The following is a 60,948-nucleotide window of genomic DNA, read 5'->3' on the forward strand; positions in this document are numbered from 1 at the left end:
TTTCAACCTTGGCAGAATCAGCACCATGCTTCAACCAAGGGATGTGGGTCGTGCTGTGGTCTAAACCAGTGTTTCCCAACCTTGGGTCTCCAGCTGTTTTTGGACTACAACTCCCATCATCCCTTGCTAGCAAGACCAATGGTCAGGGATGATGGGAGTTGTAGTCCAACAGCAGCTGGAGAGCCAAGGTTGGGAAACACTGGTCTAAACCACTGAGTCTCTTGTGCCTGCCAATCAGAAGGTTGGAGGTTCAAATCCGCACAATGGGGTGAGCTCCTGTTGCTCGGTCCCAGCTCCTGCCTACCTAGCATTTCGAAAGCACGCCACTGCAAGTAGATAAATAGGTACCGCTGTGGTGGGAAGGTAAACAGCGTTTCCGTGTGCTCTGGTTTCCGTCATGGTGTTCTGTTGTGCCATAAGTGGTTTAGTCGTGCTGGCCACATGACCGGGAAAGCTGTCTGTGGACAAACGCCAGCTCCCTCAACCTGAAAGCATGATGAGCGCCACAACCCCATAGTCGCCTTTGACTGGACTTAACTGTCCAGGGGTCCTTTACCTTTACCTACCAATCAACTGAGCTATCTAGATGATATAATAATGTAGCTGTGTGTTGAATAAGGAACTGGGAACTTGTCATCAGAGGGAAGCAGTCTTAAGTTAACAAAGGCTTAGTATTTACATTGCCACAAGAGTCTTTGGGTCCCTCCAAACCAGAACCAGGCGTAGGAGTCCCAACACCCACTGGAGGAAACCACATTGGCTTCCAGACTGTAACATTACAGTCACACAACTCAGGCCCAATAACTTGGGGGTGGGGGAGAGATGTGAGAGTTTTGGGGGCAAGCAATGGTGGTACAGAAATAAAGCTGACGTAACAGATGCTGGCTTTATTAATTTAATTTAAATTTATTTTACAATCAGGCATCCTGATCAACACAACAATATATTTCCAGGCACAAAGAAATAGTCATGTGAGAAACACCAGCCTGGAGCCTATAGTCCATTTAAAGTTCACATCAGAAACACACCAGGCACTTCCAGACTGCATAGCTATTTTCAGGTGGGATTCAATCACACACTGGCAAATTCAGGGAGGTCTTGCACAAAAAACCCACTCCCTAAAACAACTGGACTTTTTGGAATTAGGAAAGAGACAGGAAAATGCACTGGAAAGTGTGGGACAAGACTTTTTTAAAAAAATGCAAAGCCTTCTAACTTCCTTGCAATCAAATAAAAAGCAATGCTCATTAAATATCCAACCTTGTCTAATCTCCCTGCAAACAAATAAGGATGAATGCTCAATAGGTGGGTCACCTGGAAGCATTCAGCACAGGAAGAGGAATTTCTTTGGCTCTGGGGGATATTGAGCTTCAGTCCATTCAGATATATCACAGCATCAATGTAATTTTTTTTTTTTTGTCACAGTTAAAAAAAAGGAGAGATTCCATCCACAGTTGCATGGCGACATCTGTCGAAAATGCATGGCATTGATTTTTCTGTAACATTACAGTGCGTAGCAGAATAGGCTTGACCTGACAGGATTTTGTAGTGTGAGTGGAATTTATCCTGTCTTCAGTGCGAATGCAGCTTAGCCTTTTTGGGGACATCATCACAGTGTCTGGGTGTGACATCACACAACTGAAACAATACTTAACGGGCCTCATCCCATCCAATACAAACAGCAGGCCCCAGCTGTGTGTATACAAGCAATGCGTTTTGGGCTGTTACCATGACATAAAAAGGAGGAAGGAGCTGGCCTGAGGATGTTCCAAGGAGTTGGGGCTTTGGTAAGAAAAGAGGCCCAGGTTAATCTCTTGCCATGCTTTGTAGTTTGGTGGGGTGGGATTCCCAAAGGGATATGCACACATCCCAACGCAGTCCGGAACCATGGAGGACAGAGGAACACGTTCTCCCAGTCCCTGAATTCAGGCTGGGAAGCAGATAGAACAGCACTCCAGGCAGATCTCAAGGCAGTCAGAGGAGCCGCAGCAATCCTGCAACATCCCGCAGCCTAACCCACAGGGGCAATTTCCTCCACCTGCTTCCCCACAGCAGCTCTCGGCAAGGGACTCCCCTCCTTCTCCACCACAGCAAGCCTCTAGGCAGCCCCCGCAGCCCCCACAGTCCAGGGCAAGTGAGCAGAGGGACATAAACTCACAGAAGAGGCAGGCAAGAGCACAGTGTGCACAGCGATCTGGAGGAGGAGAGAGAAAGGGAGAAGATGAGAATCTGGGAATCTCACCAAAGTTTCCCAAACTTCCTACATAGCAGAAACTGCCTTCTGGGCATATATTGACCTCAGAGCGCCACTGAACTTTTGCATGGAGTCCAATGTGATCCAGAAACTCAGCTAGGCATATTTTTTGTTTTGAGGTGAAATGAATGGATGAAAATCAGAAACAGCTTGCTCCCCGAGCCTAGATTTGCGAATCCTGATGTGGACACCATTGCTTCTCCAGATGCTGCCAAACTGCAGCACCCACCACCCCTGGCCATTGGCCATGATTCCCGGGGCTGATGGGAGTTGTGGTTCAGCAACATCAGGAGGGCCAAAGCCTCCCCACCAATGGTCCTAACCAACAAATCGGCCAGAGAGTGAGAGCTGCAGCAAGGCTGGCTCTTGGATTCTGAGAAGTTGCCCTCAGGACATGCACAGAGAGAATGATCTCAGGACATGCATAGGGATAATGGTCTCCCACAATCTCTGGTCATCTGGGGTGCTCCATGTAATGTGAGGGTGGCAGGGATGTGAGGGCCACTGCCCCTTGGGCAGCCTTGAGGCCCCAACAAACATTCAGCCATGCCAGCCTCTGGAGCCAGGGATGTGTCAACCAGGCTGGGTTAGAGTCAATGTAGATACTGCATAACTAGTTAGTTATTATTCAATCATCTATATGCCACCGAGGCAACTCATGCAATGAACAATCTAACAAGAATCAAAACTGACAAGGCAGCAGCAAGAACAGTTGTTAAAAAGGCTAATTAAAACAGCTAACAGAGATTAATATATCAACTATATTCAGTAACATACCGGTAGTTCTCTGGGGGAGGGGGGACTTACTTAAGAAAAGGTCATTTTTAAAAAAGTGTTTCTTAAAATAAATTAAAATCCACAGCACAGAAGCCATAGGCACTTCTGAGTTGAGAGAGTCCCATAGTCTGGAGAAATATGCCCGGAAATGTAAACAATCCAAGCCTGCAAAGACAAGTGTGCACCCAAAAGCCAATCTGAATTAAACATATTCAGACTAAAGTTTGCTCACCTGCCATAAGGATCCCAGGAAGAAGTAAAGATTAGTAGGAGGCATCTTTGGCAGCCAGTTAGTCAGTGATAGCACAGCTCAGACACTTCTAATGCAAGTTCGAGACAGTCACCAGTCTGGTAGCATAACTCCAGGGCCGGCTCCTCAAACCGACAGCAGCAGCAGCAGCAGCAGCAGCAGCCCTGGGGGTCCGAGCAAAAGCCCAGGAGCCTGGAGCTGCAGGATGGCACAGGGAAGCAAGAGCAGAAGGGCCCAGAGAAAAGAGGCAGGATGTCCGAGAAACGGCAGAAGAGGCAAGCTAAGAGGAGGGTGGCACACAGCTCTGTGGAAAGGAAGGAGAGTGTGAAGGCAAATAGGAGGGCGGATTTGGAAACACCCCTGCAAAGCGTAATTCTAAAGCAGGGGTCAGCAAACTTTTTCAGCAGGGGGCCGGTCCACTGTCCCTCAGACCTGGGGGGGCGGACTATATTTTTTTGGGGGGGGCAATGAACGAATTCCTATGCCCCACAAATAACCCAGAGATGCATTTTAAATAAAAGCACACATTTTACTCATGTAAAAACACCAGGCAGGCCCCACAAATAATCCAGAGATGCAGTTTAAATAAAAGGACACGTTCTACTCATGTAAAAACATGCTGATTCCCGGACCGTTCGCGGGCCGGATTGAGAAGGCGGTCGGGCCGCATCCAGCCTCCGGGCTTTAGGTTGCCTACCAATGTTCTAAAGCATCATTCCTCTCCAGGTCAGACTCTGAAGATACCAGCTCTGCCTTTCTCCAGCAGAAGCCAGCTGCGTATTACTGTATGCAGTCATGAAGTTGTCTGTCTCTGAACTCCAATCCCTTGGGTAGTTTTGCTTTTATTTTTATTTTAAGCAACAAGTGAATTAAAAAAGTGGAAAACGTACTTCAAAGCATACAAGAGGAAAAACTAGTGGCTGAACTGCCATTAAAATTTGCTGGAATGCACATTTGTGATGTCACATAGAGGAGGGAGAAAGGTTGTTTTCTGCTGCTCCAGAGAAGCGGACACGGAGCAATGGTTCCAAACTACAAGAAAGAAGATTCCACCTAAACATTAGGAAGAACTTCCTGACAGTAAGAGCTGTTCGACAGTGGAATTTGCTGCCAAGGAGTGTGGTGGAGTCTCCTTCTTTGGAGGTCTTTAAGCAGAGGCTTGACAACCATATGTCAGGAGTGCTCTGATGGTGTTTCCTGCTTGGCAGGGGGTTGGACTCGATGGCCCTTGTGGTCTCTTCCAACTCTATGATTCTATGATTTCATCCGAGAAGCTGGGGGCCGAGCTCATATGACAGCCGAAGCACCCGCTGCAGACCTCTTTATCTTAAGGCCTGCGGAGGCAATTGGGAAACATCTGGCTTGATTCTCTTTAAACTCATTAGACACTCAACAACAGCGAGCCTGAAGAGTTGGCCTCTGAAGCCAGAACATTCACATGGTGCAGCCCTGTTGGAAGGGCACCACTGAAGGCCACCAGTGGGGAAGGAGATTGCATGCTTAGCTGCTCCCCTGGGTAGAGAGCGCTTTGCTCTTTAACCTCTGGGCTTCCCAGGGTGAGCTGGCTAATGATCAGAGCCTCTTTTGCCTGTTTCAGAGGACATAAGAGGTGGGAGGTCTTTTAGGGAACATAAGACGCCTCACTGTTGCCAGTGTAGTCAGTTTTATAAGGTGGGACGTCACTTGTATTTGTATCTTTTTATTATTATTTTATTTATTATTTTCAATTTTATATATTTCAATAATTTTATAATCATTTTAACATTTCAAAACTTCCTTCTCCCTCTTTCTGCGGTTCTTTAAATTTATTTTTAATATTTTCTTCATATCCAAATTAACTTAATTTACTCATTTATTCATCTACTTTAAATATATACTCATAAAACTACAGGCTATTACAATAATCCTACCAATGTTCTTATCTGTTTACAATTTATTTGTAAATATTCAAGAAACCATTTCCATTCTTTTTATAAAAAGTTTGTTTTCTCGATTTGTTATTTTTCCGGTAAGTTTCGCCATTTCTGCATATTCCACAAGGTCTTTGTATCCATTCTACTTTTGCTGGGACTTCTTCTTCTTGCTTGTATTTGTAGCGTGCATTGTTATTCTCGTCAAAAATCAAATCAAGAAAGTTAAAGGTAAAATAAGCCGGTCTTACAATAATACAACCAAAACAAATATCGCAAAATGTCATAATATGAGATGAGGCTTGCGCGGGTGATAAAGTCACTGGCAGTGATTGACTGAACTTTCCTATGATCACAGAAGGGAAGGGGTATGGGCAGGTAGACTTGAGGAACATAGGAAGAGCCCTGCTGGGTTAAACCCAAAGGTCAATCGAGTCCAGCATCCTTTTCCTCAGCAATGGCCAACTAGATGCTCACAAGAGCACATAAGGCCAACAGCCCTTTCCCATAATCATTGTACCCCAGTGTTCACAAGGGAAAGGAAGAGGCTAAAGAGAGCCCTTTGCCAGTGTCTCAATGCCTATGGCCAACCACTGTGTTCCAGTTAAGCCCCAATGTCACTATTTTGAGCCGGTTACTCTACAGCGGAGTCTTCTGCGGTGTCCCATTGTTGTAAACAAAAATCTGCCCTTTTCCCCCTTAAGGGGTATCCAAGAGCCCATATAGAGTCCTTACATAGGTTCCCTATTGGTAGAGGAAAATAACAGAGGCCAACAGAGAATATTGAGAAGCAAAGCAGCTAGTAAGCCTGACCTTTATTGATCTGTTTCAACAGGGTGCTCCCCTCACAGGCGGGAAAGGAGGACCCAGAACAAAGGTGTGCCTGCCTTTATATAGACTTTTTAAATTCCCTGCCCTGGAGCTCAAGACCACCCCTCCATACATCATACATACACCACAGAAGGGGTGTAACCCAAGACCACCACCCAGATACACCATACCTACATCACAGAAAAGGCAGTCTACAGCAGAAATCTGTTTATCTCGTCTGACAGGTTGCCTGTTTAATGGTCACTGATTGGATTGCCTGGGGAGCCTGGCCAGTCTTTTGTAATGATAAATACTTGGTTCCTGAGCCAGGTCACAGCTCACACCCTATTCATATCTTAAATGTGCCCTTAAGACAGTTACAGATAGGTAGCCGTGTTGGTCTGCCATAGTCAAAACAAAATAAAAAAATTTTTTTCCTTCCAGTAGCACCTTAAAGACCAACTAAGTTAGTTCTACGTATGAGCTTTCGTGTGCATGCACACAAGACAGGATTTGTGAAGGAAAAGACAATGGGGAGGCTTTTCCATTTTCCTGTGACCTTCCAGAGAAGGTCAGTTTGGGAATCAAAAATGGTTTTGGGTCAGTCTTCTGTGCTGATCTATGTACGTGCTTGGTTGGTACACTTCTGAACATTTAACATATACCTAAGACCTCAGCGGGTGGCGCTGTGGGTAAAAGCCTCAGCGCCTAGGGCTTGCCGATCGAAAGGTTGGCGGTTCGAATCCCCGCGGCGGGGTGCGCTCCCGTTGCTCGGTCCCAGCGCCTGCCAACCTAGCAGTTCGAAAGCACCCCCGGGTGCAAGTAGATAAATAGGGACCGCTTACTGGCGGGAAGGTAAACGGCATTTCCGTGTGCTGCGCTGGCTTGCCAGATGCAGCTTTGTCACGCTGGCCACGTGACCCGGAAGTGTCTCCGGACAGCGCTGGCCCCCGGCCTCTTAAGTGAGATGGGCGCACAACCCTAGAGTCTGTCAAGACTGGCCCGTATGGGCAGGGGTACCTTTACCTTTACCTTTAAGACCTCAAAATTCCTATCACACCACCCACTGATCCATCCTTCCCAATCTACCTCCCACCCTCAGTGCCCATGCACTCACCATCCCCAGCCACCTCCTGGATCTGAGATGCTGTGGATTTGCAGCTCTTCTTACTGTTGTTGGTGCAGACGGAGGCGGTGGAGTTGATGCGCTGCTTCTTGGAGACTCGTGGCTGCTGCCTCACAGAAGCCGGGGGAAGCCCACAGCCGTTGGCGCAGTAGGCGGGATGGAGAGCAACCTTCCCTGGCTGGAAAGAGGAGTTGGCGATGCCAGTGATGGCGGACTGGGGGCGCTCTGCAAAGAAAGGGAAAGGTAAGTTGAAGCCTGCAGGTGCAACGTTGGCACTGGGTGAAGCGTGTTCTAGTCTGCGAAAGCTTATGCTGCAAGAATAATAACTCTTAATAACTTAAATTTGAAGAAATTTAAAGTTTATCTACAGAAACGTAAAATTAACGAATGTTAGAAGAATGTTGGAATGAAGCTATGTGGTTTCAGCAGAAATGTTATAAAGGATTAAGTAAAAATGGATTGGTAATTAGTGAAAGAGGAGAATGTAAAAATATAGTATATCAAGATAAATTTTTAGGATAATAACAAAGATGGGAAGGATTTGCTGAAATATCTAATTGAACTAGAATACAAAAAAGGGAGGTGTGAGGAGGTCAAGGAAATAAGCAAAGGAAAGAAAGTTATGTAAAGGTTGGATTTGTGTGTTTTTTTCTTTTTTTGTTTGTTTTTGTGTTCTGTTTGTTTAATTTTTCCTATTTTTTCTTCTGTAACCTTTAAAATTTTAATAAAATCTATTAAAAAAAAAAGATTAATAACTCTTCCCTTGCAAATGGCCAACAGCAGTTTTAGAAAGGGGCAACTTTTACCGGCATCGTTGACGGAGGGCAATGGTTAAACCTCCTCCTTGCACACTGTGGTTCCGATCCTTCTCATCTCCCCATGCTGTAGTGGCTATTTACTTTTTTAAAAAAGCTAGTAAAGGCAAAGGGACCCCTGACCATTAGGTCCAATCGTGGCCAACTCTGGGGATTCGAACTGCCGACCTTCTGATCGGCAAGTCCTAGGCTCTGTGGTTTAACCCACAGTGCCACCCGCGTCCCTTCCATACAGTGGTACCTCAGGTTAAAGAAGCTTCAGGTTACATACGCTTCAGGTTACTGAATCCGCTAACCCAGAAATAGTACCTCCAGCTAAGAACTTTGCTTCAGGTTGAGAACAGAAATCGTACAACAGCAGCGGCAGTGGGAGGCCCCATTAGCTAAAGTGATGCTTCAGGTTAAGAACAGTTTCAGGTTAAGAACGGACCTCTGGAACGAATTAAGTTCTTAACCTGAGGTACCACTGTACATAAATTCCTGCAACAGAAGCCAGATTGGGTCACGCACCAGCACCAGCACCTGGTTCCCAACCTTGATGGCTTGCGCCAGGGTGGCCAGGCTGGTCATGCCAGAGGTGCCAAAGATGGAGATCCTTTTGCAGGCTGCGGCCATGCCAGGCTCCTTCCCTTCTCTGCCTGCCTCATCATTTCCACACCGATACCAGATACCACAAGACTCTTTAGCCCCAGGCAGACTTCTCAAAGCACGAAGAATCAATGGGGTGATGGAATTGGGATCCTTGTCCCCTGGGGACAGACCCCCGAGTGCAGAGCTGCAAGCAAGTGTACAGCTTCTGTGTGCAGAGACTCAATGCATGTGGCTTGATCAATACATAAAGGGCTACAGTAAATAAATAATGGGGCAGCAGGGGGATTACAGACCATTACCGTAATCCAATAAAACCAAGATCTCTATTTAGGCTCTTGTTTCTTAGCTTCCTCTGCTTATGAACTCTCTCCACTCTCTCTCCCCCCCCCCCACTTTCATCTTACCATTTTCCGCTTTCTTTGGTATCTGGGCAGAAGGAATGAGGGAGAAATCTTCACTGGAATTAAACTCCCCAGGCGAGTATCTCTGGTTTTCAGGGAAAGAGATGTTTCCAAATGATTCCTCATGCTCTGGAAATTGAAAAAAGGAATTGTTATTGTTTATTTATTGATTTATATACAGCTTATATGCCAAAATGGCTCCTAAATTGGGGTTGCCATACATCCAGAATTTCCCAGACATAGCCGATACAGTATTCTGCCCTCTTAAACGGGGTGTGGGTGTGACACGTTGAAATGTTCATGAAAATCCGGACATATGGCAGTCCATGTCAGAAGCACAAATTTTGGCAAATGTTGTACTTGACTGCTCTTGTGTTTCACATCCCACACTATACACATATACCCGTAAGTCCCACTGAACGTAGCAGGACTTACCTCTGAGTGGACATGCCTAGGATGGCGCTGCATGCCGCCTAATCTTGTTTTCACAGCCCTGGAACGCACATCATTTAGGAAAGGATGGGAGGGAAAGGAAGTGGGCAGAGGAAGGGCTGAACCCACTCCCCTGCGCTTTCGACTATGTAATTATTCTTCAGGACCACTTAGACTGCTAATTATTATGAGGTAAAGCAACCACAAAAATGCTCTGGGAATACATGGCCATGGGGCGGGGGGTAATTTCCCCTTTATTTACTTATTTTTAGTTTGTATTGTTTGCCTTTATTTGTATTTGTTTCTTTTTGGAAAATTCAGTCACAACGACGCCAACAACATAAAATGAGTTTGCTTAAGGACCTACCCACATGGTGCTGACACAAAAACCCTGCACAAACACTATGCAATAGGTAGTTTTCCCTTCTTGACTAAATACAAACGAAGGCTTTTGAGCCTCACTCCAAAAGTTGGACATGACTAAACAAAGACCAGTGTTATGTGGTCTCGGCGGCCGCTCCGTCACCAGTCTAGCTTCCGCATTCTGGATTAGTTGTAGTTTCCGGGTCATCTTCCAAGGTAGCTCCACGTAGAGCGCAATGCAGTAGTCCAAGCAGGAGATAACTAGAGCATGCACCACTCTGGCGAGACAGTTTGTGGGCAGGTAGGGTCTCAGCCTGCGTACCAGATGGAACTGGTAGACAGCTGCCCTGGATACAGAATTGACCTGCACCTTCATGGACAGCTGTGAGTCCAAAATGACTCCCAGGCTGCACACCTGGTCCTTCAGGGGCACAGTTACCCCACTCAGGACCAGGGAGTCCGCCACACCAACCCACCCCCTGTCCCCCCCAAAACAGTACTTCTGTCTTGTCAGGATTCAACCTCAATCCATTAGCCACTACCCATCCTCCAACCACCTCCAGGCACTCGCATAGGACCTTCACCGCCTTCGCTGGTTCTGAGGTAGAGCTGGGTATCATCCACATACTGATGGACACCCAGGCCAATTCCCCTGATGATCTCTCCCAGCGGCTTCATGTAAACCTTGCCGACCCCTGGGCTAAGGTCACAACTTGTTTATTGAGCACTCATCCCAATTTGTTTGTCAGGAGATTAGGCAACATTAGCTATTTATTGAGCATTCGTTCTGATTTATATGCAGGGACCATCACATTCAAGCAGATGTTATCTTACACTTTCTGCAGAGTATAGGTTTGCTGTGCAAGAGCACCAAATCAACTTTAATTGTGCAATCTGAATTTTCTGGTATGTGACTGAATCCCAACTGAAACTAGTGAGTCTGGAAGTGCCCAAAATCTCAGAGGGACACTAAATCACAGAGTGAAAAGCAGAGGCATTTTGTCTGCAGCATTAACACCAGGCATTGCACATGGCAATTGGCAAGGTGCCTTTTGCGCTGTTGATTCTCCCCCATGGGAGCGCAATTAGGTTCACCCTTGCTTGACTCAGCTCAACTCTCTATCCAGCAACTCTCCGGAATGCAGTTTTCCTAGTTATGAAAATTGTGCCCTTACTGAGAGCATGTGAAACTTTAAAATAATAGCTTTCATACTTTTAAATGAATAATGCAAAGATCCAATTAATCACTCCATGCATAGTAAAAGCCGAAATTTAAAAATTGAATTAAAAGGCACTTAATGGAAGTCTAATTGCCCCTTTTGAATTAACTTTAATTACAATTTCAAGGTTTTTTTTTTATTAAAAAAGAAAAGATTTGCTTCTGTGCCGAGTCTCATCAAATAACAAATTGTAGCTTTAGATCCTCAAATTGCCTTTCGAGAGATTAGTGCCACCAGCTTCAATAGCAACGACATTGCTAAGTAGTAGCTGGAGGAAGGTGCAAGCACAACACAGCTCTACAACAGAGACGCTGCGTGCCTTTCCCTGTGGGGTGCAGCCCTAGTGGCAGATGAAGATGATGGACTTTGCAGAACTGGCGAAGCTGGCAGGAAAAATCCAAAACCAGCATAATCAAGTAAATTTATACGATATGTGAAAGATTATTGTAAGCAATTAACATCACTAGCAGGGTTGTCTGCAGACTTGTAATGAGAAATTTTCTATCTTTCTATTATCATTTAAATTTTGAGCTATTTTGTAATGAGTGTAATTAAAATTGGAAAACGTGCAAATGCAGTGATATAAAGGTCAATTTTGGAAGCCGTGCGGCGGGAGGGAAATTGATAGGCTCTAAAGAGCCAAAGTGGTAAAGTAGATAATGATGTGAATGCATAATATTAAATGGAAAATAAATAAAAATTATATATACACAGCTGTCCATGGAGGCGCAGGTCAATTCTGTGTCCAGGGCAGCTGTTTATCAGCTCCATCTGGTACGCAGGCTGAGACCCTACCTGCCTGCAGACCGTCTTGCCAGACCGTCTTGCCAGAGGGGTGCATGCTCTAGTTATCTCCCGCTTGGACTACTGCAATGCGCTCCCAGGAGAGACGTGTGACTTGGGCGTACTGCAGGCCCCACAGTAAGTGCTGCCTGGCATTTTGCCACCCCCACACACCACTCCTCCTTTCCTCCACCTCTGCAGAGGGGGGCTAGCTGAGAGCAGGCCGTGCTTGGCGTGGCAGAACATCGTGAGCTGGGCCAGTTCCTTCTAAGGCAAGTTGCCCTGCACCCCCATTTCTGTTGCTCACCAATATCTCTTGCATCAACAATTGACCCAGGGAGAGTGCTCTACATGCATGGAGCCGGGACCAAGGCTGAATAGTCCATTTGGCTTACCTGTAACCCAGAAGAATTTATATTGAATTAAATGATCAGGTTACTCACCTGAATTGGGGGTGATTTTTGTAGCATCCCCAGTGTCCCTTCTGGATTCTGTCTTTGTTCCATCAGGCCTGATAGGGACACCTGAGTTGACAGCTGACATCTGGGAACTAAAAATAGGAATAGGAGAAGTTGAAAATCACATAGGAGTTAAGTCCCACATGGTATTATGCTTAGTTCCAAATGGTCTCCACCCCTCTATTTTGTTGATGGGTCTACAACACTTATAGTCACAAGGGTGGCCATGCCATACAGAGGTCAATCCTCTATTTCAGATGTGGGGCATTCTGCACAGCAGACTGAGAAAAAACACAGCTCACCTGGCTGCAGTCTTCCCAACTATGGTGTGATGCATTTCTAGAGAAATTACAGTAAGTATTTCTAAATTGGCATCTATGTAATATGCTAGCACAAGCAAATTCTCTGCAACTCTGCATCTTCTTCTATGGTGATGCATTTCCCCCTCTTTTTAAGCGATGTCTAAATGGGTGGGCAATCTAAGGCCCAGGGGCCGGATCCGACCCAATCACCCTCTAATTCCGGCCCGCAGACAGTCCGGGAATCAGCATGTTTTTACACGAGTAGAATGTGTGCTTTTATTTAAAATGCATCTCTGAGTTATTTGTGGGGCATAGGGATTTTTTTTTCCTTCCCCAAAATATAGTTTGACTCCCCACAAGGTCTAAGGGACAGTGGACCGGCCCCCTGCTGAAAAAGTTTCCTGACCCCTGATATAGACCATGGGTAGGCAAACTAAGGCCTGGGGGCCAGATCCGGCCCAATCACCTTCTAAATCCAGCCCGCAGATGGTCCAGGAATCAGCGTGTTTTTACATGAGTAGAATGTGTCCTTTTATTTAAAATGCATCTCTGGGCAGTGGCATAGCTTGGGTTGTCAGCACCCAGGGCAAGGCAAGTAATTTGCGCCCCCTAACCCAGGTAGGGGCAGGTAGGGGCAGAGAGCTGCGAGTGCAAGCGTGCCCCCCCAGATGTTGCGCCCGGTGCGGCCGGCCCCCCCTGCACCCCCACGCTACGGCACTGTCTCTGGGTTGTTTGTGGGGCCTGCCTGGTGTTTTTACATGAGTACAATGTGTACTTAAAAAAAAAAATACTTCTCTGGGTTATTTGTGGGGCATTGGAATTCGTTCATTCCCCCCCCCCTTCAAAATATAGTCCGGCCCCCCTCAAGGTCTGAAGGACAGTGAACCGGCACCCTGCTGAAAAAGTTTGCTGACCCCTGATACCCTATAACACATAGACTCCCTCTTCATTGGGAACTCTTACCAGTTTTGTCTCTTGCAGTGTGGTCAGCTGACGTGAATGATAGTTTTGGCCTCTGCAAACCAACACAGCCACCTTCCTCCCTCCCTAAAAAGAAGCAAATGGGAGGCAGAACACTGTCAATCTATTTCATCAGAAGGATTGCTGAAATGATTCATGTGGCGTGCTTTGAACTCTTGACATGTGGTCTACTAGAAATGTTCTCATCCTCCATGACCCTACACATTAGTCCTTCTCATAGGTATTTGCCACCATTATTATTGTTCTTAGGCTTGTAGATAGCAGATCCCCTGAAACTGAGTTGTATTCAGCATTGCATTAAGAAGATGGTTCCATCAGCACACAGATTTCTGCTTGCACAACAGAATGATCTTCCTCTCCTCCTGTGCACCCCCTGAATCTGTTTCCCCAAAAGCCTCCAGAGCAGATTTGGGGACAGTGTGGGACACACACAGGTGTGTAGAGGAAGAGGGGGAAATCCTGTTGTGCCAGTACTAATCCTTGCACTAGCACAACCATCTTGTTTAATACCACCCATTGCCCATTGCATTTTGTAATTTAGAACCATTATTCTTCCCATCATTCCCTCTGCTTCTCAGGTCAGCATCATAGTACAGCTGATCAGCCGTATATTATTACTGGTGATGCCTTTGGCTGCCATGTGTATATGGAACAGGTAAGTTAGGCGGTGGCGGGGGGAGTAGGCAATATTTTTTTATGGACTTGCCATCATCAGAACATCATCAGAACATCAGAGGGCGGGAGGAGTGGAACTATGACTTCATTTAAGTCCCCTTGTGTTACTTTTGAAGAAAGAAAGAAAGAAAGAAAGAAAGAAAGAAAGAAAGAAAGAAAGAAGCAACTAGTAAGTTGAATGAATGAATGCAATAATTTAAGCCAGAAGGGTGTCATGAAATAGCATTAGGCTGTTATTACCACTTTGACTGTTAAACCACTTTGGGAATTGTAGCTCTGTTAGGGGAATAGGGATCTCCAAAAACAGAGCGGTCCATCTTTTCATACCAAGTAGGCCGTAAGAGTATTTCAACATGGAACCTGTGCTGGGAGTGAGGCCAGAATTTGACACACTCACCCAGCCCTCCCGCTGCCTTCTCAAAGTGTAGCACCCTGCTTGTGGTTAACGCTTAGCTGGAATGAAATATTCAACGCAGCAATAGAGAAATTAAAATAGTAATTTATTTGTCAGACAAATAAATAAGAGGCACAGTGGTACATGGTTACCAAGCTCTGGCCTGGCCTCCTGCCATTCTGGCCAGCACTTATATTCCCTTAATCCAGCCCCCTTTGCTCCTCCTGTGGCTGCCTCTGTCCAATCAGCCTGGTTGAAATTCCTATTGGCTGTTTGCTAGAACCAATCACAAAAGATACACCCACAAAAGATACACCCACTTCCTTGCCCTTATATGGGAGACAAAGAGCTATATATAAATGACAAATAAGTAATAATATATCTTACATGGAATCTTAATTACCAGCTCACCTCTTGCCCTTCTTGCCCTATTGCCTTCTAAAACAAATGGTTTAATCTTACATTTTATGTTCAACAGATGTCAAGGATCTTGAGTTTCACATCAACATTGAAAGATTTCCTTCATTTAATGTTTCTAAACAAAATGCCTGACAACTATATATCAAGACTGCCCGGATGGCGTCTTCTGTCTGGCAAGGGGGGGGCTGGTGGCTGACTTAATTTCAGGATAAATACAACTCTTACAACCATATGAAATAAGAATCTAGCATTCCTTAAATCCTTTGCATAATTACATTTAAGCCAATATATTTAAGCTAATATATTTCATACATTTATCATAGGTAGCCTCTTAAAAGAATAAAGCTTCTCAAAGTGAAAAGGAAGGAACTCAATAAAACACAGCTTTTAAAAGAAGCCTCTTCAAAAATGTTCTCTTTTTCTGTCAGCTAAATGTTTTTCCCTTTTGCTCCTGGCCTTTCAACCTTAGAAAGAAGATCTGGCTCATTTTACTGGGAGGCACATTAGTATTATCTTTCCCCATTCCTAATGGTGTTTTCTCAACCTTGGGGCAGCATATGTAATTTCCCTTTTTATGACTTTGAGAATTGTTTTTCTGCTATAAATCAATGGGGCCCTTCTTGTGTTAGGAGGAAAAACATCTTGCCAAGGTTCTTTTAGGCAGCTGGTCTTTTGCCTGGCATGAAACATTTGAAAATCCTTTTTTTAAGCTCATTTTTAAATACAAGCCTTGATTGAAATATATAGAAGCTTTGATAAACATGCAGGCTTATGATTAGATGCCTCATTCCCCCCTTTCAAGCTCAAGGACCTTCATCCCAAGTGTCCTTGATAGCTTGACCTTCATCATATTCCTGAGGTAAAGCTCTGTATAGGGCCATGATATGAGGTAGAGTTTCATTTGAAACCATCTTGCTAATTGTACTTCTAAAACATGAAATGATACATGGCATCATACATAAAACCAATACTACTACTGTCAAGAAAAACAAGCAAGACAATAGTATCCCTTTGAGTCCTGTGACATTAGGTAACCAATTGGTGAGCCATCCCATATCCCATCCTTCCCATGTTTGTACTGGGACATGTGCTATATTCTCCATCTTTGTGGCCAATACACGGATTGCCTCACCATTATCAGAAATGTTAAAGCAACAGGCATTCCCTGTCAAGTTCAAGACTCCACATAGGCCTCCCTGCCTGGCAAGTACATAATCCATTCCCATTTTCAGCTGCAAAATGGCGGCTCTACTTTCATCCAACTGTTGTGCAATAAGTCTCAAACTCTGGGCCGTTGCATTGGTTACAAGTTCCACTACTGCTTGCAATCGAATTATTCTGTTTAGATTATAAATAGGATCCCGTGCCCCTTGTATGAGCTCACCAGGATTCCAGGAGGCAGGATCATAATAGGCTATAATGCGCTCTGGCGGCCAATCATCAGTACCGCTCCAACTTTGGGTACTTCCTCCTGCTATATGAGAAATATCAGCATTCCTTCGTGTTCGCCTGGCCGAACTAGTGGGCATAATCCACATTGGTGGTAATACCCAACCCAAGAAACAAGTCCCACTCCATTTGGAAGGGAGTTTCTTGTATGCCCATTCTCCACATATCCACCACAACCATCGGGTCTGAGGTTTTTGGTACGGGGAATACAGAAGGCGAAATACCAAAAGGGGTAGAGAGTTCACAGTGCAGTATGTTAGATTGCCTTCTTCTGTCACAGTTATGTTCCACACCACTTTCCATGCATGAATAAAAGGAGGTGCACAGGGCAAGGCATTCCGAGTTCGATAGGTAGTACCGTGTGCCCAGGTATGACTATTCTTCTTATAATCCCAAGTATAGTGACAATGAGAAGAGCCTATCATGGGAGAATCAGCTGCATCTGATGATTTATGTACACAGAATTCCCCTTGTACAGGTATAACTCGTAATGGTTTAGTTGAGTTCCATCCGGGGAAATTCTGTATTTCAGTTTGGTGTGGCATTTCGCTTACCATACCAATAGCATCTAATGGTATCGGTAATAAGGGCATACCTCCCTCTGAATCATCTGGCCCAAGAGAGCAAACAAGGCAATTGGTCCTATTTGCAACATTAGCTACCATTTCAGCTAAACCTACCCACATATTGTGGTCATGGCTGAATCCATATTTAGCCAATTTGGTCAGATTCAAGGACCCTTCCCCTTCCCAAGGGATCAGGATTAATAAAATCATGTTGATGTCTAGTATATGCATTCCTTCCACAAAAGATTACCTTATTGTGATAGCAAATAATTATTAGCCCCAATATAATTCCCCCAGTGACAGAAATGGGGAACCACCAAGACCAAAACATATATCCCGAGGATCCCCAATGAGTAATATCTCTGATAATTGTTCCACAAGGGGGGGGCAGTCAATCAATTGTATTAGAGAATCTTTCCGTTCACAGTCGCTGGTTCAGACGCTCCTCAAGCTTCAGGCGTGCGCAGGTCAGCCAGCTTCCAGGTTGTGGCTGCAGCAGGCCGGTCGTCAAATGTTGCCCGTGACCTAGCCCGTTCCCGGTAGGGCTAGATACAGGGGTTTTTGGAGAGAGTTAGTTTTAAAGGATTAGAGGGGTCACCTTTGCACGTCCAACTGCCTTCAGACTTCTTCAAACGAGAGTGATGAATCCAGGGGGTCACCTCAGCTACCTTCACCGCTGTTGGAGTAGAGAGCAAGACGGTGTAAGGTCCACGCCACTTAGGTGCAAGTGGATCACGTTTCCACTCTTTCACCCATACGCTATCGCCAGCCTGGAACTGATGAATCGGCTCGGCAATGCTGCACGGCGTGCGCTCGAGGGCCCACCTGTTAAGAGAAACAAAAACACGGGAGAGAGATTGCACTTGTTCCTGTGTCACATGGTCTCCTATTTGTTTAAGGTCAGCTGGAATATCCTGAACAAAGGAGGGCGGTCTCCCATACAGGAGCTCAAAAGGTGACAACTTAAGTCTTTTTGTGGGTGCACACCGAACACGAAACAGTGTTATGGGTAACACATCTACCCATCCCAATCCCGTTTCCTGGGTTAATTTTGCCAATTGGGTTTTCAGAGTCCGATTCATTCTTTCAGTTTTCCCTGAACTCTGAGGCCTATATGCTGTATGCAGTCTCCATTTTACTTGTAGGACTCGACATACATCTTGTACTACTTGATCAATGAACGCTGGCCCATTATCACTTCCAATGCATCTAGGTAATCCAAACCTTGGGATCAATTCAGTGAGGAGTCTTTTAGTTACCTCTCGTGCCTTTTCAGTTCGGGTGGGAAAAGCTTCAACCCATCCGGTAAGAGTATCTACAAACACAAGGAGATACTTGAATCCCTTAGAAGGGACCAGCTCTGTGAAGTCCACAATTAGGCTTTCCATGGGGACGTATCCCACATGCTGAATTCCAGGAGGTTGTACCGGTCCCTGCCTGGGATTGTTTTTAGCACAAAGAACACATTTCTGTGAAATGCAAGTTGCTAATTGTGATAGATTAATAATATACAACTTCCGACTGAGACTCTCTCTAGTTGCAGTACCGCCAAGGTGAGTAGATTCATGATAATTTCTTACAATTGTGCCTGCTAGATGATGAGGTACATAAATCCTATTGTCCGGCAGGATCATCCAACCGTCCCTCACAACCGCTCCTTCCTGTTCAGCCCACTTCCTCTCTTCTGGGGTATAGTGAGGTTTAACTTCTTCTGGAACTACCTCTGGTATGAGGGCTGCTATAAATCCTCCCACAGACTTTTGGGCTGCCTCTCGGGCTGCTTTGTCAGCAGCATGATTTCCTCTGGTTATTGGATCCCTTCCTCGTCCATGACCTTTGCAGTGCATTACAGCAATCTGTTCTGGAGCCCATACTGCTTCTAACAGGATTTCTACTTCAGGTCCATATTTCAAGGCCTTCCCGTGGGCTCCGATTAGACCTCTTTCTTTCCATAGAGCTCCATGTGCATGCAGGGTTAAGAAGGCATATTTTGAGTCAGTATAGATGTTTGCCTTACATCCGGCTGCCAATTGCAGAGCTCTAGTTAAACCTATAAGTTCAGCCTTTTGTGCTGAGGTGCCAGCAGGCAAAGCTTCAGCTTCCACAACTTCCTCATTGGTGACCACAGCATATCCTGCTCGTCTGGCACCTTCATGCAGGTAACTGCTACCATCAGTATAATATACAACATCTGGATTTTTTAATGGTTCATCTTTCAGATCAGGTCTACTGGAATAAACTTCATCCATTACTTGGAGACAATCATGTGATTCCTCATCATCTACCTCTGGTAGGGGCAGCAAAGTCGCTGGATTGAGCATATTCACTACTCGTAGATGAATCCTGGGATTTTCACACAATAGGCCTTGGTATCTAGCCATCCTTGGGTTCGTTAGCCAATAACTACCCTTATATTCCATGAGTGTCAGAACAGCATGAGGTACATTCACATACATCGTCTGGCCAAAGGTAAATTTATCAGCTTCTTTGACAAGGCTCGCAGTGGCCGCTACTGCCCTTAGGCATGGAGGCCATCCTTTTGCTACTGAGTCCAATTGTTTAGACAAATAAGCTACTGGACGGTTCCAACTTCCTAATCTCTGGGTCAGGACTGCCGCTGCAATCCCATTCTGTTCATGTACATACAGCTGAAAGGGTTTTTCCGAATTAGGCAATCCAAGGGCTGGTGCCTCCATAAGTCGCTGTTTGATAACTAAAAAGGCTTGTTTCTGCTCAGGTCCCCATACGAATGGGTCCTTTTCTGCACCTCGAGTGCTTTCATGTAAGGGCTTGGCCAGACTGCTGAAATCAGGTATCCATAGTCTACAAAACCCTGCTGTTCCCAGGAATCCCCTAAGTTGTTTTCTTGTGGTAGGTTCCTTGATAAGGCAAATAGCTTCTTTCCTCTCTGGTCTCAATGCTCGTTGTTGGTGTGAGATGTCAAAGCCCAAATATTTGACCTTTTCTAAACATAACTGTGCCTTTTTCTGGGAAACTCGGTAGCCAGCTTCCCAGAGCAAGTGGAGCAGTTCCTCTGTCCCTTCTTTACAGGTATCAAAATCCTTTGCAGCTAGTATAAGATCATCCACATATTGCAGAACCACCTTTTCTCCCGGTGTTGAGGGGTAACTTGTTAGATCCCTCGCCAAGGCAGTGCCAAATAAAGTTGGGGAATTTTTGAATCCCTGGGGCAATCTTGTCCAGGTTAGCTGGCCTTTTGTTCCTGTCAAAGGGTCTTCCCACTGGAAGGCAAATATAGGTTGGCTCTGTGGTGCCAGCCGGCAACAGAAGAATGCATCTTTCAAGTCCAATACAGTAAAAAATGTTGCTTCTGGTGGGATCAAACTCAGCAAGGTATATGGGTTTGGTACATTTGGGTGCAAGGTCTCGATAGCCTGGTTTACGAGCCTCAAGTCCTGCACTGGCCTGTATTCATCTGTCCCAGGTTTTCGAACAGGCAAAAGGGGTGTGTTCCATTCTGATTGGCAAGGCTTAAGCAGACCATATTTTAATAGGCGGTCCAAATGTTTCTGGATGCCCTCCGCTGCTCGCCGGGGTAAGGGATATTGCTTTACAGATACAGGGGTAGCCATAGGTTTTAGGGTTACTACAATTGGAGCTATATTCTTAGCCATTCCTGGTGGGCTATTTTCAGCCCATACTCCTGGTGGCACCTGTAGAGTTCGGAGGAGCTTGTTTAATTCTGTATCCAATGTGGGTTGGACTTGCAAGGCTGACATTAGGCGCCATGATTGTTCCTTAGGTACTGAGAGGGTAATTATTCCTGCTGCTTTTGATGGCAGTTTCATTTCTGGACCTCGAGGAGTGAAAGTGATTTGGGCCTGCAATTTGGACAGCATATCTCTGCCTAAGAGAGGTATTGGACACTCAGGTATATACAAAAACTGATGGGTTAAACGATGTCCCCCAATCTGGCATTCCAAAGGTTGGAGGAAAGACCTCTTAGCTGACTGTCCAGTGGCACTTTTAATGATTACACTTTTGGATGCCTTTTTCTGCAATAGTTCTGGGAGTACCGAGTATTCAGCCCCAGTATCAATCATAAAATCTATTAAATGGCTTCCTAATTGAATCGTGACCGTGGGCTCCTGGAAGCCTAACTTTATGGAGTCCGGTCGTTCCTAGTCTTGGGTAAAATCCTCTTCTGCCAGTCCAATGAAATTGTCTCTACTCCGTCCCTGTCCTGGTCTCTGATATCTTCCATCTCGGATCATTCCCCGTCCCCGTCCCTGGTTTCTTGGGCCGGAGCCGGAGCCTGGGCCTGGGCCTGGGCGTACTTCTTCCAACCTCAGGGGTTCAGGACACTCCCGCTTCCAATGACCCTCCTTCTTGCAATTTGCACATTGATTCCTTCCCAGTGGTGGATTCCTTCCTCGCCCTCGCCCTCCATTTAAGGGGCGGTGGTCTTGCTTCACTGCTGTGGCTAGCATTACCATCTTTTCCTTCTGCCACTTCTTCTTCTCTTGCTTCTCAGCCTCATCCCTATTCCGATAAACTCGGCGTGCAATGGCCATAATTTGGCTCATCAGCATCCCTTCCCATCCTTCTGATTTCTGAATTTTCTTACGAATGTCAGAAGCGCACTGGGCCACAAATGTAGCAGTAATCATTCTACTGTTTTCAGGGGCTTCAGGGTCAAAAGGAGTCCATATACGATAGGCTTCTTGCAGCCTCTCTAAAAAGTCTCCCGGACTCTCATTTGGTTTTTGTTCTACTTCTGAGACTTTAGACATATTAGTGGGCTTCTGGCATGCCCTGCGGATACCTTGCACAAGTGTCTGGCGGTAGGTGGTGAGTCTGGCCAGGTGAATTGCATTGTTTGGATCCCAATTAGGATCTTCCAAGGGAAAGTTATCTTGGAGATGACGGTCAATATTATAAATATTTCCCGCTCTGGCCTGCTCACGCAAATATATCTGTGCCTTTTCAATTATGTCTCTCCTTTCCTCAGTGGTGAACAGAGTATTTAGGAGCTGGCGACAATCTGTCCAAGTAGGGCTATGAGTATTTACTATTGAAGTCACCAAGTCCATCATAGCCTGAGGTTTTTCTGCAAAAGATGGGGTGTGTGTTTTCCAATTCATCAGATCTGTAGTTGTGAATGGAATATATTGCAGGGTCGAAGTTCGAGGTGGCCGTGGTCCGGGTTGCCCATTAACCAGCGCAGGCTCCTCAAGTGCATCAAATACTCTTCTAAGAGGGGCTACTACGTGATCTTTCTCTTCACTTTGCTCTAGGGGCCTCAAATCATAGGGGATGGTATCTGTCGCAAGGCGTTCTTTTAGCAGCTTTATACGCCTGGCTGTATTGCTTGCTGACCGAGCAAGGTCTCCCTGTAACTTCTGTAACATTTCTCTGGGACTTGGATGTACAGGGGTTTGGGGTGGGCAATCAGTTGTTCCACTAAAGGAGACTGTAGATGGAGGTCTATTAGGAGTCACAGGTGGAATAACCACTTCTGCTTGGGCTTTATTATAGGACTCCAATGCCTCCTGAAGATATTTATCATAATCTATCAAGGAATCAAGCTCTGTGACTCCACTCCCATTATTCATTCCAGTTTCTTGCCTTGGGGTTACAACTGGTGGAGTGTTTGGATTAAGCTCCCTTCGATGTGGAGCATAGGGTGGAGGTGGAAGCACCTCTTCCTCTGGCCCCTCAAAAATGGGTTTGAGTTTATTTGGCAAGATTCCTTTCCTAGCTTCGGCTTTTACAGCCAATAATTTGCATCGTTTGACTTTGCATTCCCTTATCCATGGAGGATTTTTATTTAATGTGCTCAGCCAGGAATCTATATATGGAAATTGTTCTGGGCACCCTCCAGTTTCTTTGGCGATATCAGTCCAAAGTTTGCTTACTAAATTTATATCAAAGGTTCCCTGGGATGGCCATCCAGTAATTTGTTTTGGCCATTCTAGTTCACATAACGTTCTCAAGCGCTCTGGCGTCATTTTGACTCCATATGCCCCTGAGAAGGCTTTCTTAAAATTATTTAACATACACTCAAGAGGTGTATTTTCCCCCTTTGAACCCCCAACTCCCATTGTATGGCCCTGTGAAGTATCCACTCAGTCACTCACAGACGCGCTTTGTGGGTTTCCTTGCCTAGTGAAGTCGCCTTACTAGGAACCGAAGTACTGCCCACTCCACACTCGGGTCAGCTACAGATTGCTCTGTACTTTCTCACACATACAATGCGCTGGATACTTCACCACACTCTACCTCCCAATCCTTCCCTTTCCCTACACCAGATCACCATCTGATGTACCCAACCACCTAGCGTACTCAGTTTCCCCTTACTGAGACGCAGAAGTTTGATCAAGACTTCTCTTCCTCCCAATTAATTGGAGGGCCAAAAATCCCTTTGTGCACTTACCCTTGGTTGGTTCCCTGTTTCCCCCGGTCCGTCGCCGCCAGTGAGCAGGGTATCAGACAGACGAGTCTTCTGCGTTCCCCCTGGAAAAAAAAATTACCAGTGCGCGCTTTGGGTAAGCAGTTGTCCTCTCTCTTGTACCCTGCCCAGTAGGGCGAAGGGGCTGCGTTCCAGCAGACCACTTATCCGAGTCACAGGGCACCATAAAATGTAGCACCCTGCTTGTGGTTAACGCTTAGCTGGAATGAAATATTCAACGCAGCAATAGAGAAATTAAAATAGTAATTTATTTGTCAGACAAATAAATAAGAGGCACAGTGGTACATGGTTACCAAGCTCTGGCCTGGCCTCCTGCCATTCTGGCCAGCACTTATATTCCCTTAATCCAGCCCCCTTTGCTCCTCCTGTGGCTGCCTCTGTCCAATCAGCCTGGTTGAAATTCCTATTGGCTGTTTGCTAGAACCAATCACAAAAGATACACCCACAAAAGATACACCCACTTCCTTGCCCTTATATGGGAGACAAAGAGCTATATATAAATGACAAATAAGTAATAATATATCTTACATGGAATCTTAATTACCAGCTCACCTCTTGCCCTTCTTGCCCTATTGCCTTCTAAAACAAATGGTTTAATCTTACATTTTATGTTCAACAGATGTCAAGGATCTTGAGTTTCACATCAACATTGAAAGATTTCCTTCATTTAATGTTTCTAAACAAAATGCCTGACAACTATATATCAAGACTGCCCGGATGGCGTCTTCTGTCTGGCAAGGGGGGGGCTGGTGGCTGACTTAATTTCAGGATAAATACAACTCTTACAACCATATGAAATAAGAATCTAGCATTCCTTAAATCCTTTGCATAATTACATTTAAGCCAATATATTTAAGCTAATATATTTCATACATTTATCATAGGTAGCCTCTTAAAAGAATAAAGCTTCTCAAAGTGAAAAGGAAGGAACTCAATAAAACACAGCTTTTAAAAGAAGCCTCTTCAAAAATGTTCTCTTTTTCTGTCAGCTAAATGTTTTTCCCTTTTGCTCCTGGCCTTTCAACCTTAGAAAGAAGATCTGGCTCATTTTACTGGGAGGCACATTAGTATTATCTTTCCCCATTCCTAATGGTGTTTTCTCAACCTTGGGGCAGCATATGTAATTTCCCTTTTTATGACTTTGAGAATTGTTTTTCTGCTATAAATCAATGGGGCCCTTCTTGTGTTAGGAGGAAAAACATCTTGCCAAGGTTCTTTTAGGCAGCTGGTCTTTTGCCTGGCATGAAACATTTGAAAATCCTTTTTTTAAGCTCATTTTTAAATACAAGCCTTGATTGAAATATATAGAAGCTTTGATAAACATGCAGGCTTATGATTAGATGCCTCAAAAGCTGCCTAAGCACAGACCCTCCAAGTGTCCCTATTTTCCAGGGACATCCCTGATTTAGAGAAGCTGTCCCAGTTTCTGATTTGTCTCACTTTTCCTTAGGATGTCCCTATTTTCATTGGAGAAATGTTGGAGGGTATGGAGTTATCTGACTCCCAAGCCGCCTGAAGGCAATCCTGTATAGAGAAGTTTTCTTAATGTTTAATGTAGAATGTTTTTATATATGTTGGAAGCCGCCCAGAGTGGCTGGAACAACACAGTAAGATGTGTGGGGTATAAATAGTAAAATTATCATTATGGAATGGGACGTCCCTATTTCCATCGGAGAAATGTTGGAGGGTATGTAAGCAAGGAGCTTTGGCAAAGAGGCACAAGGCACTGGCAGGATCCTAGAGCCCTCCTACTGACCTCCTGCCCAAAGCTGGGAAAGCACTAACTAGGCTTTGGGGGTGTTATGTACTGAGTCCAATAGGATCCAAAAGGCAGCAGTCTGATTAGTCCTAGAGCAATGCAGCAGTATGATTGGTTGGCAGGAACCACCCAATCATGCTCCAGATTGAAGTGAATCCACAACCTGATTGGCTTACAGTAGAATTCCGGAAATAGACAATCATGTGCAGCCCATTGTGTAAATAATGTATATAAAGCAGATACTTTGAGGGGACTTTCATTCATTCCTCCTCACCACTATGAGCTGAATAAAGAGCATGAAATCACTTTGTGACTCTGAGTATATTTCAGGAAGGAGGTGGGAGGATGCTAGGACCCTGTCAGAGCCCTCATGCCTCCTTCCTAAAGCCCAGCACCTTGCATTCCTGGCTTTGGGAAGGCAGGGCAAAAGGGAGTGCCCAGTGTTGCTGAGGGCCACCAAAAATGGCCTCAAGGGCCGTGCTTTGGACCACCTTGTCCTAACAGCTGCCAGTTCCCTCAGCACTCTCTGAGGAGTCTCTGGGGAAATCCATGGTGAAATCTAGACACATATAAAAATGCTGTGAAAATGTTTTAAAAAAGAAAAGTTTTGAAAAATATATTGATTTTGCCATAAGCTCACCATCGCCATCTAGTGTGCCATTTGTATAATGCACCTAAAACAGATTTAAAACGTTACATTTGCAGCTGTATACAGCGGACGCTCGGGTTGCGAACGTGATCCGTGCGGGAGGCATGTTTGCAACCCGCAGCATTCGCTACTCACAGCAACATGTCTGCGCACGCGCGGGTTGCAATTTGGCGCTTCTGCGCATGCGCAAAGCGTGATTTAGCGCTTCTGCGCATGCTCGACTGCCGAAACCCAGAAGTAACCCGTTCCAGTACTTCCGGATTTCGGCGTGTCCGTAACCTGAAAAAATACAACCTGAAGCATCTGTAACCTGAGGTAAGACTGTAGTCCCAAGTGTGCGCTATAATGGTGCTTTTAAATGTATGGTCTGGATGTGGCCTTATCTTGAGAGAAAAGGGAGAGTCCAGAACAGCAGCTCACTGCAGCACATTTCAACTTGGCTGTTGTACTGGAGGACAGACAACGTCATAAAAATTAGACCCTTACAATATCATTCGGTGCCCTTGAAGGGGTCAGTCAGCTGCCCCTGAAAGACTGGAGGTGCGCCGGGGGTGGGGGAAGAGTTTGACTTTTCCTTTTTTCTAGGATGGATGGATCGGCCTGGCCAAATATCCACCGCTGATATGAAACCGGAAAAGCGATATGGTATTAGCCCTAACAGCCAGTGGCAGTTGAGGCCAAGCATTTTTGGGCTGAAGCCTACTGATGAGCCCGGTCAACTTCAAGTGAGTTTGGCATGTATTTCCATTTAACTGGGTTATAGGATCAGGCTGTACGTGTGCGGCGGGGAGCCGAACTGGGGCGGAGATGAAAGACACGAGGGGCTCAGAGGTGAGGCTGCTGCTGGGCTGCCGCTTCCTGAGCTCTCGCCAATCCTCCCCAACCAATCCAGTCAGTTCAAAGCCCTGGGAGGGGGAAACAGGAAACAACAGGCCCATTAACCTCCCACCCCACTGGGGCTAGAATAACAGAGGAAGGCAAAACAGCAGGAACAAAAACGTAGAAGGCGGGAGGGGGCCCCGGACTCCAGGGTTTTCGGGCAGGGAGGGCATCATAGCTTGAGTGGGCTGGAGAGGAGGGGGCTGGGAGCCCAGGCACATCACATACCCTCCAACATTTCTCTAATGAAAATAGAGATGTCGCTAATAATAATAATAATAATAATAATAATAATAATAATAATATTTCTACTCCACACATCTGACTGGGTTGCCCTAGCAACTCTGGGCAGCTTCCAACAGATATAAAAAACATAATAAAACATTAAACATTTTTTTAAAAAAACTTCCCTTTACAGTGGTACCTCAGCTTAACCTGAAACTGTTCTTAACCTGAAGCACCACTTTAGCTAATGGGGCCTCCCGCTGTGCCACCGCCGCACGATTTCTATTCTCATCCTGAAGCAAAGTTCTTAACCCGAGGTACTATTTCTGGGTTAGTGGAGTCTGTAAGCTGAAGCGTCTGTAAGCCGAGGTACAGTACTACTGTACAGGGCTGCTTTCAGATGTCTTCTAAAGGTTGCATAGTTACTTAAGTCCTTGGCTCAGGGGTCGCATAACTCCATATCCTCCAACATTTCTTCAGTGAAAATAGAGATGTCCTAAAGAAAAGTGGGACAGCTTCTGTGAATCTGGGACTGTCCCTGGAAACAGGGACACTTGGATGGTCTGAAACGTTATTTCTTCCTGCTAGGGTTCTGCGCCTTTAATCGATGAATGACCATTCATTTAATCGATGAATGACCAATTCAATAGAAGAATCTTTTTCCCAATATGGAGATACAGAGGTGGGGGTAAAGAGTCACTTGCTACATTCTACAGGGTTGTCGTGTCAGCTTTCATAGCACATAAGCTGGGGGGGGGGTGAGAGAGGAAAAAAATTGGCTACGCTAACCAGTACGCTGCCCGAGCAGCAGGTGTTCAACTTTCCCATCGAAATCAATGAAAAGTGTCCAGATCTGACTTGTGCTCCAGGTTTCTGTATTTCCATCCACAGACAGAAATGGCTCATCGTATAGCAGCAAGGGAGCTGCTGCCTTTCTGGTTAAGGATATGAAGTCAAAATCCAGTCACAGTGAAGTGGATGGTTGCTGAACATTTGTGCCACATCCAGCCATGTCAAATGGCACTTTTTATATTATAGAGCCAATCTATACCCCTCCTTATGGGCACACCGTCCGGAGACTGGGCAGCACAACAAAGCACACCCATTTCAGGGCTGCCTACACACCAAACACTTAAAGCACATGACTTTTCCCAAAAGACTCTTGGGAACTATAGTTTTCCCCTCACACAATTACAATTCACAACACCCATACCCAAATACAGCTCACAGATTTTTGGTGTGGGCTTTGAATGCATGATGGTGTGCATATCTTAACTCTTTATAATGCCTAACCCATTGTAATTTCCATTTGTTCCCATACATAGATTCTCATAAGGCGCTGCTCTAAGTTAGTATTGAGGTCTCTCCACCAAGCCCCTTTCCCACTTTTCATGCTGTTCAGATTGCATTTAATTTAGCTGTATTATGCTGCACTACAGATTGCTATGATCCATCGCCGATATTTCTTCTTATTGTTTTTATTCACAGGGAAGGAAGAAACGGCAAACAATGAAAATATTAACAAACAAAATGATGGTGTCGGGCTATTTAGAGAAGATCTCTAACTTCAAAAGGGCAAGTACAATATTTATTATTGATTATTTTTAAAAGTAGGGTTCCCAGTACACCTAAGACCCCGAAAAACTTCAGATGCAGGCCTCTTCTCAACCATGTCAAATCTGGTATTCCCTGTTCCCCTACAGAGATACATTTTACCAGGGTTCTTTGCAGCAACCAAATTTGGTTTAATGGCTGTTTTGACTGCCCCTTCAGCATAACCAAGTATTTTGGGTTTGGTCTCCGCCGCCACAGAACACATCTCGATGAGCCCATGGTAATTACAACCACTTCACAGGAGTATATGAAGCTGCCGTATACCAAGTCCATCCATCCCAATACTGGCAACTCTGACTGGCAACAGCTCTCCATTGTTTCAGGCTCTCTCAGGTCCAACTGGAGATGTCAGGGACTGAACTGGGGACCTCCTAGAGCCCTAATCCTCCGGTGCAGCAAGTAATGTTACAAGCAGAGATGGCTTTCCCTCCGAGGTGAGATAAACGCCTCTTTCAAAGCAAGCTGTTTGAGCAGGAAGATTCTGGAGTGCCATTCAAGAAGGCAGATTGTGCAGAGACCACAAGTACCTTGCAAAATGCTGACTAAATAATAAAAGAATACATAGCTTTCATGCAAAGATCAGTGACATGCTAAATGGCATGCAGAAGGAAGACCCCATCACAAGAGATAAACTTCCAATCAAAAGGCATGCAGGGAAGCCTTCAGGAAAGAGCTGCCGGGATCACAATCATACAGGAAAATGTCACAATTAAGTACAAAAGAACTGGGTATTATGAGGGCGATAGGTGTTGAGAGAATCTGGGTGCCAGCAAAGCCTTGATTTACCTGCAAGCAGCTCAGAGGATAGGAATGGACTCCGGGTTCCCTTCTCACTCCTCCACAGCACTTGGCCACGCCAAACACACTCGCCGTTTGGCACAGGCTGCCCTCTCTGCCTGCCTTTCACACTCGGTCCATTCTGGGCTGGCTGATGCTCCAGCTTGTCTGTCGTCATAACATCCTGACTGTAGCTCAGCCCCATAGCTGGGGAGGGAAACAAAATAGCCTCGGCTATCACACAAAATAGCCACTCCCCTGCGCCTGCCGGGGCTGGGGTCCAGGGAGTGGGGGGGCTAAATTCAGTTTGAGAGAGCCGTTTTATCTCTACACGAAATGCCACCAGGCCAGAAGCTGCTCCACCCAAGGGGCCACTGACACTGATCAGCGCCTGGCATAATAAACAGCTGTCCCCCCCCCTCCAGAAGCAGCAGCTGCACCTCAATATATCTGGTCTCCTGCTACAGAATATATTCCTCCCAAGCCGTTTTGTTGCCCGAGGCAGAACAAGTTTTGCATCTTGTTGTGTCTTAGGGGAGAACTGGGTTTTCTTCTTAAGCCTGTTCCCAAATTGCAGACCCTTTTTATGTTCCCTAGTATCCGGGGTCAGCAAACTTTTTCAGCAGGGGGCCGATCTACTGTCACTCAGAACTTTTTTTTTTTAATGAATATTTATTGGCATTTTCAGAAAAACCACACAAAAACAAGAATAAACAAAAAATAACAAAAATACAAAAGTCCAAAACTTAAAAACAATTAAAAAAACAACAACACATAAGATTTCAGTTACTTATTTTCATTTAACTTGTTTCTCAGACCTCCTCACACCTCCCCTTCTTGTATTCCAATTTAAATTATTAACAAATCCTTAATACTTATTTCTCAACTTTACCTTAATGAATTATTTTAGCATATTGTTATTTAACCTTTCCTCTTCTTCTATTTTCTCATTTTATTTTTGCAAGCCTTATTTTCATTTAATTTAAACCATTTTGAAAACCAATTTTAACTTATCCAAACTTAAACATCAATACTTATACATCATTACTCATTCTTAAACATTTTTCCTAAAGTCGTACTGTCACTCAGAACTTGTGGGGGGCCAGGCTATATTTTGAAAAGAAAAGAAAAGAAAAGAAAAAAGAACGAATTCCTATGCCCCACAAATAACCCAGCGATGCATTTTAAATAAAAGGACACATTCTACTCATGTAAAAACACACTGACCATCCACTGGCCAGATTTAGAAGGTGATTGGGCCGAATCCAGCCCCCAGGCCATAGTTTGCCTACCCATGCCTAGTATTATTGATTTGTTACAGTCTCGCCTTGCCTGTACTTTGAGGGGCACAGGGCAGCAATCGTGGTTTTTGCCCCTTCCACCCCATTTCGTCCTCACAAAAACCCTGAAAGGTAGGTTTGGCCAAGAGACGGTACAGATTTGAAACCAAGTCACCCTAGTCATTGTCGGGAGCTCTGGCCACTGTGAAGCAAAAGGAAGGGAACGTACCAGTTTGTGAAAATGAATTCTATTCAGTCACTTGTACGGAATGAGTTGAAGTCAGAAATGGGCTGGCACAACTGTCCCCATTCTCTTGTCCTAAGGGTGAGGAGAGAGACTGTATCCCCCACAAGAATTACTATGATTCTGCCATCTTCATCATGGGCTTTTACCGATAATTGGTTTGGGGTTGCCCTGGTAAGAATATTACTGAGGTGGACGATGACGACTCACTGTTCAAGTCTAACCACACCCTGAATTCACTGGCAAGGCTGGCCCACTCAAGAGGCAAGGTGAGGTGACTGCCTCAGACAGCAGGATCCACCAGGGCAGCAGATCTTTCTCCTCGTGCCCTTGTTCTTGATGGAGATCTTCCCTCCCCCCTTCTTTCCTGGCGGAGAGGAGGGCGCCATTTGGAATACACCTCAGGGGCCAAAATGTCTTGGGTCAGCCCTGCCCACTGGGTAGCCCCAGTCACGGGACTATTTCCCTACTCCACAGCCTGGGGATAATAATGACAGCCTACCCTAGAGGGCTGTTGTGATGATTACAATGACGTGAAACGCTTGGAACGTTTAGTAGGAAATGTAGCATATCCGTATTATTTCCACTCCCAAAATTATGATTTTTATATGGGACCTAAAACTTAAAAATGAAATAAAATTGTAGATCAGTGGATCTTTTTATATACAGTTGTACCTCAGGTTAAGTACTTAATTCGTTCTGGAAGTCCGTTCTTAACCTGAAACTGTTCTTAACCTGAAGCACCACTTTAGCTAATTGGGTTTCCCGCTGCCACCGCACCACCGGAGCACAATTTCTGTTCTCATCCTGAAGCAAAGTTCTTAACCCGAGGTACTATTTCTGGGTTAGCAGAGTCTGTAACCTGAAGCGTCTGTAACCTGAAGCGTATATAACCTGAGGTACCACTGTAATAGCTCTGTGGCTTTCCGGCTTCCAGCTTTCTTTTCAGGCATCCTCCATGTATTATTACAGAAATGGAGAACCTCACAGCCAGGGAGCCAGGGTTAAATGCATCCTTCCAAATCTGTCGATTTGGCCCCCCTCAGGACTCTCCCAAGGCCACACTGCCTGTTGCAAAGCCACTCCCCTCCTCCAACCACACCCCTCACCCATTGTACAAAGGGCAAATTTTGATTCATTGCCCCGCCCACTTCTGCCTCTGGCCCTGCCCACCACTGGCATGTGGCCCCTAAAAGGCTGCTCAGAAGGGAATGTGGCCCTGGGGCTTAAAAGGGTTTCCTGTCTGCATTTGACGTTTGCTGCTTCTGGGCATTCCATGCTGCTAAACCAAATGGTTGCATAGCAGCCCAGCCTGGCCCAAGACATTTTGGCACCTGAGGTAGACCCCAAAATGGCGCCCTCCTGCCCGCCAGAGAAGGAGCGGCGAGGGAAGATCTACATCAGGAAGAAGGTGGGGTGGTGAGGAAAAGGTCGACATTGGGGTTTGCTGCCTCGGTGGACCCTGCCTCACCTTGTCTCTTGTGTGGCCCTGATAGCAGCCAGATGGCTCTCACCTCGAACAAAGCTACACGCATGAGCTGAGGCCTTTGGCTGGTTCTGTTGCTCTCAGTGAAAGACGTGGCCTTCCTTTTCCATGTGGGCCACAGCATCAGCAGTAATAAAGGGTAAGAAATTATTGCTTACCAGCAGAGGGCAAGGGCAAGGAATCAGGAAAACAAAAGTCTGTGCAGGGCAGGAAGATGCAAACAGGGAGGTGGACCTAAAGAGGCAAAAAATGATCAGCGAAGTGCCTGGAGGAACAAGCATGTTCTCCAGGAATTTATTCATATCTCCCCAGCTATCTATGCAGAGTTATTATTACCCAACAGTGCTGGGCTCCAGGATTTGGGGATCCAGTAAGTGTGGCTACCTCAATGGACCTCCCTAGCCGGTAAGAGGAGGGATGTGAACACTGAGAATGCTCTTTGCCTTCATCTGATCTTCTTGGCTATTCTGTGCAAAATGGAAGCCCTGCTGTGGTGGGATGGACACCTGTTGTTTTGGGGGTTCTGGCTTTTCCACCCTCTGGAGCTGGCCCTGTTCTTCAATTCTGGGGGACAGATGCTTTGGGGATAGCTGGCATTGCTGTTTTGTGCAGGATTCCTCATTTAGCTGCCTTTGGAGTATGACCAACAATCCTCAGCCAGCACACCCACTGCTCAGAGATGATGAGAACGAGTCCCAAACATCTGGAGAGTGTTGGAGAGAGAGGTATGGAAGAGAGCTCTTACTCTCTCATAGCCGAGTTAACACAATGGCAGTTGTTCTAAGCACATTAAAACTTGGTTAGATTCTACATCTGCCCTCATCCACCTTTAAACAAATGTTCCCCATGGAAATACTTAGGCTAGAATAAATCACAGACACCTCACAAATAAATGAATATTTTACTCACAGTGTTTCCAGAAGTATCAAACAAGTCTCTACACGTTGACATCACAATAATCCAATACATGTTGGATTAGCAAAGATGCAGGCTATAAAAATCTCATTTTATGGAGATTCAGTTGACTTGCAGGGAGCCCAGGTCGCATGGCTTCTTGTTTGCTCCAGGAAGCACAAAGAGAGAGGGAAATGGTGGCAGACTGAGAGCCTGTATATTACAAAAGAAGGGACCCATCTGGGGGCGGCTGGTGTAAGCAGCACTAAGATAGATAGACCAATGGTCTGACTCAGTATAAGACACCTTCCCATTGTCCAAATTGCTTCAGATCAAGCCACTGTTTCAAGATACAGGAGCAGAGAATGGTTTTAAAAAAGAGAAGTTGGCAACCGTAAGCCCTGATCAAAACAGTCGCCCCAAAGGAGCTGTGTGACAGCATTTGACAGTGGAGTTCTCAGGATAATTATTTCCCCCATCTCACAGGGCAGCTGTGCCATCATCACCCACTGAAGAGCATTTGAGGGGTTGGCTGCGGGGAAGCAATGTCAGGCAGTTCGAAGAAAGCTGTGTGGGAGACCAAAAGACACAACAGCAGCATAAGAGGTAATGGATTGAACCATAAGTAATTCATCCCACTTAGGAGAGTGTGAGAGCCAGTCTCCCAGGGGTGGGCTATGCCTCCCAGAGCCCCAGGCCAGGCTAGGATTACTTACAGAGCCATTAACTTGAGGCAGAATGGGAAACAGGCCAGGAGAGCTCAGCATTCACTCACTCACACGCCCTTGCTTGCTGTAGGCTGGAAGAGAGAAGGGGCATCAAAGCCAGCTGCAGGGAGCCTGTGGCTTGACAAGGAGAGCAGGGGAGGGACGTGGGGACTTGTGGGCTGTTGACAGAGGGGCTTGGGCTGGAGTGGGGCTGTGCTGCAAGAGGTCTCCAGAAATTTTGCATCTCTTTGGATCCCAAGAGCAACGTCGGAAGTGGGGACACATCTGTTTTATTGCGGGCTGAGTCCAGGCCAATCCCATCGTGCACCACACCTGCCTCCTGCCACAACCCGCTCCAATTCCTAAATGAGTCATTACGTCTCCATGGCGATGGATGCAGCAGAAAGCAAAATTGCAATAACTGTTTGGGAGAAGAGTAGGGAGGGGAGGACAGAGAGCGCATAAGCGAGCTTGCGTTGCAAGGGGGTGTGTGAGAGATGACAAGGCACAATATTCCAAAATCTACTTTGTGTTTTTACCGAAGGTCCAGTATACATTTGAGAGACAATCGCCATGAGGTATGCTGTTGTTATTGCCTTCCTTTTTTCAAAACAGAAAGATGGATAAAACTAAACAGGATAGAGATGGGAGACAAGGTCTTCCAGAAAGCATTTTTCTCCCCTAATACAAAAAAAAACAAACAAAAACAGAACTGCAAATTCAAACAAGCATGGTTAAAAGAAGAAAATTATTGTTTAAATTAGAAGTACTGTTGTGAATTTGCTATTGGACTCATTCGTAATAATCAATCCCTATAGTTTTGTTTAAACTGACTTTGAATGAGAATCTGGGATTTGATGCAAAATAGCTTGAAGACCAAATTAGACCTGGTATTAACTGCAATTAACAGTTCAAGTTTGATTTGTTTATTTAATGCAACTTCCAAGCTCCCCTCGCCCAACAGGATCAGATGAATGGGCTTTATAAAAAGCATTCCTTCAAGCTGATGAAAATTCTGCCCCACTCTTAGCTGCTATTTACCCTGGAAGGGAAGCTTTCATTGCTTTCCAAAGTCTGTAGATATTTCCTGACTGGTCAATTCATCTGCAGGGCTGGGGCTGAGGTGAGTGCTTGGGAGGCTGCCTGGAGTTGTCTGAAGGCTGGGGAGCTGGTGGTAGGAGTAGCAGATTTGCCTCCAGGTAGCAGTACCTGCTGTTTGCCTCCACTCAGACTCTTGCTTGCATGTTCATAAATGAAGGAAATATTACAAAGAGACCATAATAGGTCTCTGAACCCAGTAGTGTCGCCCCTGGAACTTTACTGCCACTCAGCCAAAAGAGGGACACTGTTGCAAAGGGCATGCTGGCCAAGGTTGCATTTTCTAATATGAGCCCAGATCACTATTATTCCCATTCTACAGATGGAAGAACTGAGGCTGACAGTGATTTGTTCAAGGCTCCTCCAGCTGTGGGCAGACTTGAACTGACATCTCCCAATTTAAACTCCCGACCTACGGAGCCACAGACACTTTAGATTTTGATCGTACTTCTAGCCTGCAGTATTCTTGTGATCCCAGGTCTGTGTCTGTGTACGGATTGGGAAATATAACATTAAGTTGCATTTAACTGGGAAAAATTCATGTGTCAAATGAATTACACCCCAAATTTTTCATCATAGTGAAATAGGCAATAATAATAATAATTTAATAACTTTAGTATTTATACCCCACCCATCTGGCTGGTTTTCCCCAGTGCTAAAAGTGAGATTATTGCTTACCTAGGCAAAAAAAAGACTGTAGCCAAGTCACAAAGCACTAACCTAATATATTAATATTTGTGTTTGTTTACAAAACATTAACATATAAAACACCTTGACTTAGCCTAATATGAGAGCTTGGCATGTCATGGGGATTTTAATGTCACGTTCATGGCAGTGTGTGCTTAGGACTGAAGCCTTAGATGTTCAGAAATTAGACACAGGATGCAAGAATAATCTCTCTCTACGTCTCTCTCTCGCTCTCTCTAGGTGGGTGGGTCTAAGTTCTCCAAATGTCAAGACAAGTTGAACCCACCATTAAGAGGGGAGAGAGAGAGAGAGAGAGAGAGAGAGAGAGAGAGAGAGAGAGAGAGATCTGGTTCCATCATGTGCAGTTTATACATAGGAGGAAAACGTATCATGGGCCTGAAGGGGCTGAGGGTGGATGCAGGAAAGGGAGGGAAGGATAGATACACTGGGACTAGAAAATATAGGCTATGGAGAGCAGAGCAGGGATGCTACATTTAAGGTGTGTGTCCCCGCTCCCCAGTGTGGAGAGCAGTGTTGCTTAAAGGGAGTTGTCCAATACTTACATTTCCTTGACAAAGACAAGGGAGCAGACCTTCTGTAATGCAGTTAGGTCACTTTAGATAATGCCCACCCCATCCTCTTTAGCAGGGGTCAGCAAACTTTTTCAGCAGCGGGCCGGTCCACTGTCCCTCAGACATTGTGGGGGGCCGGACTATATTTTTTTTGGAGGGGGGAGAGAACTGTTGTAAGAGAGTCAGGGTCAGGGAGGGGAATAAAGGAAAATGACCCTACCAATATCAAATACATATATTGTTTTCTGACTTAACACCCTACAATAATGTAAACTGAACTGTGCCTTACAACCGTGCTCCTTACAAGGTTCCAGTCCTCCTTACAAGGTAAGGACCCCCTTAGGGAAGCAATAATTATTTATTTCAGAACGAATTCCTATGCCCCACAAATAACCCAGAGATGCATTTTAAATAAAAGCACACATTCTACTCGTGTATCTCTGGGTTATTTGTGGGGCCTGCCTGGTGTTTTTACAAGAGTAAAATGTGTGCTTTTATTTAAAATGCATCTCTGGGTTATTTGTGGGGCATAGGAATTTGTTCATTCCCCCCCTCCTCTTTTCCAGGCTAAACATACCCAACTCCTTCAACTGTTCCTCATAAGGCTTGGTTTCCAGACCCTTCGACATCTTGGTCACCCTCCTTTGCACACATCCCAGCCTGTCAATCTTTTTCTTAAATTGTGGTGCCCAGAACTGGATACAGCACTCCAGGTGTGGTCTAACTAAGGCAGAATAGAGCAGGACTATGACTCCCCTTGATCACAGAATCTTAGAGTTGGAAGGGACCCCCCACGGTCATCTAGTCCAACCCCCTGCAATGCAGGAATCCCAACTAAAACATCCATGACAGATGGCCATCCAATCTCTGCTTAAAAACCTCCAAGGAAGGAGAGTCCACTGCCTCTTGTAGGAGGCTGTTCCACTGCTGAACAGCTTTTACTGTCAGAAAGTTTTTTTCTGAATGTTTAGTTGGAATATCCTACCCTCCAGAGCAGGACAAAACAAGCATGTTCCCTCTTCCATGTGACAGCCCTTAAGATATTTGAAGGTGACTATCATATCTCCTCTCATTCTCCTCTTTTCCGGGCTAAACATACCCAGCTCCTTCAAGTGCTCCTCATAAGGCTTAGTTCCTAGACTGTTGGTTGGAGGATGGATGGCAGCTAACAGATTGAGGTTGAATCCTGACAAGACAGAAGTACTGTTTTGGGGGGACAGGAGGCAGGCGGGTGTGGAGGACTCCCTGGTCCTGAATGGAGTAACTGTGCTCCTGAAGGACCAGGTGTGCAGCCTGGGAGTCATTCTGGACTCACAGCTGTCCATGGAAGCACAGGTCAATTCTGTGTCCAGGGCAGCTGTCTACCAGCTCCATCTGGTACGCAGGCTGAGACCCTACCTGCCCACGAACTGTCTCACCAGAGTGGTGCATGCTCCAGTTATCTCCCGCTTGGACTACTGCAGTGTGCTCTACGTGGAGCTACCTTTGAAGATGACCCAGAAACTACAACTAATCCAGAATGTGGCAGCTAGACTGGTGACGGAGCGGCCGCCGAGACCACATAACACTGGTCTTTGTTTAGTCGTGTCCGACTTTTGGAGTGAGGCTCAAAAGCCTTCGTTTGTATTTAGTCAAGAAGGGAAAACTACCTATTGCATAGTGTTTGTGCAGGGTTTTTGTGTCAGCACCATGTGGGTAGGTCCTTAAGCAAACTCATTTTATGTTGTTGGCGTCGTTGTGACTGAATTTTCCAAAAAGAAACAAATACAAATAAAGGCAAACAATACAAACTAAAAATAAGTAAACAAAGGGGAAATCTCTGTCGGGGTAATGGCTGGTCCTGTTCCCCTGGCGACTCACCTCCCTGTCTCGCCCGAAGGCAAGCACTCCTCCTATGAGTACTCTAGTCTCTCCTTCTCTCAGACCTGAGTCTCAGCAGCTTGGGAGATGTCGGTGGGTTACTAGACCCAGGGGCCGCCTCAGCCTCTCCTGACTCAACTGGTAGTGGAGCAGCTGTACATGATTGCCCAGCAGAAGGCAACGAGGTAATCCCCGCATCTGGAGCCAGGGCAGGCTCAGGCCCCTGACTCAGCCCAGCTGGTGCTTGTTGCAGGGGAACCTGTGCAGACTGGGGCTCTTCAGAATCAGGCCCCAGACTCGGTTCAGATGCCGCCTGAGGCAGAGGATCAGGTGCAGACTGAGTCTCCTCTGGTTCCGAGCCTGAGTCCCAGGCCATCACACTTTAGTTGGCAGTGGGCATGACTGTACTTGTGTCAACATTTGGTGAGTCAGTCCTGCTGCATCTGAGATCCCCTCTTGCTCATTCTGCCCCAAAGCCCAGTCCTGATGGCACCCACTGTGTAAGTTTGGTTGGCTCTTCCAGGAAGAGTGTCCAGGAAGTCTGCCACCCGCAGGAGCTGAACCTACACTGGGCTTGGTAGTGGTGGTGAATGCTTGAAACCAGATTCACTCTGGAAGACACCTGAAGGGAATGTGAGCTTGCTAGACTCACTTGGCTTACATGAATTGTGCCTCAAGGGTGCTCCAGTAGCTATGCCGATTGAACGTCTCCAAGCTGGAGTTTTATTGTGGGTTTAGCCTGCAACATATTCTTGACACAAAAGCAGGACAAAACACAGAACATTTGTGGTATGGAAAGTTACAGGATTTCAGCAGGAAGAACATATGCAGCAGGCACTGACTGGAAACAGCAGCAGCAGCAAGAGTATTGTTAGCCCAGAAATGGAAGCAAGAAGAAATTCCGATGAAAGAAGAATGGCAGACAAAATTAATGGACTACGCAGAATTGGATAAAATGACAGGAAGGATTCGAAACTTGCGGGACCAGAGATTCACAGAAGATTGGAAGAAGTTTACGAATTATTTGAAGAGCAACTGTAATCAACAAATTACGCTAGGAGGACTACAAGAAGTTTTGTAAGGAGAAATAGATGAAATGTTGCACAGTAGAAAAAGAATAGAGATATTAGTTATGAGATTTAAATGTAATAGGGAAAATAAGAAATGTATATTAAGTGATTAGATTGGAAAATTTTCAGACGTGATTGATGGAAGTAAAAAAAACTGTATAAGATGGAAAAGTACGTTTAATTACTGTTGAAAATGATATGTTAAAAAACTAATAAAAAATTATATATATAAAAATGGAAACAAAGCAGAATATCCATCCCAAAGCTTTTGCAGATAAGTACAAATAGCATTGAAAGTGGAATTGTGACTAACCACAAGAAGCACAAATCACCATGAATGCAGAAATAGACTTTTAGAGTTGGCTAGTATCTTAAAGGGGACGCCAGAGCCACTGTGTAGGGCACAACATATTGGACGCGAGAAGCTGCCTGGCCACAAAACTCACGGGATGTTCCTTGGATTGGTTGGTAACTCTCAGCATTATCTACATCACAGGGTTGCTGTGAATTTAATATGGGGTGTCCCTATCCCACCCTTTGTGGGTGCCATGGGTGCTAAAACATTTTAAAAAGGAAAGGAAAAGGAGATGGGCTAAATGGGGCACTGGAAGGAAAAAGAGAGCATGAAAGGGGAATATAATGAGGGTTGGAAGGTTGGAAGCAGGAGGTGAAAATAAAAGAGACGCCTGGAAGCTTTTCCCTTCATTTAAGTTCTCTCTGAGTAAGTGGCAGGCTGAATGCACTCTACACATGCTCAAAACATTTGGTCAGCATTGCTCTATCTATGCCAGAGAACTGCAATGCGCCCTGTGATCTTTGGATGAATTCAATAAATCTACTTTAAATTTAATTTAATGAATTTAATAAACAACTAATATAAAATTAAGTAATAATGCACCCCTTTTCCTGGCAAGCAGGCCAAAAGTGAGTTCTGTCTGAAATTAAACTCCACAGAGAGTGGGGTGGAGCTGGGGAGAAAGAGAGAGAGATTAACAGTATGATTCCCTTCAGGAAAAGGTTTGCTCTTTAAAAATAATAATAAAACAAAACAAAACCACACCTTTCTACACAGTCACGAAGGCTGTGCAGATCGCTTGGCGCTGAAAGGGATGCACTTTGCACGCGCTCCGGGGCACCGCCTTCCTCGTGGTGCCCCCTGTCCTTGGCCGGTGAAATCGGAGGCGGAGGTACCGGAGTGCCCGTGCTTCTCCTCCCCCCGCACCCCGCCAAGGGTGCCAACTTCAATAAAATATTGGGTGGGGGGCAGGTAAGCCTCGCCCCGAATAATCAATCATAAGACGTGGCGCACACAAAACCATTTGAAGGAGACAATGCCCATGAACTTAGGGGTGGGGCTCAAATATGCTCAAATATTTTAGGGGGGCGAAGGCTCCTCGCCCTCCCCCCGCTGGCTCCTGTGCCCCCCGCTGTCCTTGAGCCCCGGGTGCGGAGCGATGGGCAGAGGCGGGGCGCGGCGGCGAGGCGGAGCTCCGGCTCTTGTCTGGCGCCGCCGCCGCCTCCTCTGGCGCATTCCGGGCTCGGCTCCGTCGCTCGCTTGCTGTCGCCGCCGCCGCCGTCTGGGCAGCCTCGGCCTCCCGTCCAACCCAGAGGGAGCGATGGGCCCAGCGCTGCTGCTCGCGCTGCTCTCGGGCCTCGGAGCCGCCAAGGTAGGCGATTCGAACCCAGAACCGGCGCCGGAGCATCAGCCCGCCGGGCGGGCAGGATGACCGGGGGGACGCGAGCCACTTGCGGGATGGCGAGCATCCGCGGAGGGGGCGAGGGATCCGATATCGCGCGTTACGGGTGCCGGGTTATCTGGGGACTCCACACCCAGAGGACACGTAGACGAGCCCCTGGCCCTGCGGCTTGGCTTCCTTGCTGGAGCGATCCAGAACCATTGGGCTCTGCCGGCACCTTTCTGTAGCGCACCTGTTTTTCTGCCTCTGCGCAGCCAGCCGCGCTCTGGAGGGCGCGCATCTGATTTCTGTAGAGAATGGCTGAATAGTCGTCGTTGGCAACCCAGGGAGAAAGGAGAGGCGTTGGGGGGGGGCACCCAAGATCCCAATTAATGGGGCACTGTGGGGATAGGGGGGGGGATGAGAAGCGTTCTTCATCTAAATGATGGTGATCTGGAATAAGGATGCTCTCCAAACTGTGCAGGACATCTGGCAACCTGCGTGTTTTTCTGTGCTGGGAAGCAAAAAACAGCGAGTCATTTGTGCATCTTTTTCGCGCCCCCCCCCCATCCAAAAAAAAAAAAAAAAGGCGCTCGTGTGTGTCTGTGTGTTTGTTCGTGTGCTTGTGACTCATGCCTGTTCCCTCTGTGAGCAACTGGGGGCTTTTGTGGGTGGAAAGGTAAGGAGGCGTTACGAATTCAGCTCCATCGTTTCCAAGAATTACGCACAGCAGAAGAAGAGTGTGCATGTGTGCAAAGGGCCGAGCGAGTGCTGGGGGCGTTGCTGTGTACAAAGTGTGGGTGCGGGGGACTAAGGGTGTGGGGCTTTTGTGGAAAGGGTGTGACGGGTGCAAGCCAAATTGCGGGGTGTGCCTGTGCGTGTGATATCCGAGTGGGCAGATGGGTCGCAAAAGAAGTACGCCGTTATTTTTGCACCTGTACAAGACGGAGTGTGTGCGTGTGTGTTTGTGTGTAAAAGGGGGTGCAAAGTGAGGGGGTACTGAAATACATGCCATGTACTATTCGTTTTAAAAAATAATTCAGGGCATGTATTTTGGACCATTTTATTGAACAAAATTCATATACTAATTGATTATCTAAACGAGTTGCAGAACAATAAAACCAGGATTAAAATTAAAACATTTTTTAAAAATGCCAATAAAAGACAAGAGTTAAAAGCAGGAATGAAAACATATATCAAAGAATACTTAAAATCTGCAATAAACTGGAAACATATTAAGGCACAATTTTCATTGATGGGCTTTTATGTCCGTGGCCTGTCAAGTGTAGGAGTCTTGACTCCTTATTAAGGGGCAGGGGTAGTTTGAACAAAGCCAGAGGCAGATTGGATGTTGCTGGGCTTTTGCACATATGTAGAATGTGTGTTTGAGGTGGGAGAGGCTGAAGGGAGCCTCCCCTTAGCTCAGGAGAGCCTCACAACCACCAAAGTGATTTCTCAGTGTACCCAAACCAACCAGGCTTCCCAGCATCCGTTGTCCTGGTGGTTGTGACTAACTCTGCAGGAAGACTGCGGAGGACCTTCCACTGTGACACATCCTCAAGGGCTTCTGTGCACATCCTTGCAGAGATGCTCGGCCTTAGTCTGGCCCATCTGCCTCCTCTACTGGCAGATCTCTCTTGACCCCATTTCCAGAGGGTCTTTCAGCTCCTGAATCTTGATTACGGCTCAAGTAAATTTCTCCATTTGGGTAGGCGTTAGTCAGAGGAAGTTTGGTTACTGGTCCCCAGATGTGAGATGGGCGCATGGTGCAAATTGATATGTTAATAATAACAATGATATTAATCATTATTAATGATTAGTAATGCCCTGAAATTTAGCTGCTGTTAGTTACATAGATATGGCTTATATATGAAGGACATGTGGTGATTTGCAATAACCAATTTGCAATTTGGGAAAGAGTGTGGCTGGTATAGATCGTATTTGTGTGTGTTGGGCTGGTAGGTCAGAACTTGGAAACAGGCTTCTGTCTATGTGTGTGGTACACACACACACACACACACAAATTCAGCCTTTGTTGTTCTGTCTTCATCAAAGCCTTTTTACAAATGTGAAGAAAAATAGAAAAATGGACGTGATTCTAACCAATTATACCATCTGGAGATGAAGAAATATAAACACCTACATCTACAAAGGGAGAAGCAAAAATGCTATACTATGGCAGTCAAGAGGCAAAATAGTTTATTGTGACGTGAGCTTTTCGGTCCCTACAACTGGTCCTGCGAATATCTACTGCGAATGATACAATAAACCAGTTGCCTCACCAGAAAACCATCTCATTTTCTGTCCTTTGGCTGTTTCGGACTTATTGCAGTTCCCACAAATCTGACAAAAATCCAGAGTGAAACCAAGGAGAAAAATCTGGAAAGAGTCTAATAGAACGGGCTCAGGCATAGTCTAGTTTTCTGGCTTGGCTTTTTAATTTTAATTTTTTTATTTTTTTAAGTCTCTAGCTGATGTTCTTCTAGACGTCAGAGCAGGAAATGTGCAGGCAGTTTTCGGCTCAATTACTCACTCAAAATTAAATCTGCCTCTGCTTGTAATATTCACCCCCTCGCCTTCCCTACCCATGAAGCTCAGTGAGTAATGCTTGATAATTCAGCATGCAGTGGTACCTCTGGTTGCGAACAGGATCCGTTTCAGAGGCCCGTTCGCAACACGAAAAGCCCGCAACCTGAAGTGCTGTATCTGTGCAGGTGCATGGCATGATTTGGCACTTGTGCACATGCGCGAAGTATGATTTTGTGCTACTATAATAATAATAATAATAATAATAATAATAATAATAATAATAATTTATTATTTATACCCCGCCCATCTGGCTGGGTCTCCCCAGCCACCCTGGGCAGCTTCCAACAAAGTATGAAAATACGGTGGTCTGTGGGGGTTTTTAAATGTATTTTTATTAAAGATTTTCTTGATTTACAAAGGTATGTGCAAAGTCTCTCTCTCGTATTTTTGCTTTCCACGTAACAACCTTTTTTTTAGGAAGAATAGGGGGAAAGAGGTGGAGGGGGGAAATATGAGTGGGGGTGGGGTCGGGTGGTGAATACAGTGGTCTGTTAAACATTAAAAGCTTCCCTAAACAGGGCCGCCTTCAGATGCATGTGCTGTGCATGCGCGAGCGGCAAAACCCGGAAGTAACCCTTTCAGGTACTTCTGGGTCACCGCGGGACACAACCTGAAAAAACATAACATGAAGCAAACGTAACATGAGGTATGACTGTAGTAGCGCCTAAACACCAGGGCTGATCCAAGATGTTTTGCTGCTGGAGGCAGAAGAGCAAATGACACCTGCGCCTCCAAAAGTCAAGGTGCATCGTGAGCAAGACTGACTGAGGTGGAATAATAGAATGGTGGAGCTGGAAGGGACCCTGAGGGTCATCTAGCCCAACCCCTAGCAAAGCAGGAATCTCAGCTAAAGCATCCCTGACAGATGGCCATCCAGCCTCTCATTGAAAACCTCCAAGGGAGGAGAGTCTGCCGCCATCCAAGGGAGACCATTCCACCATTGAACAGCTCTTACTGTCAGAAAGTTCTTCCTAATGTTTCGTTGGGATCTCATTTCTTGTAACTTGAATCCGTTGGTTTGGGTCCTGCCCTCTGGAGCAGGAGAAAATAAGCTTGTTTTATGGCACCTGAGGCATAAAATCCCACAAATTCGTTTCCCTGGGAATCAAAAAAATGCAATGACAATAAATTCAATAACCATTTGCTGTTCTTTTGGGACACTCAGAATGATCTTCCTGCGGCAGTTACCTCAACATTGTGTCCTGCCAGGACCTTGTTGGTTTCGTTTCAAAGGCTAAGCGCTTCCCCTTGCTAAAACCAATAAGGTCACATCCACACGATAGATTTAAAGCACATGGCTTCCCCCAAAGGACCCTGGGAACAGTAGTTTGTTAAGGGTACTGGGAATGGTAGCGCCATGTGGGATAAACTAGTTTCCAGAATTGCTTGGGGGAAACCAGGACTGTCAAAACCATTGTAAATTTGCTTTAAATGTATGGTGTGGATGTTACCTAAGATGCAAAAGTGCTTTGTTTTCGGTTGAATTGTGCCCTTTACCATTTTTGTTTTCACTTTAATTCTTGAGTTACTTTAAACATATCAAATGGCTTTTTCGTGCATCGCTGTTTTTGTAAACAAAATATGCCCTTTTCCTCTTTTGGGGTATCCAAGAGCCCATATGGAGTCCTTAAGTGGGTTCCCTATCGGTAGGAGAAAATAACAGAGGCCAACCAGGGAATATTGAGAAGCAAAGCAGCTAGTAAGCCTGATCTTTGTTAACTGTTGCAACAGGGTCCTCACTCACGACACGCAGGAGGGAGGAGGAACCCCGAACAAAAGGCGTGCCTGCCCTTATATAGACATTTTAAATTCCCTGCCCTGGAGCTCCAGACCACCCCTCCATACATCATACATACATCACAGAAGGGGTGTAACCCAAGACCACCACCCACAAACATCATACCTACATCGCAGAAAAGGCGGTCTACAACAGAAATTTGAATGTTGTTGTTTTTCCTGTCTGGTTATCTGATAATGCCTTTCCTGGTAGTCTGGCCATTCCTTTGAGATGGTGATTACCCAATTCCTGAGACAATGGGAAGGTTCCCTCAACCCCTCCCTCCTTGCAGAGAAAACATTTGGTCAGTTTGGGAGTCAAAATGGTTTCAGGCCGGTCTTCCTGTGCTGCTCCAGACGTGTGGTCCACATATCTATGTACATGCTTGGTTGGTACATTTATGAACATTTATTATATATAAAAGACCTTAATTTTTTTATTACACTGTTCCATATTGACGTATGACGGCCCACACCACGAAATGCCCAGCGACTGGCTTGCTGTGGGGCAGAGGCTGTATCATGTCCCCCTCCCTGCGGTTGCTGCAAACCTGGCCTCTGACCTTTCCTTAAAATTCAGCTTGCAATCTTTACCCCTGTTTCTTACAGCCTCTCCCCGCCACAGGGGGCTCCCGTGGAGGGCTGAACCATAACTTACCTGGGGGAGCCCGAAGGGTTCGGCGGGAGCTGCAGGGAGTGCCCTACGAGGCGGTCGAGACTGCATTGGCCAATGAGGTGTATTACCCCGAACTCGTCCGGCTGGCAGCGCTGGAGAGAGCCATGTCGTCCCCTGGTGGTCAGCTGCAGGAAGAGCACCTCGCCCAAGCCTTAGAGAGAGCCATGGCCGTCTCCGGTAACCAACTGCAAGATGACCGCTTGGCCCAGGCGCTAGAGAGAGTGGTGGCACCGCCCGGGAACCAGTTCCAACCAGACGAACGCTTGGCCCTCGCTCTGCAGCGCCTCCTTCAGGACGGGCATCGCCGGGACCAGGAGTCTGCCTATCTGGCCAACTTGCTCAGGCTTTGGGAAGAAGCAAAGGGGGCCCCGTTGTACCCAGAGTATGATGAGACCAGCTTAGCAGGCAACTCCTTCCCACCTCAAACACAGCGAAATCGCCACTGGGTCCCAGAAGGAGGATTTGAACCCCAAGAGGAGCTGGGAGGGGAGGAAGAACCCACTGGGGAGATGGACCCTGAGATGCTGAGGTAGCTGGAATGGGGTCCCATTTCTGAGCTAGGGCTTAGCCCCAGAACCTGTTTGGAATGTCACTCTCAGCTGTGTAACACAGGAAGCAATAAAGAAGGGAGTGCCTATGACATAGCTGTCAACTTTCCCCTTTTTTTAAAGGGAAATTCCCTTATTCCGAATAGGATTCCTCGTAAGAAAAGGGGAAAGTTGACAGCTATGGCCTATGAGCATGTGTAGAATGCCCACACATCGTCTTCTCTCGCAGAATAAACTCAGGCTGCCTTCATACACACCGCCAGTGTGGTGTAGTGGTTAAGAGCGGTAGTCTCATAATCTGGTGAACCAGGTTTGATTCCCTGCTTCCCCACATGCAGCTAGTCACGCTTCTCTGAAGTCTCTCAGCCCCACTCACCTCACAGAATGTTTGTTGTGGGGGAGGAAGGGAAAGGAGAATGTTAGCTGCTTTGAGACTCCTTCGGGTAGTGATAAAGCGGGATATCAAATCCAAACTCTTCTTCTTTTTCTTCTTCTTTTTATATAGAATATATAATTAAAATAACAAGGTAGTACATTCGAGGAAACAGTTAATGGAACAGGAAGTGGTACATAAGAAATTTCAGTGGCAGTTTATATTTTCACCAGAATCACGCAGTAAAGCGTTTTCCTGGGCTGGTTTCAGGTTTCAGGTGTGGGGCTATGTATGCATGACTATCTCCACTTTTTTTAAATTAACCATGCATATAGAAAAGTACCTTGTCGTGGAGAAGAGTTCACCCAGCCCTCTCCCTGGCAGGCTCTTTGTCCAAATGCAGGGAGTTTGTTTTGCAAGAGGCACTCGTTCAGCAATGCAAACCCTCACCTGAAATGGTGTGATCCAGTAATGACGTTCCATCTCTTGTATGATGAACTGGCTTTTTGGAGTATAAAAATAATTATCAAATAATTCAAGAAGATTCAAACAATGCTTTGGAAATGCATGGTTTTAAACAACTTGCGCAGCCTGCCCCTGCCCCTGCCCCTGCACATGGAAACAAAGAGCAAGATTGCTAGGCTGAAGAGCAAGGCATGGGCTCCAGCACTTTTACATTTTTAAAGAAAACCACAGCCTAGGAAATATTCAGTGTAGAAAATCTGGGCCCTAGAACTGCCTTCTTCAGCCTGAGGTCCTCCTGAGGACCTGGACTACAAGTCCTTTCTTTCCTGACTCCTGGCCATGCTAGCGGGAGCTGATGAAAATAGTAGTTCAAAGCATCTGAAAGATGCTGCCCAACAGCCCCTCCCCCACCTGGATATTCCAGGTAGGTCCCCAGGTTTTCATCTGGCATCTTATTTGCAGGTGGAATTCTGAAATTTTAATTAGTGCTCTGCGCAGTCACTAATTTCTTAGTAAGGAGGGAACCTGCTTCACTTTAGGTAGATTTTGGCATGTAATAATTTTAGTAAAATGTAATAAAACCATGATATATAGCAATATAGGATGCAGGTGGTGCTGTGGGTTAAACCACAGAGCATAGGACTTGCCCATCGGATGGTCAGCGGTTCGAATCCCCGCGACAGGGTGAGCTCCCGTTGCTCGGTCCCTGCTCCTGCCAACCTAGCAGTTCGAAAGCAAATCAAAGTGCAAGTAGATAAATAGGTACCGCTCCGGCGGGAAGGTAAACGGCATTTCCGTGCGCTGCTCTGGTTCGCCAGAAGCGGCTTAGTCATGCTGGCCACATGACCCGGAAGCTGTATGCTGGCTCCCTCGGCCAATAAAACGAGATGAGCGCCGCAACCCCAGAGTTGGCCACGACTGGACCTAATGGTCAGGGGTCCCTTTACCTTTACCTATACAGCATTATAGGCTGTCTGGGTTGCATCCAATGTTGTCCATGCATTCCTGAAAGGCTAGTTGATGCAGCAGAGGTACCTTCTGTGAGTGCAAAAGAGAGGGAGGAATTTCTCCTTTCTCCTACAGCTCCCTGCACTGCCTTCCATGCTATTCCAGAGAAACTGGAGCATACCATATTTTTTGCTCTATAAGACACACTTTTTCCCTCCTAAAAAGTAAGGGGAAATGTGTGCGTGTCTTATGAAGCGAATGCAGGCTGCGCAGCTATCCCAGAAGCCAGAACAGCAAGAGGGATCGCTGCTTTTGCAAAAGCAGTGATCCCTCTTGCTGTTCTGGCTTCTGGGATAGCAATGCAAAGCCTCTTCAAGGCAGTGGGAAGAATGCTCCCCCTGCCCTGAAGAGGTTTCAGAATATATTTTTTCTTGTTTTCCTCCTCCAAAAACTAGGTGCGTCTTACGGTCTGGTGCGTCATATAGAGTGAAAAATACAAAATTTGTGTGTGTGCAGAGGTCTGGAGAAGGATGGCAGGAGGAGCAGTAGACATTGTCTGTTCTCCATGCCCCTTGGATCAAGGGCTGAGTCCATGTGCTTGCATTTCTCTGTTTGCTACCTTAAGGGAACCTTTTCCCACATCGACTTCGCTGGTGAGGAACGCTTGTCTGTCATCTGTAGAACCGCAGTGAGCCACAGAGTATTGTGGGGCACACAAAATGGAAGATGGTCACTGTGGGGGCAAGCTGTTTTCCCTGGAAGTCAGCAAGAAATCTCAGATAAGCTTTCAATTTATCTAAGAAGCCATTATCCTAGGGTATGGAGAAGGGGAAGACCCAAGGAAGAGAAAAATCCAGGTGTTACCTGTGGGAAATCTATTCCCCCCCCGCCAATTTTTTTTATTGATTTTCCACATTTATCACAAAAATGACCTAACGAAACACACAACAAAGAAAAACACATTACACTACAATAAATTAAACACAAAGAAAAAATATTTCTTCAAATACCTAATTCTCATTACATTGATAACTGACTACCTCGAATCCCCTCTTACTGAATCTCATTATATCACCTGTATAGAAGGTCTCCAAATTCATATTTCTACTGAAATTAACTCATTTCATTTACTAACCTCTTCTCCTTTATTAAATTTCAAATCCTTAGTATTTACTACCACATATTCTTATTCTACCCCTAAGCCTATTTATCATTTCCAAGAATTTTCTATTTAATTTATATCACAATATTTAGCTAAATATTCTTTAAATTTCTTCCAATTCTCTTGTGTCTCCTCTTCTTTCTGGTCGCGGATTCTTCTAGTCAGGTCGGCCAGCTCCAAAAAACCCAACATCTTCATCTGCCATTCTTCTATTGTTGGTATTTCTTGTGATTTCCAGTTTTTGACTAAAAAAAGTGTTACCACTGTAGTGGCATACAAAAACAGTCTAGCATCTTTTGGGGGGCATTTCCAGTCCTAGTATCTCTGGGAAATCTAGAAGAGCAGACCCCATACTAACCAATCCACATCTGGGAGTTTCAATGGCACCATTGGGTTCTGTCAACGAAAGTGGGGTTTAGTGGGCAAGGTGAGTATGGGAGGGTATACTTGTATGCCATCAGAAATTGCAACTTCAGTCTCCAGCCTTTTTGGGGAGAGGGGAGATGGCAGGCAACTTTATGAGTCAAGGCCTATCCTTGGCTCCCTCAAAGGATTGTGGGAAAAGGCGGAGAGCGCTCCTTCGTTCGACTCACCTTTTCCTCTTGCTCTTCTTTGCAGATACCTGGTTGGTCGGATCCTAGCAGGAGCGGGCACCCTGACCCCCCAGCGTTTCCCAGTGCCTTCTCGGCGCCTGCGGCGTGCCATCTTTGACGGAGGGGACCTACCTGAGCCCCCCAATCTTCTGCGGGTCAAACGACTAGGTGGGGAGGCCGGGGGGGAGCCCCAGCTGCAACGGGTCAAGCGGACAGAAGGGGAAGGGGCCGGCGGGAGGAGGGGGGGTTCTGGGGGGGTTCAGAGGCTTCGGTATCTGCCTGAATAGGAGGAATTGGCATAAATAAAGATTGGGGGAGCCAGCTCGCCCCTACCCCCCACCTCTCTGGCAGTCTCTGAATGTCAGTGGACTGTGACACCTCGTGTTTGCTCCTGCCTCTTTTCTGCCTTGTGACCCCCAAATTACTGAGGAGGAAGGGGGAGAGCCTTGCACTGGGCTCCCCAAATCCCAGTTCTGCTATTGTATGGGGAGGGGCTCTTTTCCCCGCTAACCTTCTGGGCATCCTGATTGAAAGCTGCAGTTTGATGGTGGTCATATCTCCCATGTCAAATGCAGAGCTGGCGGCCATTTTGGCTAAAAAAAAAATTTAAAAGTGGCTCAAATAACTCCCACCCTGATTTTCCTTCTGCCTTAATAGTCCCATTACCTCAACCCTGTCTCTCATCCCTTGCTCCTCCCTTGGCCCACCAGAGTTTCCCCCTGCTTGTGTATGTCCGGTTTGTAAGATGCCTTGTGTTCACCCACATTCACGTTACACAAAGACATATGTGCCCTCTTGCTGATTTGTCGCCCTGTTTGATCCTGCTTGTGGCCAGAGTTTTTGGTGTTGATGAATTAATAAAGAGCCCACCAGGTATTTTAATGTAGCGCTGACGTCATTGGTGTCATCTTCTCAAACCTTTTTCAAATACCCTTCACTCTCTTGAACTATGGAGCCCAGAGGTTCAAGTCTCAACACCCTTGGGAACTTTTTACAGGACAGACTTGAGGCAACTCAAAACTTTTGTCCAGTCTCAAGTTTCTCATCTGTAAAACAGGTAAAATATTTACCGCTTTGGACGGTTCCAGTGAGAATGAATAAGATAAATGATTTTCAAAGCCTATGAAAACAGCAATAGAAATAACTAATAACCAAGGATAATGAAGAAGAAGAGTTTGGCTTTGATATCCTGCTTTATCACTACCCGAAGGAGTCTCAAAGCGGCTAACCATCTCCTTTCCCCTCATCCCCGACAACAAACACTCTGTGAGGTGAGTGGGGCTGAGAGACTTCAGAGAAGTGTGACTAGCCCAAGGTGGAGGAGCGGGGAAGCGAACCCGGTTCTCCAGATTACGAGTCCACTGCTCTTAACCACTACACCATGCTGGCTCTCGATGTCCCGAGGCATCCTCTCCTGTGTTTGTCACAACCAGTGCTGTTTGTTCTCCTGAAGTTTGGCTCCCACTGAAACCTCACTTGTTCATTTCGCTGTCCCCTATTGCCCCAAACTGAAAAAATAAATTACACAGCTGATGGCATAATTGCATAATTAATTTCAGTGGAATGGGTTTTTTCCCAAAAAAAACTATGCAGAAAATAAGGTTGATGGTTCACACAATGATCAGGAACTAAAAAAAAGGATGGACTTCAACACAGTGCTAAATGTAAAGTGTGTGTGTGTGCGTGCGTGCACGTGCGTGTGTGTGTGTGCTTGGGGGTGCGAGTGGGGGCTGGTAACAAGATCTACTTGGATTTCTCCCCAACCCTCCCGAGAAGATTTAGCGGGTGGGATGGAAGTCCTGTTGCACCAACAGACCTTGTTCAGCAAATGCAGCAACTTTGTTGAATCCCACCCACTGATAGAAAAGATATATTTGCTCACACGATTTCCGTTCCTGACTTGGACAAACATGCAACCTGCGGCAATTTCTGCTTCCGTTTCAGTTTCCGGCGGAATTCTCCAACATCCCTACTAATAACACATCACAATGTAGCATTTTTTAAAATAAAAAATATATTTATTGCAACAGCTAGGCACAGCAAGAAAATGGATCTGTTGTGGCGAGCGACCGACTCTGAAGGATGTCCGTTGGGGAGGTGAGATCAGTCCGGAGTCAGTGCTGAAGTCACACCTGTGTGCATACAGGGAATGGGAAGAAAAAGACCTGAAAAGATACCAATCTTCTTGTGTCCCTGCCTAAGCAAGACATTTGCTCTCTGAAGGAGAGCCCCAATTCCCCCACGCCACCGAGGCCAACACATTTTATTTCTGCATTTCAGGGGGTTGGTCTAGATGACACTCAAGGTCCCTCTTCGAAGTCTACAATTCTTTGATGTACTGGTCAGAGAATAGTTCATGCCCTCATCTGTCCTGCACTCCTTGTGCTACTGACTGGAGCAAGTTGCTTCATCCTGCAACAAATGAATGACTTTTGGGGTCCGTTCCGGCTCTACGGTTCTACAATCCCATAACCTTCCCTTTGAACTCAGGCAGACACCATCATACGTGGCATTGTGGCACATGCCCTGCGAGCATATTTGGGTACGGAGGCCTTGGCTAGTGTCACATTGGCTAGTGTCCTAAAGGAGCATCTCCACCATAGCTGTCAACTTTTCCCTTTTCTTGCGAGGAATCCTATTTGGAATAAGAGAATTTCCCTTTAAAAAAAGGGAAACGTTGACAGCTGTGATCTCCACCCCCATCGTTCTGCCCGGACGCTGAGGTCCAGCGCCGAGGGCCTTCTGGCGGTTCCCTCACTGCGAGAAGCAAAGCTAAGGGAACCAGGCAGAGGGCCTTCTCGGTAGTGGCACCTGCCCTGTGGAACGCCCTCCCATCAGATGTCAAAGAGATAAACAACTACCTGACATTCAGAAGACATCTGAAGGGAAGTTTTTAATGTGTGACATTTTAATGTATTTTTAATCTTTGTTGGAAGCCGTCCACAGTGGCTGGGGAGACTCAGCCAGATGGGCGGGGTACAAATATTATTATTATTATTATTATTATTATTATTATTATTATTATTATTATTATTACATTCCAGCATACCAAATTTCAACTGCCTCTATTTTATAGGGTACTAGGATTGTTATCCCCCCCCAGGTTTTTAGGTTTTAAAAATAAATATAAAACAGTGTCACCACCACTATTTTAAAGGCATTTTTAAGGACAAACTTCATACATCCAGGGTTTTTTTGTTTTTGTTTTAATTAAGTGTTTCTCCCATGCTAGGGGTCAGGGTTACAAGTATTGAGGGAGGAGGTGTGAGCAGTTGCCCAGCAAGGCATGAATGGTTCTCTCATTTCCTCCCTGCATGTTCTAAGTCTATGTAACTCTCAGGCTGACCTTGACTTCAGACACAGAGTCGGGCTGCATACAAACCACATGCGTAAAGCACATGACTTGCCCCAAAGAATCCTAGGAGCTATAGGTTTTTTTCAAAAAAAATATTCTGGGAAGTGTAGCTCTGTACGGGCAAACTATACCCCGCCAGGAGTCTTTGGGGGAAGCTGTCTGTTTAAAATTTATTTGTGTGTATGCAGCTGCAGTTAGTCAATTTATTTTTCCGGCATGGGGAGGTAGCTTACAGATTTTCTGCTTCAGGAACTAAACTGAGCAGAGCCTTCTCTGTGCTTGGTGGTGAATATCCCATATCTCATGTGGGGCTTGGCAGGGTCAGAGAAAATACACACCCTCTTGGATCAGGCCAGGCATCAAGTTACAACCAAGACAGGGGCATTGACTACAAGCGGACCTCCTGCCCTTTGTGCCTCAAGCCATACAGGCCTCTAGTATGAGCAGTGGTGTAGCGTGGGTTGCCAGTGGCCGGTGCAAGGCAAGTATCCTCGGTACTACCTACCAATAGGTTGGAACAAAGAGGCAATAGCTCCGCGACCTACCCAAGTGGCAGCTGCAGCACCCTGTGAGCGTTTAGCAGGGTGGAAAGCAAGATGGGGGATTGGGATCTTTCTAAATCCTTGCAACCGGCCATCACCCAAATCCGCTCCTCAGTCTGCCCATGCAAACACACGAGATGTTCTGTGTGGGAAGGGCACACTATTGTCTATTTATTATTACTTTTCTAAAAAATGTGCCCCTCAGAATTTTGAGCCCAGGGCAACTGCCCCCCACCCCATGGCCCCACCCATGCTATGCCACTGAGAGTGAGTTCTGTATACTCTATATCAGGGGTCAGCAAACTTACTGCGCCTCGGGCAGGTGTCTCCAGCGCCAATTGCGTGGCGGGCTGGAGGGTGGGGGAGCACATGCCCATACGCGTGCGCACATGCTATTTCTGGCACACTTCCAGGGTCAGAGGAGAACAGAAATAGCTTGTGTGCATGTGCATGGGCCTCCTCCAACCCGGATGTGTACCAGAAATAACGCTTACGCATGCGCACAAGCTATTTTCGGTCCTCCTCCGACCTGGAAGCGGGCAGCTGTGCAGCGCAGCGCCAGTAAGAGTGGGCGGCAGCAGCGGGCGGCGGGGGTTGCCACGGGCCGGATAAATGGCCTTTTCCGGCCCACGAGCCTTAGTTTGGGGACCCCTGCTCTATACTTTTCCCCTATAACCAGTTGAAATTGTACAAAAAGAGCAATACGGGCAAATCTGCAACTCACAGAGTGGCTGGGGAAACCCAGCCAGCTGGGCAGGGTGTAAATAATAAAATCATCATCATCAACAACAACATCATCACAGAATCCCATTTTTGGTGGTGGTGGCAGTAGTGAGGCAACGGAGTGCAGAATTTGAGTATTTTACACAGAGACCTAGATAGTGCTTTGAAAAACACCGGAAGGAGGTATGAGGAGAAAATGGTGCCCCCTCTACCGCCTTCCCACCCCCCCCACCCCACTTTGGTGGCAGCAAGTAAGGCAGCAGAAAACCCAGAGTCCTTAATCCCAGCTTTTGGCAGAAAGGGAGAGACTTATGCACACATAGGCATTAGCAGAAGCATCGCCACCAGTTTTATTTGTGTGGTTTGGAGGAAAGGGAGGGGCTTCAGGGGTTCCTGGAAGACTGGGCTTCTATGCTGCAGCCTCCTGCCCCCTCCACCTTTCCCCCATTTCAGATGCATCCTTGTGTCTCATTGGCCGTTGCTAGGCAGCAGCTGACATTCCTGCCAGCCTCGCATCTGAGCATCTGTTGGCTCCCATCCTTGCCCAGAATAATAGGGAGGGGGGCTATTCTGCTGCTTACCTCTTCCTCCCGAGGGTGGCGCATAGCCTGCTGGTAGAAGAGCATCCTGCCGGTTCCCCAAGACGAAAGCCAGGGTAGCCAGTACCAGGGCATCGGCTATGCCCAGCAAGGCAAGGGTAAAGGCCCAGTGTATTGTGCAGGCACCCAGGGTGTAGCTCCTGGCCCGAGGCCCACAAAGAGCCCTGACTTCAGGGGCTCCCCAGCCATCTGGGAAAACCAGGCAGCCGAGAGCCTGACAAGTTGCTGTGAGACAGAGAGAGACAGAGTTAATAAAGTTGATGTCCTTACACATAGGACCCACGTACCTACGGGACCGCCTCTCCTGGTATGCCCCGCGGAGGACCTTAAGGTCCACAAATGACAACACCTTGGAGGTCCCAAGTCGCAAGGTGGTTAGATTTGTCTCAACTAGGGCCAGGGCCTTTTCAATACTGGCCCCGACTTGGTGGAACGCTCTGTCACAAGAGACTAGGGCCCTGCGGGACTTGACATCTTTCTGCAGGGCCTGCAAGACAGAGCTGTTCTGCCTGGCCTTTGGTTTGGACTCAGTCTGACCCTTAAGTTTCCCTTCCCTTATGGTTTTGATCTATGGGCTACTTTTAAAATGAGGCTGTATTTTAGATTACATTTTAACCTGTATTTTAAATTGGGTTCCCCCCCCCCCCTATTATGTTTTTACTGTAATTTTACTGGTGTTAGCTGCCCTGAGCCCGGCTCTGGCCAGGGAGGGTGGGGTATAAATAAAATTTATTATTATTATTATTATTATTATTATTATTATTATTATTATTATGATCACACCTACACCTCCATAGAATGATAATCTACTGATTCCCACCCCCAATCTTGATGCTTAACCCATAGCCCTGGGACCTACTTTCCCCATGCTAGATCCAGAGGGGAGAAAGACTGGGCATTTGCCAGGACCCTGAAGACCAGCAGAGGTCCATTGCCCTCACAGTACTATAATTCTCACTTTGCTCAGAATGTTCTAGAACAGGCATGTCCAACTCCCAAGAGACTGTGATCTACTCGCAGTACAAAAAAAACTGGCAGTGATCTACCCATTGTCACTCGAGGGAGGAGGAGCGTGCGTGGGGTGGGTGGATTGGTCAAAAATATTGAGCATTTTTTAAGAGGGATGTGCCCAGAGTTGTTGAGCTTTTTTTGGGGGGGGGGAAGGATTGCACAGAGGGTTGTTTCTTTAGCTTCTCCCCTGTAACTTTTTGTACACGGTAAGGATCCCGCAATCTACCAGGATCAGCCAGTGATCTACCGGTAGATCACGATCCACTGGTTGGACATCCCTGTTCCAGAAGATCAGGTGCCTTAGAAAAAGGAGAAGTGAGATGATTGGAAAAGACAGAATAAAAAATGTGAATGTTATGTGTACAACTCTTAATGTGAGAGGTTTAGGTAATCAGGTGAAGTGAGTGAGGAGGATTGGGAAGTATATTCAAGAATTGAAGGCTGATGTGTTGTTTTTTCCAAGAAACATATAATGGGGGGGGGAGAGGGAGGTTAATTTTCTTGGCTTTTTCCAGGTTTAAGGTAAAGGTAAAGGGACCCCTGACCATTAGGTCCAGTCGTGACCGACTCTGGGGTTGCGGTGCTCATCTCGCTTTATTGGCCGAGGGAGCCGGCGTACAGCTTCCGGGTCATGTGGCCAGCATGACTAAACCACTTCTGACGAGCCAGAGCAGCGCACGGAAATGCCGTTTACCTTCCCGCCAGAGCGGTACCTATTTATCTACTTGCACTTGGACGTGCTTTCGAACTGCTAGGTTGGCAGGAGCAGGGACCGAGCAACAGGAGCTCACCCCATCGTGGGGATTCGAACCGCCAACCTTCTGATCGGCAAGTCCTAGGCTCTGTGGTTTAACCCGCGGGAGCTCAAAGAGGGGAACTATGTCTGAGGGCCCTCAGCATCCTGGAGCCAGCACTGTTCTCTCCCCCTACTCCAATCCTGGGGGTGCAGGAGAGAACCCCATCCTTTGCCCCAAACATTTTGGTACTTGAGGGGGAAATCTGAATGATGCCACCCTCCTGCTAATTTATATGGGGCACAATCCACCAGGAAGTTGTCTTGCAGAAGCTTCATTGAAATGGAGAGGAGCTGCACAAGAGCACTCCAAGGGAATTCTAGCCCTCAGTCAGGGCTCTGTGTATACTGCAGTTGAGCAGGAACATGAAAAAAGCACAGAATATGGTACTGGGTACAGAATTCAGCTTTCCAAGAAGCGTAGCTTTTACTCTTTACAGCAGGTTTCTGGCCCTTAGGGCAGAAAAAGATATGCTGGAAAGAGTGCAGGCGGCATCTGCAGAAATCTCAAAAGATGGATGGTTAAATCGGATCTGGAGTCCTGCATAACTCCTTGCCCCTCCTCTGTGGCTAGCAAAACCAGAAGAAGAAATTGTTCAGAAACAGCAACAATTTCAGACTAAATTATGCAAAAGAAGAGAATTGTGCAGATTTGCTCAACTTGCATAGTTCATAGGGAAATCTCTGCTGAGTCAGAACAAAGGCTTGCCAAGGTGGCCGACCAGGTACCTCTTGGAAGCCCAAAGCAGGGCATGAAGGCAATAGCTTTCTCCAGCTGTGGCTCCACTGTTGTCCCTCAATGGGCAGGTATTCAAAATACCAATGACTGGTATTCGGAAAGGTATTAATGGTACCTCTAATAATGGAGAAAGCATATAGCCATCATTAGTAGCTGTCCGCCCTGTCCATTGGCCTTGCTGCCTAAGAGTTGAGACGCCAATGGCATCTAGAGGGTCGCCCATTCTAAAGCAGATACATTTTGGTGGTCATGGTAGGACACCTATTTAAGGTTTTTTATCTGTCTCACATCCACTTCCATATTGGCCTGACCAAACATGAGAATAGCTCTGTCTTACTTGTAATTCTTTTCACCTGATATTTAGAGCTGTTGTGTCTCTGATAGTGGAAGTACTGTTAATACTACAGGCTCACCATGTCTAGAAGCCCCTGAGAGCCTTCTCCTCCATGAATTTGTCCAGCCCACTTCAAATCAGCGGCCATCACAAAGCTTTGGAGGAGTGAATCCCGCAGTTTAACTGTGTGTTGCAAAAAGAAGGACTTTCTCTCATCTGTCCCCATTCTGCTTAAGCAGAATGATGACTCTGAGTTCTAGATTTATAAGATGCAGAAAATACCAGAACCCAGGATCCCCCAATAAGACTGAACATAGGGGGAGATTCTGGGCAGATAAAAGGAAGGAGCCCACCGCTCAAAGACCTTGTTAGTAAAGGCCAGGCAACCCACAGTCGAGGGTAGCAGGCAAGATTTATTCTCACCGCAAGTGAGTACTGGGGGACTCCACTTAGGTGGGGAGTAAAACCAGACTCCTGCTTATTGAGAATCAAGCCTGTCTGTGGGTGCATAGCCTCATCTTGGATTGGGTCTGTTGGTCACACCAACATGTGACTCACACTGTTGTTTGCCTTCTTACCAAGCAATCACATGACTGGTTTCTGCAGGATATGACCCCAGGTGAACAGGGGTGTGTGTGGGTGTCTGTTTGGCAGTAGAAGAGACTCCCACAAGAGGCAGTGGGATCTCCTTCCTTGGAGGTTTTTAAGCAGAGGATGGATGGCCATCTGTCATGGATTCCTGCATTTCAGGGGTTTGGACCAGATGACTCCTGGGTCCCTTCCATATCAAAGATTCTTTGATTCTATGAATTTATTGCCCTCCCACCCATTCCTTTCTAAAAGAAGGTAGCCCAGGGCTGCCTGCTCTCATCGCAACCAGGAAAGCTGCCATTTGCTCCCATTGAGAGGCACCTTCTCTCTCACCTGCTGAAAGCTGCTGCCAGGCACACACCTTGTAGACAGTCCCCGGGCTGCAGACCCAGAAGAGGCCCAAGGAAGCCACACTGCCCATCACCAGGACCAGGGCCATCAGGACAAAGACCGCGGCTGCCTTGAAGGATGGGATGGGGGTGAGGGTGACCAGTGACCCCTCGCACTGGAGGCTGCCATCCCGCTCCTTGCAGACTTGGTAGAGGCCGAAGGAGCCCACGGCGCTGACGCTGGGGTCGAAAAGGACCCCGGAGGGGGGCAGCTGGTAGGTGAGCGGCGCTGTCTGCACCCACGCCGGCTGGATCAGGACCACGACCTCCAGGACACCGAAGCAGAGGGTGCAGCCAGCCCAGAGAGCGCCCACCGCCCTGGCATTGCGCACAAAGTCCGTCTGGTAGAGCGCAGCTGCTTCTCGGGCTGCCAGCATGGCTCAGCCCTCTTTCAAGGGGCCTGCCCGCCCTCTTGCACCCGGGGCAACCTCCACGAGGGAGCAGCTTTCCAGAGAAGGATAAAGTGGGGAAGGGGGGGGGGTCGCCGTGTCCCTTTTGCGCCACAATCCAGCGTGCGCCCACTTCCTCCGGCTGCGGATGCCCTGCTTTTGTTTTCAGCTATTGGCTCCTCTCCTCCTCTGGGGAAATTTCTGCATTCCTCGGCTCCTGCAGCTGCGGCTTTCCCTGTCGCTGGTTCCAGGCTCCCTCTGGGGCGAGGGAGGGCTGCTCGGCTCGCTTCTTCCGCAGTCTCTCTGCATTCCTCTGCTGGAGCTGCTACCTTCCTTCCTTCCTTCCCCGAGATTGGCTACCTTCCTTTGCGGGGCGCCGAGGGAGGGAGACGCTGCTCCCCGGCTCTTCCCATCCTCATGCCACAAACCCGGATTTATTTCCTCCAGCGACGGAGGCAAAAGCAGCTGCCACTTGGCCCGGCGCCCAGGTTGACTTGGCCGCCTCGTCCTCGCCTCCCTGGCTCGGTCGCTCAGCGAGGAGCGGTCGGGAAGATGCTCCGCGCTCCCTCCACCTGCCCAGGGCGAGGATGGAGGCACGCTTTCATTTCCTGGCTTGGAAAAACAAGAAGCGGTGTTTTGGGGCTGGGGAGGAAGAGGGCCCAGAATAGCTGTCCCTTTCCTCCAAAATGCACATCGGCTACAAAATGCAGGAATGCAGACAGACACAGGTCATGGTCCTCTGCAGACAAGGGATTCGCGTTTCCAGCAGGGGGCAGGCAGCACAGTAGATTTTTAAATACTATTATCGACTTATATACAGCATATACCGTATATCCATACAGTGGTACCTCAGGTTAAGTACTTAATTCGTTCCGGAGGTCCGTTCTTAACCTGAAACTGTTCTTAACCTGAAGCACCACTTTAGCTAATGGGGCCTCCTGCTGCCGCCACGCCGCCAGAGCACAATTTCTGTTCTCATCCTGAAGCAAAGTTCTCAACCTGAAGCACTATTTCTGGGTTAGCGGAGTCTGTAACCTGAAGCATATGTAACCTGAAATGTATGTAACCGGAGGTACCACTGTATGTCTTAGATCTTGCAAGAGTCTGTTAGTGAATGATAAAAAAATAAAAATAAACGGTAGTATTTAGATAACCTTTGGGATTTGTTGTTGTTGTTGTTTAGTCATGTCTGACTCTTCGTGACCCCCTGGACCAGAGCACGCCAGGCACTCCTGTCTTCCACTGCCTCCCGCAGTTTGGTCAAACTCATGCTGGTAGCTTCGAGAACACTATCCAGCCATCTCGCCCTCTGTCGTCCCCTTCTCCTTGTGCCCTCCATCTTTCCCAACATCAGGGTCTTTTCCAGGGAGTCTTCTCTTCTCATGAGGTGGCCAAAGTATTGGAGCCTCAGCTTCAGGATCTGTCCTTCCAGTGAGCACTCAGGGCTGATTTCCTTCAGAATGGAG

The 60,948-nt window shown here is 46.6% G+C and overlaps 3 protein-coding genes and 2 long non-coding RNA genes across 8 annotated transcripts; 2 read left to right on the forward strand and 3 right to left on the reverse strand.

Moving 5' to 3' along the window:
* Positions 1 to 2,057: 2,057 nt before the first annotated feature.
* LOC309332409 (uncharacterized protein) lies at positions 2,058 to 33,416 on the reverse strand. Of its 3 annotated transcripts, XM_081845593.1 has the most exons (8): positions 33,233 to 33,416; positions 32,482 to 32,557; positions 29,323 to 29,520; positions 13,456 to 13,539; positions 12,176 to 12,282; positions 8,938 to 9,063; positions 7,119 to 7,352; positions 3,479 to 3,585 (listed from the first exon to the last, which is right to left on the reverse strand). In XM_081845593.1, the coding sequence occupies exons 1-7, from the start codon at positions 33,290 to 33,292 to the stop codon at positions 7,239 to 7,241; spliced, it is 765 nt and encodes a 254-aa protein (XP_081701719.1). In that variant the 5' UTR covers positions 33,293 to 33,416; the 3' UTR covers positions 3,479 to 3,585; positions 7,119 to 7,238. The 3 variants fall into 3 exon arrangements, with proteins under 3 accessions (XP_081701720.1, XP_081701719.1, XP_081701721.1); XM_081845594.1 differs by lacking the exons at positions 32,482 to 32,557; positions 33,233 to 33,416 and adding an exon at positions 2,058 to 2,194 and having other exon boundaries at positions 3,264 to 3,585; positions 29,323 to 29,342; XM_081845595.1 differs by lacking the exons at positions 32,482 to 32,557; positions 33,233 to 33,416 and adding an exon at positions 31,048 to 31,124.
* On the forward strand, positions 28,413 to 34,561 carry LOC309332614. The gene is made up of 3 exons (XR_014152245.1): positions 28,413 to 28,497; positions 33,704 to 33,823; positions 34,469 to 34,561. It is a non-coding gene; the product is annotated as an uncharacterized lncRNA (long non-coding RNA).
* Positions 33,679 to 40,312, reverse strand: LOC309332599. Its single transcript, XR_014152225.1, has 3 exons — positions 40,272 to 40,312; positions 33,934 to 34,016; positions 33,679 to 33,784 (listed from the first exon to the last, which is right to left on the reverse strand). It is a non-coding gene; the product is annotated as an uncharacterized lncRNA (long non-coding RNA).
* Positions 40,313 to 40,713: 401 nt separating this feature from the next.
* On the forward strand, positions 40,714 to 50,903 carry PCSK1N (proprotein convertase subtilisin/kexin type 1 inhibitor). Its single transcript, XM_081845538.1, has 3 exons — positions 40,714 to 40,878; positions 45,862 to 46,457; positions 50,043 to 50,903. Exons 1-3 carry the CDS (start codon positions 40,828 to 40,830, stop codon positions 50,302 to 50,304), a joined length of 909 nt encoding a protein of 302 aa, XP_081701664.1. The 5' UTR covers positions 40,714 to 40,827; the 3' UTR covers positions 50,305 to 50,903.
* Positions 50,904 to 52,013: 1,110 nt separating this feature from the next.
* Positions 52,014 to 60,308, reverse strand: LOC309332398 (LHFPL tetraspan subfamily member 5 protein-like). Of its 2 annotated transcripts, XM_081845579.1 has the most exons (3): positions 59,038 to 60,304; positions 55,219 to 55,461; positions 52,014 to 52,149 (listed from the first exon to the last, which is right to left on the reverse strand). In XM_081845579.1, the coding sequence occupies exons 1-3, from the start codon at positions 59,468 to 59,470 to the stop codon at positions 52,121 to 52,123; spliced, it is 705 nt and encodes a 234-aa protein (XP_081701705.1). In that variant the 5' UTR covers positions 59,471 to 60,304; the 3' UTR covers positions 52,014 to 52,120. The 2 variants fall into 2 exon arrangements, with proteins under 2 accessions (XP_081701705.1, XP_081701704.1); XM_081845578.1 differs by lacking the exon at positions 52,014 to 52,149 and having other exon boundaries at positions 54,616 to 55,461; positions 59,038 to 60,308.
* Between the last annotated feature and the right edge of the window lie 640 nt (positions 60,309 to 60,948).

This window comes from Podarcis erhardii, assembly GCF_964252035.2.
Source record: "Podarcis erhardii genome assembly, chromosome: 17".
Classification (NCBI taxonomy): Eukaryota; Metazoa; Chordata; class Lepidosauria; order Squamata; family Lacertidae; genus Podarcis; species Podarcis erhardii.

Coding starts and splice junctions, on each gene's coding strand:
- PCSK1N (XM_081845538.1), top strand. CDS start 40,828: ATGGGCCCAGCGCTGCTGCTCGCGCTGCTCTCGGGCCTCGGAGCCGCC. Junction 40,879..45,861: donor CGGGCCTCGGAGCCGCCAAG/GTAGGCGATTCG, acceptor TGTTTCTTACAG/CCTCTCCCCGCCACAGGGGG. Junction 46,458..50,042: donor ATGGACCCTGAGATGCTGAG/GTAGCTGGAATG, acceptor TCTTCTTTGCAG/ATACCTGGTTGGTCGGATCC.
- LOC309332398 (XM_081845578.1), bottom strand. CDS start 59,470: ATGCTGGCAGCCCGAGAAGCAGCTGCGCTCTACCAGACGGACTTTGTG. Junction 55,462..59,037: donor CTGGCAGCAGCTTTCAGCAG/GTGAGAGAGAAG, acceptor TCTGTCTCACAG/CAACTTGTCAGGCTCTCGGC.
- LOC309332409 (XM_081845593.1), bottom strand. CDS start 33,292: ATGTATTGGATTATTGTGATGTCAACGTGTAGAGACTTGTTTGATACT. Junction 32,558..33,232: donor TTGATACTTCTGGAAACACT/GTGAGTAAAATA, acceptor TTGCCTCTTTAG/GTCCACCTCCCTGTTTGCAT. Junction 29,521..32,481: donor CTTGCCCTTGCCCTCTGCTG/GTAAGCAATAAT, acceptor TTCCCTCCCCAG/CTATGGGGCTGAGCTACAGT.